Here is a 72,089-nt window from a genome sequence, read left to right as displayed (position 1 = left end):
CCCAGACCTCGTCAACACTTGCTAGTTCCTTTATATACCCAGACCTCGTCAACACTTGCTTGTTCCTCTATATACCGAGACCTCGTCAACACTTGCTAGTTCCTCTATATACCCAGACCTCGTCAACACTTGCTAGTTCCTGTATATACCCAGACCTCGTCAACACTTGCTAGTTCCTGTATATACCCAGACCTCGTCAACACTTGCTAGTTCCTGTATATACCCAGACCTCGTCAACACTTGCTAGTTCCTGTATATACCCAGACCTCGTCAACACTTGCTTGTTCCTGTATATACCCAGACCTCGTCAACACTTGCTAGTTCCTGTATATACCCACACCTCGTCAACACTTGCTAGTTCCTGTATATACCCAGACCTCGTCAACACTTGCTAGTTCCTGTATATACCCAAACCTCGTCAACACTTGCTAGTTCCTGTATATACCCAGACCTCGTCAACACTTGCTAGTTCCTGTATATACCCAGACCTCGTCAACACTTGCTAGTTCCTGTATATACCAAGACCTCGTCAACACTTGCTAGTTCCTGTATATACCCAGACCTCGTCAACACTTGCTAGTTCTTCTATATACCCAGACCTCGTCAACACTTGCTATGCTAGTTCCTGTATATACCCAGACCTCGTCAACACTTCCTAGTTCCTGTATATACCCAGACCTCGTCAACACTTGCTAGTTCCTGTATATACCGAGACCTCGTCAACACTTGCTTGTTCCTGTATATACCCAGACCTCGTCAACACTTGGTTCTTCCTGTATATACCCAGACCTCGTCAACACTTGCTAGTTCCTGTATATACCCAAACCTCGTCAACACTTGCTAGGTCCTGTATATACCTAGACCTCGTCAACACTTGCGTGTTCCTGTATATACCAAGACCTCGTCAACACTTGCTTGTTCCTGTATATACCCAGACCTCGTCAACACTTGCTTGTTCCTGTATATACCCAGACCTCGTCAACACTTGCTTGTTCCTCTATATACCCAGACCTCGTCAACACTTGCTAGTTCCTGTATATACCCAGACCTCGTCAACACTTGGTAGTTCCTGTATATACCCAAACCTCGTCAACACTTGCAATGCTAGTTCCTGTATATACCCAGACCTCGTCAACACTTGCTTGTTCCTGTATATACCCAGACCTCGTCAACACTTGCTTCTTCGTGTATATACCCAGACCTCGTCAACACTTGTTAGTTCCTCTATATACCCAAACCTCGTCAACACTTGCTAGTTCCTGTATATACCCAGACCTCGTCAACACTTGCTAGTTCCTGTATATACCCAGACATCGTCAACACTTGCTTGTTCCTGTATATACCCAGACCTCGTCAACACTTGCTAGTTCTTCTATATACCCAGACCTTGTCAACACTTGCTAGTTCCTGTATATACCCAGACCTCGTCAACACTTGCTAGTTCCTGTATATACCCAGACCTCGGCAACACTTGCTAGTTCCTGTATATACCCAGACCTCGTCAACACTTGCTTGTTCCTGTATATACCCAGACCTCGTCAACACTTGCTAGTTCCTTTATATACCCAGACCTCGTCAACACTTGCTTGTTCCTCTATATACCGAGACCTCGTCAACACTTGCTAGTTCCTCTATATACCCAGACCTCGTCAACACTTGCTAGTTCCTGTATACACCCAGACCTCGTCAACACTTGCTAGTTCCTGTATATACCCAGACCTCGTCAACACTTGCTAGTTCCTGTATATACCCAGACCTCGTCAACACTTGCTAGTTCCTGTATATACCCAGACCTCGTCAACACTTGCTTGTTCCTGTATATACCCAGACCTCGTTAACACTTGCTAGTTCCTGTATATACCCACACCTCGTCAACACTTCCTAGTTCCTGTATATACCCAGACCTCGTCAACACTTGCTAGTTCCTGTATATACCCAAACCTCGTCAACACTTGCTAGTTCCTGTATATACCCAGACCTCGTCAACACTTGCTAGTTCCTGTATATACCCAGACCTCGTCAACACTTGCTAGTTCCTGTATATACCAAGACCTCGTCAACACTTGCTAGTTCCTGTATATACCCAGACCTCGTCAACACTTGCTAGTTCTTCTATATACCCAGACCTCGTCAACACTTGCAAGTTCCTGTATATACCCAGACGTCGTCAACACTTGCTAGTTCCTGTATATACCCAGACCTCGGCAACACTTGCTAGTTCCTGTATATACCCAGACCTCGTCAACACTTGCTTGTTCCTGTATATACCCAGACCTCGTCAACACTTGCTAGTTCCTTTATATACCCAGACCTCGTCAACACTTGCTTGTTCCTCTATATACCGAGACCTCGTCAACACTTGCTAGTTCCTCTATATACCCAGACCTCGTCAACACTTGCTAGTTCCTGTATATACCCAGACCTCGTCAACACTTGCTAGTTCCTTTATATACCCAGACTTCGTCAACACTTGCTTGTTCCTCTATATACCGAGACCTCGTCAACACTTGCTAGTTCCTCTATATACCCAGACCTCGTCAACACTTGCTAGTTCCTGTATACACCCAGACCTCGTCAACACTTGCTAGTTCCTGTATATACCCAGACCTCGTCAACACTTGCTAGTTCCTGTATATACCCAGACCTCGTCAACACTTGCTAGTTCCTTTATATACCCAGACCTCGTCAACACTTGCTTGTTCCTCTATATACCGAGACCTCGTCAACACTTGCTAGTTCCTCTATATACCCAGACCTCGTCAACACTTGCTAGTTCCTGTATACACCCAGACCTCATCAACACTTGCTAGTTCCTGTATATACCCAGACCTCGTCAACACTTGCTAGTTCCTGTATATACCCAGACCTCGTCAACACTTGCTAGTTCCTGTATATACCCAGACCTCGTCAACACTTGCTTGTTCCTGTATATACCCAGACCTCGTCAACACTTGCTAGTTCCTGTATATACCCACACCTCGTCAACACTTGCTAGTTCCTGTATATACCCAGACCTCGTCAACACTTGCTAGTTCCTGTATATACCCAAACCTCGTCAACACTTGCTAGTTCCTGTATATACCCAGACCTCGTCAACACTTGCTAGTTCCTGTATATACCCAGACCTCGTCAACACTTGCTAGTTCCTGTATATACCCAGACCTCGTCAACACTTGCTAGTTCCTGTATATACCCACACCTCGTCAACACTTGCTAGTTCTTCTATATACCCAGACCTCGTCAACACTTGCTAGTTCCTGTATATACCCAGACCTCGTCAACACTTGCTAGTTCCTGTATATACCCAGACCTCGTCAACACTTGCTAGTTCCTGTATATACCCAGACCTCGTCAACACTTGCTTGTTCCTGTATATACCCAGACCTCGTCAACACTTGCTAGTTCCTTTATATACCCAGACCTCGTCAACACTTGCTTGTTCCTCTATATACCGAAACCTCGTCAACACTTGCTAGTTCCTCTATATACCCAGACCTCGTCAACACTTGCTAGTTCCTGTATATACCCAGACCTCGTCAACACTTGCTAGTTCCTGTATATACCCAGACCTCGTCAACACTTGCTAGTTCCTGTATATACCCAGACCTCGTCAACACTTGCTAGTTCCTGTATATACCCAGACCTCGTCAACACTTGCTTGTTCCTGTATATACACAGACCTCGTCAACACTTGCTAGTTCCTGTATATACCCACACCTCGTCAACACTTGCTAGTTCCTGTATATACCCAGACCTCGTCAACACTTGCTAGTTCCTGTATATACCCAAACCTCGTCAACACTTGCTAGTTCCTGTATATACCCAGACCTCGTCAACACTTGCTAGTTCCTGTATATACCCAGGCCTTGTCAACACTTGCTAGTTCCTGTATATACCCAGACCTCGTCACCACTAGCTTGTTCCTCTATATACCCAGACCTCGTCAACACTTGCTAATTCCTGTATATACCCAGACCTCGTCAACACTTGCTAGTTCCTCTATATACCCAGACCTTGTCAACACTTGCTAGTTCCTGTGTATACCCAGAACTCGTCAACACCACCTAGTTCCTGTATATAGCCAGACCTTGTCAACACTTGCTAATATCTGTATATACCCAGACCTCGTCACCACTAGCTTGTTCCTGTATATACCCGGACCTTATTAACACTTGCTGGTTCCTGTATATACCCAGACCTCGTCAACACTTGCTAGTTCCTGTATATACCCAGACCTCGTCAACACTTGCTAGTTCCTGTATATACCCAGACCTCGTCAACACTTGCTAGTTCCTGTATATACCCAGACCTCGTCAACACTTGCTTGTTCCTGTATATACCCAGACCTCGTCAACACTTGCTAGTTCCTGTATATACCCAGACCTCGTCAACACTTGCTTCTTCGTGTATATACCCAGACCTCGTCAACACTTGCTAGTTCCTGTATATACCCAAACCTCGTCAACACTTGCTAGTTCCTGTATATACCCAGACCTCGTCAACACTTCCTAGTTCCTGTATATACCCAGACATCGTCAACACTTGCTTGTTCCTGTATATACCCAGACCTCGTCAACACTTGCTAGTTCTTCTATACACCCAGACCTCGTCAACACTTGCTAGTTCCTGTATATACCCAGACCTCGTCAACACTTGCTAGTTCCTGTATATACCCAGACCTCGGCAACACTTGCTAGTTCCTGTATATACCCAGACCTCGTCAACACTTGCTTGTTCCTGTATATACCCAGACCTCGTCAACACTTGCTAGTTCCTTTATATACCCAGACCTCGTCAACACTTGCTTGTTCCTCTATATACCGAGACCTCGTCAACACTTGCTAGTTCCTCTATATACCCAGACCTCGTCAACACTTGCTAGTTCCTGTATATACCCAGACCTCGTCAACACTTGCTAGTTCCTGTATATACCCAGACCTCGTCAACACTTGCTTGTTCCTGTATATACCCAGACCTCGTCAACGCTTGCTAGTTCCTGTATATACCCAGACCTCGTCAACACTTGCTAGTTCCTGTATATACGCAGACGTCCTCAACACTTGCTAGTTCCTGTACATACCCACACCTCGTCAACACTTGCTAGTTCCTGTATATACCCAGACCTCGACAACACTTGCTTGTTCCTGTATATACCCAAACCTCGTCAACACTTGCTAGTTCCTGTATATACCCAGACCTCGTAAACACTTGCTAGTTCCTGTATATACCCAGACCTTGTCAACACTTGCTAGTTCCTGTATATACCCAGACCTCGTCACCACTAGCTTGTTCCTCTATATACCCAGACCTCGTCAACACTTGCTAATTCCTGTATATACCCAGACCTTGTCAACACTTGCTAGTTCCTCTATATACCCAGACCTTGTCAACACTTGCTAGTTCCTGTGTATACCAAGACCTCGTCAACACCACCTAGTTCCTGTATATAGCCAGACCTTGTCAACACTTGCTAGTTCCTGTATATACCCAGACCTCGTCAACACTAGCTTGTTCCTGTATATCCCCGGACCTTATTAACACTTGCTGGTTCCTGTATATACCCAGACCTCGTGAACACTTGCTAGTTCCTGTATATACCCAGACCTCGTCAACACTTGCTAGTTCCTGTATATACCCAGACCTCGTCAACACTTGCTTGTTCCTGTATATACCCAGACCTCGTCAACACTTGCTAGTTCCTTTATATACCCAGACCTCGTCAACACTTGCTTGTTCCTGTATATACCCAGACCTCGTCAACACTTGCTAGTTCCTCTATATACCCAGACCTCGTCAACACATGCTAGTTCCTGTATATACCCAGACCTCGTCAACACTTCCTAGTTCCTGTATATACCCACACCTCGTCAACACTTGCTAGTTCCTGTATATACCCAGACCTCGTCAACACTTGCTAGTTCCTGTATATACCCAGACCTCGTCAACACTTGCTAGTTCCTGTATATACCCAGACCTCGTCAAAACTTGCTAGTTCCTGTATATACCCAGACATCGTCAACACTTGCTAGTTCCTGTATATACCCAGACCTCGTCAACACTTGCTAGTTCCTCTATATACCCAGACCTCGTCAACACTTGCTAGTTCCTGTATATACCCAGACCTCGTCAACACTTGCTAGTTCCTGTATATACCCAGACCTCGTCAACACTTGTTAGTTCCTGTATATACCCAAACCTCGTCAACACTTGCTAGTTCCTGTATATACCCAGACCTCGTAAACACTTGCTAGTTCCTGTATATACCCAGACCTTGTCAACACTTGCTAGTTCTTGTATATACCCAGACCTCGTCAACACTTGCTTGTTCCTCTATATACCCAGACCTCGTCAACACTTGCTAGTTCCTGTATATACCCAGACCTCGTCAACACTTGCTAGTTCCTGTATATACCCAGACCTCGTCAACACTTGCTAGTTCCTGTATATACCCAGACCTCGTCAACACTTGCTTGTTCCTCTATATACCCAGACCTCGTCAACATTTGCTAGTTCCTGTATATACCCAGACCTCGTCAACACTTGCTAGTTCCTGTATATACCCAGACCTCGTCAACACTTGCTTCTTCATGTATATACCCAGACCTCGTCAACACTTGTTAGTTCCTGTATATACCCAGACCTCGTCAACACTTGCTAGTTCCTGTATATACCCAGACCTCGTCAACACTTGCTAGTTCCTGTATATACCCAGACATCGTCAACACTTGCTTGTTCCTGTATATACCCAGACCTCGTCAACACTTGCTAGTTCTTCTATATACCCAGACCTCGTCAACACTTGCTAGTTCCTGTATATACCCAGACCTCGTCAACACTTGCTAGTTCCTGTATATACCCAGACCTCGTCAACACTTGCTAGTTCCTGTATATACCCAGACCTCGTCAACACTTGCTTGTTCCTCTATATACCCAGACCTCGTCAACACTTGCTAGTTCCTTTATATACCCAGACCTCGTCAACACTTGCTTGTTCCTCTATATACCGAGACCTCGTCAACACTTGCTAGTTCCTCTATATACCCAGACCTCGTCATCACTTGCTAGTTCCTGTATATACCCAGACCTCGTCAACACTTGCTAGTTCCTGTATATACCCAGACCTCGTCAACACTTGCTAGTTCCTGTATATACCCAGACCTCGTCAACACTTGCTAGTTCCTGTATATACCCAGACCTCGTCAACACTTGCTTGTTCCTGTATATACGCAGACCTCGTCAACACTTGCTAGTTCCTGTATATACCCACACCTCGTCAACACTTGCTAGTTCCTGTATATACCCAGACCTCGTCAACACTTGCTTGTTCCTGTATATACCCAAACCTCGTAAACACTTGCTAGTTCCTGTATATACCCAGACCTCGTCAACACTTGCTAGTTCCTGTATATACCCAGACCTTGTCAACACTTGCTAGTTCCTGTATATACCCAGACCTCGTCACCACTAGCTTGTTCCTCTACATACCCAGACCTCGTCAACACTTGCTAATTCCTGTATATACCCAGACCTTGTCAACACTTGCTAGTTCCTCTATATACCCAGACCTTGTCAACACTTGCTAGTTCCTGTGTATACCCAGACCTCGTCAACACCACCTAGTTCCTGTATATAGCCAGACCTTGTCAACACTTGCTAGTTCCTGTATATACCCAGACCTCGTCACCACTAGCTTGTTCCTGTATATACCCGGACCTTATTAACACTTGCTTGTTCCTGTATATACCCAGACCTCGTCAACACTTGCTAGTTCCTGTATATACCCAGACCTCGTCAACACTTGCTTGTTCCTGTATATACCCAGACCTCGTCAACACTTGCTAGTTCCTCTATATACCCAGACCTCGTCAACACTTGCTAGTTCCTGTATATACCCAGACCTCGTCAACACTTGCTAGTTCCTGTATATACCCAGACCTCGTCAACACTTGCTAGTTCCTGTATATACCCAGACCTCGTCAACACTTGCTAGTTCCTGTATATACCCAGACCTCGTCAACACTTGCTAGTTCCTGTATATACCCAGACCTCGTCAACACTTGCTTGTTCCTGTATATACCCAGACCTCGTCAACACTTGCTAGTTCCTTTATATACCCAGACCTCGTCAACACTTGCTTGTTCCTGTATATACCCAGACCTCGTCAACACTTGCTAGTTCCTCTATATACCCAGACCTCGTCAACACTTGCTAGTTCCTGTATATACCCAGACCTCGTCAACACTTCCTAGTTCCTGTATATACCCAGACCTCGTCAACACTTGCGAGTTCATGTATATACCCAGACCTCGTCAAAACTTGCTAGTTCCTGTATATACCCAGACCTCGTCAACATTTGCTTGTTCCTGTATATACCCAGACCTCGTCAACACTTGCTAGTTCCTGTATATACCCAGACCTCGTCAACACTTGCTAGTTCCTGTATATACCCAGACCTCGTCAACACTTGCTAGTTCCTGTATATACCCAGACCTCGTCAACACTTGTTAGTTCCTGTATATACCCAAATTCTCGTCAACACTTGCTAGTTACTGTATATACCCAGACCTCGTCAACACTTGCTAGTTCCTGTATATACCCAGACCTCGTCAACACTTGCTAGTTCCTGTATATACCCAGACCTCGTCAACACTTGCTAGTTCCTGTATCTACCCAGACCTCGTCAACACTTGCTTGTTCCTGTATATACCCAAACCTCGTCAACACTTGCTCGTTCCTGTATATACCCAGACCTCGTCAGCACTTGCTTGTTCCTGTATATACCCAGACCTCGTCAACACTTGCTAGTTCCTGTATATACCCAGACATCGTCAACAATTCCTAGTTCCTGTATATACCAAGACCTCGTCAACACTTGCTTGTTCCTCTATATACCCTGACCTCATCAACACTTGCTAGTTCCTGTATATACCCAGACCTCGTCACAACTAGCTTGTTCCTCTATATACCCAGACCTCGTCAACACTTGCTAATTCCTGTATATACCCAGACCTTGTCAACACTTGCTAGTTCCTCTATATACCCAGACCTTGTCAACACTTGCTAGTTCCTGTGTATACCCAGACCTCGTCAACACCACCTAGTTCCTGTATATAGCCAGACCTTGTCAACACTTGCTAGTTCCTGTATATACCCAGACCTCGTCAACACTTGCTAGTTCCTTTATATACCCAGACCTCGTCAACACTTGCTTGTTCCTGTATATACCCAGACCTCGTCAACACTTGCTAGTTCCTGTATATACCCAGACCTCTTCAACACTTCCTAGTTCCTCTATATACCCAGACCTCGTCAACACTTGCGAGTTCATGTATATACCCAGACCTCGTCAAAACTTGCTAGTTCCTGTATATACCCAGACCTCGTCAACATTTGCTTGTTCCTGTATATACCCAGACCTCGTCAACACTTGCTAGTTCCTCTATATACCCAGACCTCGTCAACACTTGCTAGTTCCTGTATATACCCAGACCTCGTCAACACTTGCTAGTTCCTGTATATACCCAGACCTCGTCAACACTTGTTAGTTCCTGTATATACCCAAATTCTCGTCAACACTTGCTAGTTACTGTATATACCCAGACCTCGTCAACACTTGCTAGTTCCTGTATATACCCAGACCTCGTCAACACTTGCTAGTTCCTGTATATACCCAGACCTCGTCAACACTTGCTAGTTCCTGTATATACCCAGACCTCGTCAACACTTGCTTGTTCCTGTATATACCCAAACCTCGTCAACACTTGCTTGTTCCTGTATATACCCAGACCTCGTCAGCACTTGCTAGTTCCTGTATATACCCAGACCTCGTCAACACTTGCTAGTTCCTGTATATACCCAGACATCGTCAACAATTCCTAGTTCCTGTATATACCAAGACCTCGTCAACACTTGCTTGTTCCTCTATATACCCTGACCTCATCAACACTTGCTAGTTCCTGTATATACCCAGACCTCGTCACCACTAGCTTGTTCCTGTATATACCCAGACCTCGTCAACACTTGCTAGTTCCTGTATATACCCAGACCTCGTCACCACTAGCTTGTTCCTCTATATACCCAGACCTCGTCAACACTTGCTAGTTCCTGTATATACCCAGACCTCGTCAACACTTGTTAGTTCCTGTATATACCCAAACCTCGTCAACACTTGCTAGTTCCTGTATATACCCAGACCTCGTAAACACTTGCTAGTTCCTGTATATACCCAGACCTTGTCAACACTTGCTAGTTCTTGTATATACCCAGACCTCGTCAACACTTGTTTGTTCCTCTATATACCCAGACCTCGTCAACACTTGCTAGTTCCTGTATATACCCAGACCTCGTCAACACTTGCTAGTTCCTGTATATACCCAGACCTTGTCAACACTTGCTAGTTCCTGTATATACCCAGACCTCGTCAACACTTGCTTGTTCCTCTATATACCCAGACCTCGTCAACACTTGCTAGTTCCTGTATATACCCAGACCTCGTCAACACTTGCTAGTTCCTGTATATACCCAGACCTCGTCAACACTTGCTTCTTCGTGTATATACCCAGACCTCGTCAACACTTGTTAGTTCCTGTATATACCCAGACCTCGTCAACACTTGCTAGTTCCTGTATATACCCAGACCTCGTCAACACTTGCTAGTTCCTGTATATACCCAGACATCGTCAACACTTGCTTGTTCCTGTATATACCCAGACCTCGTCAACACTTGCTTGTTCTTCTATATACCCAGACCTCGTCAACACTTGCTAGTTCCTGTATATACCCAGACCTCGTCAACACTTGCTAGTTCCTGTATATACCCAGACCTCGTCAACACTTGCTAGTTCCTGTATATACCAAGACCTCGTCAACACTTGCTTGTTCCTGTATATACCCAGACCTCGTCAACACTTGCTAGTTCCTTTATATACCCAGACCTCGTCAACACTTGCTAGTTCCTCTATATACCGAGACCTCGTCAACACTTGCTAGTTCCTCTATATACCCAGACCTCGTCATCACTTGCTAGTTCCTGTATATACCCAGACCTCGTCAACACTTGCTAGTTCCTGTATATACCCAGACCTCGTCAACACTTGCTAGTTCCTGTATATACCCAGACCTCGTCAACACTTGCTAGTTCCTGTATATACCCAGACCTCGTCAACACTTGCTTGTTCCTGTATATACGCAGACCTCGTCAACACTTGCAAGTTCCTGTATATACCCACACCTCGTCAACACTTGCTAGTTCCTGTATATACCCAGACCTCGTCAACACTTGCTTGTTCCTGTATATACCCAAACCTCGTAAACACTTGCTAGTTCCTGTATATACCCAGACCTCGTCAACACTTGCTAGTTCCTGTATATACCCAGACCTTGTCAACACTTGCTAGTTCCTGTATATACCCAGACCTCGTCACCACTAGCTTGTTCCTCTACATACCCAGACCTCGTCAACACTTGCTAATTCCTGTATATACCCAGACCTTGTCAACACTTGCTAGTTCCTCTATATACCCAGACCTTGTCAACACTTGCTAGTTCCTGTGTATACCCAGACCTCGTCAACACCACCTAGTTCCTGTATATAGCCAGACCTTGTCAACACTTGCTAGTTCCTGTATATACCCAGACCTCGTCACCACTAGCTTGTTCCTGTATATACCCGGACCTTATTAACACTTGCTTGTTCCTGTATATACCCAGACCTCGTCAACACTTGCTAGTTCCTTTATATACCCAGACCTCGTCAACACTTGCTTGTTCCTGTATATACCCAGACCTCGTCAACACTTGCTAGTTCCTCTATATACCCAGACCTCGTCAACACTTGCTAGTTCCTGTATATACCCAGACCTCGTCAACACTTGCTAGTTCCTGTATATACCCAGACCTCGTCAACACTTGCTAGTTCCTGTATATACCCAGACCTCGTCAACACTTGCTAGTTCCTGTATATACCCAGACCTCGTCAACACTTGCTAGTTCCTGTATATACCCAGACCTCGTCAACACTTGCTTGTTCCTGTATATACCCAGACCTCGTCAACACTTGCTAGTTCCTTTATATACCCAGACCTCGTCAACACTTGCTTGTTCCTGTATATACCCAGACCTCGTCAACACTTGCTAGTTCCTCTATATACCCAGACCTCGTCAACACTTGCTAGTTCCTGTATATACCCAGACCTCGTCAACACTTCCTAGTTCCTATATATACCCAGACCTCGTCAACACTTGCGAGTTCATGTATATACCCAGACCTCGTCAAAACTTGCTAGTTCCTGTATATACCCAGACCTCGTCAACATTTGCTTGTTCTTGTATATACCCAGACCTCGTCAACACTTGCTAGTTCCTCTATATACCCAGACCTCGTCAACACTTGCTAGTTCCTGTATATACCCAGACCTCGTCAACACTTGCTAGTTCCTGTATATACCCAGACCTCGTCAACACTTGTTAGTTCCTGTATATACCCAAATTCTCGTCAACACTTGCTAGTTACTGTATATACCCAGACCTCGTCAACACTTGCTAGTTCCTGTATATACCCAGACCTCGTCAACACTTGCTAGTTCCTGTATATACCCAGACCTCGTCAACACTTGCTAGTTCCTGTATATACCCAGACCTCGTCAACACTTGCTTGTTCCTGTATATACCCAAACCTCGTCAACACTTGCTCGTTCCTGTATATACCCAGACCTCGTCAGCACTTGCTTGTTCCTGTATATACCCAGACCTCGTCAACACTTGCTAGTTCCTGTATATACCCAGACATCGTCAACAATTCCTAGTTCCTGTATATACCAAGACCTCGTCAACACTTGCTTGTTCCTCTATATACCCTGACCTCATCAACACTTGCTAGTTCCTGTATATACCCAGACCTCGTCACAACTAGCTTGTTCCTCTATATACCCAGACCTCGTCAACACTTGCTAATTCCTGTATATACCCAGACCTTGTCAACACTTGCTAGTTCCTCTATATACCCAGACCTTGTCAACATTTGCTAGTTCCTGTGTATACCCAGACCTCGTCAACACCACCTAGTTCCTGTATATAGCCAGACCTTGTCAACACTTGCTAGTTCCTGTATATACCCAGACCTCGTCAACACTTGCTAGTTCCTTTATATACCCAGACCTCGTCAACACTTGCTAGTTCCTGTATATACCCAGACCTCGTCAACACTTGCTAGTTCCTGTATATACCCAGACCTCGTCAACACTTGCTAGTTCCTGTATATACCCAGACCTCGTCAACACTTCCTAGTTCCTGTATATACCCAGACCTCGTCAACACTTGCGAGTTCATGTATATACCCAGACCTCGTCAAAACTTGCTAGTTCCTGTATATACCCAGACATCGTCAACAATTCCTAGTTCCTGTATATACCAAGACCTCGTCAACACTTGCTTGTTCCTCTATATACCCTGACCTCATCAACACTTGCTAGTTCCTGTATATACCCAGACCTCGTCACAACTAGCTTGTTCCTCTATATACCCAGACCTCGTCAACACTTGCTAATTCCTGTATATACCCAGACCTTGTCAACACTTGCTAGTTCCTCTATATACCCAGACCTTGTCAACATTTGCTAGTTCCTGTGTATACCCAGACCTCGTCAACACCACCTAGTTCCTGTATATAGCCAGACCTTGTCAACACTTGCTAGTTCCTGTATATACCCAGACCTCGTCAACACTTGCTAGTTCCTTTATATACCCAGACCTCGTCAACACTTGCTAGTTCCTGTATATACCCAGACCTCGTCAACACTTGCTAGTTCCTGTATATACCCAGACCTCGTCAACACTTGCTAGTTCCTGTATATACCCAGACCTCGTCAACACTTCCTAGTTCCTGTATATACCCAGACCTCGTCAACACTTGCGAGTTCATGTATATACCCAGACCTCGTCAAAACTTGCTAGTTCCTGTATATACCCAGACCTCGTCAACATTTGCTTGTTCCTGTATATACCCAGACCTCGTCAACACTTGCTAGTTCCTCTATATACCCAGACCTCGTCAACACTTGCTAGTTCCTGTATATACCGAGACCTCGTCAACACTTGCTAGTTCCTGTATATACCCAGACCTCGTCAACACTTGTTAGTTCCTGTATATACCCAAATTCTCGTCAACACTTGCTAGTTACTGTATATACCCAGACCTCGTCAACACTTGCTAGTTCCTGTATATACCCAGACCTCGTCAACACTTGCTAGTTCCTGTATATACCCAGACCTCGTCAACACTTGCTAGTTCCTGTATATACCCAGACCTCGTCAACACTTGCTTGTTCCTGTATATACCCAAACCTCGTCAACACTTGCTTGTTCCTGTATATACCCAGACCTCGTCAGCACTTGCTTGTTCCTGTATATACCCAGACCTCGTCAACACTTGCTAGTTCCTGTATATACCCAGACATCGTCAACAATTCCTAGTTCCTGTATATACCAAGACCTCGTCAACACTTGCTTGTTCCTCTATATACCCTGACCTCATCAACACTTGCTAGTTCCTGTATATACCCAGACCTCGTCACCACTAGCTTGTTCCTCTATATACCCAGACCTCGTCAACACTTGCTAATTCCTGTATATACCCAGACCTTGTCAACACTTGCTAGTTCCTCTATATACCCAGACCTTGTCAACACTTGCTAGTTCCTGTGTATACCCAGACCTCGTCAACACCACCTAGTTCCTGTATATAGCCAGACCTTGTCAACACTTGCTAGTTCCTGTATATACCCAGACCTCGTCACCACTAGCTTGTTCCTGTATATACCCGGACCTTATTAACACTTGCTGGTTCCTGTATATACCCAGACCTCGTCAACACTTGCTAGTTCCTGTATATACCCAGACCTCGTCAACACTTGCTAGTTCCTGTATATACCCAGACCTCGTCAACACTTGCTAGTTCCTGTATATACCCAGACCTCGTCAACACTTGCTTGTTCCTGTATATACCCAGACCTCGTCAACACTTGCTAGTTCCTTTATATACCCAGACCTCGTCAACACTTGCTTGTTCCTGTATATACCCAGACCTCGTCAACACTTGCTAGTTCCTCTATATACCCAGACCTTGTCAACACTTGCTAGTTCCTCTATATACCCAGACCTCGTCAACACTTCCTAGTTCCTGTATATACCCAGACCTCGTCAACACTTGCTAGTTCCTGTATATACCCAGACCTCGTCAACACTTGCTAGTTCCTGTATATACCCAGACCTCGTCAACACTTGCTAGTTCCTGTATATACCCAGACCTCGTCAACACTTGCTAGTTCCTGTATATACCCAGACCTCGTCAACACTTGCTTGTTCCTGTATATACCCAGACCTCGTCAACACTTGCTAGTTCCTTTATATACCCAGACCTCGTCAACACTTGCTTGTTCCTGTATATACCCAGACCTCGTCAACACTTGCTAGTTCCTCTATATACCCAGACCTCGTCAACACTTGCTAGTTCCTGTATATACCCAGACCTCGTCAACACTTCCTAGTTCCTGTATATACCCAGACCTCGTCAACACTTGCTAGTTCCTGTATATACCCAGACCTCGTCAACACTTGCTAGTTCCTGTATATACCCAGACCTCGTCAACACTTGTTAGTTCCTGTATATACCCAGACCTCGTCAACACTTGCTTGTTCCTGTATATACCCAGACCTCGTCAACACTTGCTAGTTCCTCTATATACCCAGACCTCGTCAACACTTGCTAGTTCCTGTATATACCCAGACCTCGTCAACACTTGCTAGTTCCTGTATATACCCAGACCTCGTCAACACTTGCTAGTTCCTGTATATACCCAGACCTCGTCAACACTTCCTAGTTCCTGTATATACCCAGACCTCGTCAACACTTGCTAGTTCCTGTATATACCCAGACCTCGTCAACACTTGCTAGTTCCTGTATATACCCAGACCTCGTCAACACTTGTTAGTTCCTGTATATACCCAGACCTCGTCAACACTTGCTTGTTCCTGTATATACCCAGACCTCGTCAACACTTGCTAGTTCCTCTATATACCCAGACCTCGTCAACACTTGCTAGTTCCTGTATATACCCAGACCTCGTCAACACTTGCTAGTTCCTGTATATACCCAGACCTCGTCAACACTTGCTAGTTCCTGTATATTCCCAGACCTCGTCAACACTTGCTAGTTCCTGTATATACCCAATCCTCGTCAATACTTGCTTGTTCCTGTATATACCCAGACCTCGTCAACACTTGCTAGTTCCTCTACATACCCAGACCTCGTCAACACTTGCTAGTTCCTGTATATACCCAGACCTCGTGAATACTTGCTTGTTCCTGTATATACCCAGCCCTCGTCAACACTTGCTAGTTCCTCTACATACCCAGACCTCGTCAACACTTGCTTGTTCCTGTATATACCCAGACCTCGTCAACACTTGCTAGTTCCTGTATATACCCAGACCTCGTTAAACACTTGCTAGTTGCTGTATATGCCCAGACCTCTTCAACACTTGCTAGTTCCTGTATATACCCAGACCTCGTCAACACTTGCTTGTTCCTGTATATACCCAAATCTCGTCAACACTTGCTAGTTCCTGTATATACCCAGACCTCGTCAACACTTGCTTGTTCCTGTATATACCCAGACCTCGTCAACACTTGCTTGTTCCTGTGTATACCCAGACCTCGTCACCACTAGCTTGTTCCTGTATATACCCAGACCTCGTCAACACTTGCTAGTTCCTGTATATACCCAGACCTCGTCACAACTTGCTAGTTCCTGTATATACCCAGACCTCGTCAACACTTGCTAGTTCCTGTATATACCAGGACCTCGTCAACACTTGCTAGTTCCTGTATATACCCAGACCTCGTCAACACTTGCTAGTTCCTGTATATACCCAAACTTCGTCAACACTTGCTAGTTCCTGTATATACCCAGACCTCGTCAACCCTTGCTAGTTCCTGTATATACCCAGACCTCGTCACCACTAGCTAGTTCGTGTATATACCCAGACCTCGTCAACACTTGCTAGTTCCTGTATATACCAGGACCTCGTCAACACTTGCTAGTTCCTGTATATACCCAGACCTCGTCAACACTTGCTAGTTCCTGTATATACCCAAACCTCGTCAACACTTGCTAGTTCCTGTATATACCCAGACCTCGTCAACACTTGCTAGTTCCTGTATATACCCAAACCTCGTCAACACTTGCTAGTTCCTGTATATACCCAGACCTCGTCAACACTTGCTAGTTCCTGTATAGACCCAGACCTCGTCAACACTTGCTAGTTCCTGTATATTCCGAGACCTCGTCAACACTTGCTAGTTCCTGTATATACCCAGACCTCGTCAACACTTGCTAGTTCCTGTATATACCCAGACCTCGTCAACACTAGCTTGTTCCTGTATATACCCAGACCTCGTCAACACTTCCTTCTTCCTGTATATATCCAAACTTATAAACACTTGCTATTTCCTGTATATACCCAGACCTCGTCAACACTTGCTAGTTCCTGTATTTCTTCCCCAAAACGGACCTTTTCAGGGCCACCCATCTCTCCGGAAAGAACGCTTTCATCCTTTGCTTTGACGACCCTCAAACCCAAACAATGAACCCACCTCCTCCTCCTCCCTCCCTCCCTCCTCCTCCTCCTCCTCCTCCCTTCACCACCACCGCCTTTTCTATTTTTAGAACAACAAAAGAACAACAAATAACTCTGTATATAACAGTATTTTATTTCCATTAATGTTCAGATTTTACATTACATAGCATTACAAAACGGAAAAAGGATAAGCAAACAGGTCAAAAAGGCCTATATTAATGCTTCTCCTAATATTGTACATTATACATGTAGATTGTAATGAAGTGTATAGAGCAGACATTAATGAGTGACACAACATGAAATAAAATAGAAAGCAAAATACCAAATGCATTTTATATTCTTAAATTGACACATAACTTACGTAAAGCGGTTTGTTTCAATGATGTAATTGTGAACTGATTTTATAATGTGTTCATTGTCTGAGGAAGATGAATCTTCATTGCCGTGGAGTATAGTATGTATGCTGAGCTGGTTAACAAAAAGGTATTTATCAATTCTAAACTTGGCATAGCGTGGACGAGATAGAAAAAAAGTGGAAAGCATCTTCACTATTTCTCGATTATTTCAGAGAAGAACTGCAAAATTGTTGATGTGGCCTAAAACAACATTCACTCACCCAAGAGATAGGGACTCATCTTCAGTTCCGTACACAGTTTCAAAGATGTAAAATAAATAAATCAATTGAACGACAATTTGTGGTCATGCATTATTTTACATTCTGCTTTTCTGTCATGCTGGCATGTTTGTTTGTTTGTTTGTTGTTTAACGCCGCTCTCAGCAATATTCCAGCTATATGACGGCGGTCTGTAAATAATGGAATCTGGACCAGACAATCAAGTGATTAATATCATGAGAATCGATCCACGCACTTAGGATCGATGACATGCATCAACCACGTCAGCGAGCCTGGCCACCCGATCCCGTTAGTCGCCTCTTACGACAAGCATAGTCGCCTTTTAGAGCAAAAAGGGGTTGCTGAAGACCTATTCTATCCCGGATCTTCACGGGTCTCATGCTTACATGTATTTGTAGGGAAGAAGAGGACATGAATGAGATAAGTGAAGAAACCGACCTCCGCCCTCTGAGCCACGAGGAACTGAAGCGAAACCGCATTATCAGTGGTTCATATTGGGAAAGGGAGGTCACTCTAATTTCAAACGGGAGCTATCTCCGTTGTTTTCGTATTTGCGAGAAATGGCGTCACCCACGCTGCACGTTTTTGGTCCAGCTATTAAATGCCCAGCTTATTAAAACGTAAGGTAATTAAATGTTTGAATGCATTATATATTTATGTTTCCATCAGTACATCTTCTAAGATTGGTTTAGTGGTGATAACCATTTTCCAAAATGTGGGCCCACATTTTCCCCGTCATCTATGGTGATGAAACAAGTGGGCCCACATTTGTATATCGCCTAGTGGGTAGACGTTCTTCCGTCATAGTGATTGCAAAAGGAGGGACCACATTAAAAAAATCGCTAGCTTCATTAGCTTTGCTTACTTATAACCATTTTCTAAAATGTGGGCCCACATTGTTCCCGTCTTATAGTGATCGAAACGGGTGGGCCCACATTTTTAAATCGCTGGGTTTCTTAAGGTTGACGAAGTCATTTAGGCTATTGGGCTCACGTTTGTCATTATGTGACATTTTATATTATTCATATTTTGTAATATTGATGGGAAATATCTTTATAAATCATTTCGTGTGACATTAATTCCATAAAAGGCACAAAAGTCTTTGAAGTTTGAATAACTGCGTCATAGCTGACCACACTAGTTTTACAAAAATAGCTACCAAGCAAGAAACATAAATCTACTTCAAATTAAAATTACAGAGGCAATACCACTCATTCTACCTTTTCCAGTATAACACATCAATCTAATCATAAGTATTGGTGGCGATATAAGCCTGAACATATGTCTACACTTGAATTGATCTCGGACATGATACAAGCCTCAGACGTTTCCGAGAACTTGTTCCATAAAAGGAATAACTCATGAATATTAATAACCCCACGACCTAGTTTGGCGATGTTCGTAGAAGTGAGTTCTGCTGTATTGCCATCTTATTTGTACATTTTAATCCAATTATAAGTCATAATACTTATTTTAAATAGACAAATTATGAGTTCGTTATGCGGGTTTGTTTACGTAGTATATATTCTCAACAACAAGTGCGTTTAGTTTCGAATGTGGGCCCACCTCGAACTTTCGATTAGGCAAACGGAGTTAGCTCCCTTCTCGAACCACGGATAATGCGGTTTCGCCGCACATGGTGATGAGGCGCATCAATAGGTCAACAGGAAACGCTCAATCAATCAACCCCAATCCGGTCAAGGACGCCAATACCCAGAGGTCCCCTCGGTTACCAAAGGTCGAGGTCATTCAGCCAAATTAAGTTGCTTGCATGACAGACCATTAGTGTGAATATTATATATATAAAACTTTTAATTCAACTATTTAATTTGATAACCGTTATAAGGTGGTATGTGATTATTTATTTTTTTCTAACAATTTACAGTTTTTTCAACTATTTGTTCGTAATTTTTATTTGTTTGCTATTATATGTAGGTACACCCAAATGTGCAATAAAAACTGATGGTTAGATTTGTTAAACAAAACATTTTATCTAAGAGTTTTATTGTTTAAAGGACCGCCTCCGTGGCCTAGTGGTAGAGCGGTGACATCCATCACAAACACATGCAAAGGCAAGTCAATTATTTCACCCGGGAACACATGGTACAAGTCAAAATAGGTACTTGCATCGGACCAAATGTTTGTCACTGATGGGTCAAATTTAGAAATGTCCGCCACTTATATACTGAAGCTTAGAGGCAATGGGAATGTCATCCATTACCTCCTACATGTGTCTTGGAAGAGACCCGAGGTGTTCTGTTACCTGATTCAGCGGGAAAGGTTGAGGTGAGGTGAAATGGGTATGACATGGCGTTCAAGATTATTGCACTTGTATAGCCACGTGCATTCACACACTCGCGTGCGTGCGTTGGGTATGTGTGGCTGGTTGTACTCGTCCGGACTGATGCCGATTTACAGTGCTTGCCTACTGAGATACCATGCCGCAGTTTAACATGAATACCCTACTCAGACACAGTACACTGACGTCCTTGCCTTAGCCCCTTAATGCCGAGCGCCAGACAGGATAACAACAAGTACCATCGTTTAACATCTTTTGGTATGACGTGCTAGGAATTGGATCACCGATCTACGCTCTATCCGATTAACATCAGTTGAGATCCCACGGGGAAAAATGTTTCTACAATTTAGAGTATGTTTCCATATATGGAGAACCAAATAACAGAAGATCCGTCTTAGATATTGACACTGCATAGTTGTCGTGACCTTGCCTCTATCACACGCATATTTTAGACTTCAACGCGATCCAAATTAAACTGCCAACTCTGTGAAAGACACAGGTGTATAAAGTCTGCACAAATGTTTACTTTTTATAACGACACTCCTTCGCATCTTCACACTTTAAATGAGAAGTAACGCGCCCGCTTGTCGGTAGTATCAGCCAGACAGCCTTGTGGAACACTAGCTGTACTTCTCCTCCTCCAGGTATAGTTGCTGATGTTTCCATGCCGCTGTGTGGCGAATCTTAACTTTTCTTGTCAAAACCTCATCCTGGGCCCACTTGCACAAAGCGATCTTAGCGTTAAGACTATTGTAAGCCTATGCTAAAGTATGGGAGTTACGATCATCTTAGCGCTAAAATCGCTTTATGCAAGTGGGCCCAGCATAGGTTGCTGAGGACCTATTCTAACCCGGAATGCCCATGAGAAGACCAGTATAGGTTGATGGAGACCTATTTAACCCGTAATCCCCACGGGGAGACCAGGGCCAACTTGCACAAAGCGATCTTAGCGTTAAGACTATTGTAAGCCTATGTTAAAGTATGGGAGTTACGATCATCTTAGCGCTGTTCCGGCCCACTTGCCCAGTCTAAGCGCCAATATTGCTTTGTGCAACACCAACGCTTGCCTGTTACTGTACCTATCGTTAATGACAAACCTCTCCAGCAGGTGATCCTTTGTTTGTTTGTTTGTTTGTTTGTTTGTTTGTTTCTTGTTTAACGCCGCACTCTGCAATATTCCTTCTATATGACGGTGGTCTGTAAATGATCGTGTCTTGACCAGACAATCCAGTGACTGACATCATGAGCATCGATCCACACAATTGGGATCGATGACATGCATCAACCAAGTCAGCGAGCCTGACCACCCGATCCCGTTAGTCGCCTCTTACGACAAGCATAGTCGCCTTTTACGGTAAGCATGGGTTGCTGAAGACCTATTCTACCCATGATCTTCACGGGTCAGTTGGTAAGGTAGGATAGTGTCATCTAACAAATCTCTAAATATCTCTCTCACATCATCATATAAAGGGCAGTATCTACTGTCCAGACCTGTTACCTTCTGTATCTACTGGGCGCTGTCAAACTCCCCAACACCAGGTGCTATGTCCAGACCTGTTACCTTCTGTATCTACTAGGCGCTATCAAACTCCCCAACACCAGGTGCGCTGTCCAGACCTGTTACCTTTTGTATCTACCAGGCACTATCAAACTCCCCCAACACCAGGTGCGCTGCCCAGACCTGTTACCTTCTGTATCTACCAGGCGCTATCAAACTCCCCCAACACCAGGTGCGCTGTCCAGACCTGTTACCTTCTGTATCTACTAGGCTCTATCTAACTGCCCCAACACCAGGTGTACTGGGTGCTATGAATCTTTTCCATTTACTATAAATAATGTTCAAACTAAAACTCCATTTTATTAATTTTCAGAATCATGATAGCTTTCCTTGTTCTAATCGGATCTGTAGCAGTTTATGGGTGAGTGGTAGAAGCTATAGAATATCAGATCAGATGCAGTTTATTTGCGTGTGGTATAAGCTATATATCATATGAGATGCAGTTTATAGGTGATTGGTATAAGCTAGTATATTAGATCAGATGCCGCTTGTAGGTGCGTGGTATATGCTGGATTATCTGGTCAGATGCAGTTTATGGGTGGTATAAACTGGTATATCAGATCAGGTGCAGTTTATGGGTACATTGTCTGAACTAGTATGTCAGATAAGATGCAGTTTATGGGTAAATGGTATAAACTAGTATATCAGATCAGGTGCAGTTTATGGGTAAGTGGTATAAATAGAGAATCTCACCCGAGTGTCTTTTGATATCAAATATCTCAACACGAGCTGATAAAAGTGGAAAAATTCCGAGGCTTGCCGAGGATATTTGCCACTTTTATCAACGAATGTTGATATATTTGATATCAAAAGACACGAGGTTGAGATTTTATTTATCATCCAACATCATTCTTTCAACTTTTTCAATTTGTAGACAGTAATTAGCAGTGTTTTCGGTATAAAAAGTACTGCAAACAGCTTCAGTAGCAGAGCCATTAGTGATGTCATTTGATTGTGACGTCATGGTAACCAGTGATGTCACAATGGTCTGCAAAGCATTGTGATGTAATTTCATTGCAGCGATATCTACAGTGTAGATATCACTTGATCTCATCCAAGCGATATCTCCTGTGGCAGCCAGTTTTGGATGATAAACTAGTATATCAGATCAGGTGCAGTTTATGGGTAAGTGGTATAAATTAGTATATCAGATCAGGTGTAGTTTATGGATACATTGTCTAAATTATTTATCAGATCAGGTGCAGTTTATGGGTACATTATCTTAATTATTTATCAGATCAGGTGCAGTTTATGGGTGGGTGGTATAAACTAGTATATCAGATCAGATGCAGTTTATGGGTACATTGTCTAAATCATTTATCAGATCAGGTGCAGTTTATGGATGGGTGGTATAAACTAGTATATCAGATCAGATGCAGTTTATGGGTACATTGTCTTAATTATTTATCAGATCAGGTGCAGTTTATGGGTACATTGTCTTAATTATTTATCAGATCAGGTGCAGTTTATGGGTACATTGTCTTAATTATTTATCAGATCAGGTGCAGTTTATGGGTACATTGTCTTAATTATTTATCAGATCAGGTGCAGTTTATGGGTACATTGTCTAAATTATTTATCCGATCAGGTGCAGTTTATTGATACATTGTCTAAATTATTTATCAGATCAGGTGCAGTTTATGGGTACATTGTCTTAATTATTTATCAGATCAGGTGCAGTTTATAGATACACTGTCTAAATTATTTATCAGATCAGGTGCAGTTTATGGGTACATTGTCTAAATTATTTATCAGATCAGGTGCAGTTTATGGGTACATTGTCTAAATTATTTATCAGATCAGGTGCAGTTTATGGGTACATTGTCTTAATATTTTATCAGAACAGGTGCAGTTTATGGGTACGTTGTCTAAATTATTTATCAGATCAGGTGCCGTTGATGGGTGGGTGGTATAAACTAGTATATCAGATCAGATGCAGTTTATGGGTACATTGTCTAAATTATTTATCAGATCCGGTGCAGTTTACGGTAGGGTGGTATAAACTAGTATATCAGATCAGGTGCAGTTTATGGGTACATTGTCTAAATTATTTATCAGATCAGGTTCAGTTGATGGGTGGATGGTATAAACTAGTATCTCAGATCAGATGCAGTTTATGGGTACATTGTCTTAATTATTTATCAGATCAGGTGCAGTTTATGGGTGCATTGTCTTAATTATTTATCAGATCAGGTGCAGTTTATGGTTACATTGTCTTAATTATTTATCAGATCAGGTGCAGTTTATGGATGGGTGGTATAAACTAGTATATCAGATCAGATGCAGTTGGTTGTCCGCACCATTACCCGTTCGTGGGAAACGTCTTGGGCACGTTTGCATTCACATTTCCTCCAGCCCACTTTAGAACTGGAATAATTTTGAAAGAAGCCCCAACTCATCGGGGGCTTCTCTGCCTGCAGACAGCACCATGGCCAAGCCCACAACCACTCCTGCATCCACAACAACCATCACCAGCTGCTGTCGAGCCAGGTGGTCAGCAACGTCATCGCCGACATTGACAAAGATGGCGACGGCATTGTGGAGCCAACCGAGGTCAAGGCGGAGTTCGTCGCCAGATATGACGTTGACAGTAGGATAATCATTATGATAAGAATCGGTGCCCTGTAACCTATGCTTGTTGCAAGACTCGACTGAAGTGTTGGTTGATTTGTTGTTTTACGCCTCACTCGGCAATATTCCTGCTATATGACGGCGGTCTGTAAATAATCGAGTCTGGACCAGACAATCCAGTGATTGATATCATGAGCATCGATCCACACAATTGGGATGACCTGCATCAACCAAGTAAGCAAGTCGGACAACCCGATCCCGATAGTCGCCTCTTACCGATTGAAGTTCATCGCGTGGTTAAGCTCGGTGCCATGGCCAATTTCGCGTCGTTGCTCTGCTTTCTGTCATTGGTTTGACTGAATATGGAATCCTTAAAGGGACGTAATCGCCCTTTGGTAATATATAAAATATCATTCAAAGCGCAACAATGTAACAAATGGCCAAAATGTCGCGTTGTCGCATTGTTGCATTGTTGCGCTTTGGTTAATTCTGACACTTTCTGCTTGTTTCCCTGAGGGCGACAATGCGGATCCCTTCTTGGATTCTATACCTAACCCTCGATTATTTTCAGGCCATTTTGATACAGTTGGCATATTGGTAACAAATATAGTTTCCATCAGCCATGTCTTACCTAAATCGTCATCAATCAGTCAATTTGACATCCTATTTCCTAGCAGGGGCAGTACCGTAAACCCTCAAATAACGGCAAGGGACCCAGACAGTATTTTGCCAATGTTGATCGCATCTCAAGAAGGGACTGGCCATTTGATAGTCTGGATATTTAGAGAATAATCAACGAGCTACGAGAAACAGATAATTCCGAATCTTGAATAGATTATAGAAAAAAAGATTAAGAATAAAGACTCCTTCCCCCATGTGTAGTGTATACAGTATAGTTTTGCTGACGTCATAATAGTTCACGTCAAAACAATACTTTTTTACACATAGAGCAAACTTTATTACTTTTCAAAGAGGCCGAATTTAAGACTAACCTCATGTTATATTAGAGCTGGGTTTAAAATCAAATCTGTAATGACCAGTTATGTAAAGTGAAAATCCTCGAACAGGTATTATTGTCGGGCTCTTCCACCTAATTGCCTGCACCCTCACGTTAAGAGGCATATTTTACTTTCGAGATATAATAATACACCACTAAAATGGGAAGTTTATTATCTGAATAGGTCATATTTCATTGTTTGGTTACCCATAATCTCATAGAACAATAAGTGGAATTTTTAAATTTACGTTTTCATAATAATTTGCTTCAATTTAATCACGTGACTCCAATAGCGACCGTTTTGTTTGACTTTAGTTTATTGCTAAATGACGTTTGCTGACTAACAGGTGGTTATGAAACCTATCAAGGATTGCTCATTGCGCATCTTCCCGAGGCTTTCAAAGTCCAGTTAAAACCCTTGCCGAACTAGGCTGGAATTCCTGGGCTCGATCGTAGCGTCACCAGTGGCTGTTACGAGTTAAGTCCCTTCTATACCTCTCCTATGGACCAATCAGATTCCACCTCTCGTATCACTTGCATTTGCTTCAAACAAAATTGCGGCGCCCAGTCAAGACGATCTGATCGACAATCAAGATCTATATTGTGATAAAACGAGTCTTACATCGCGAAGTGCATCAAATCACGTCAGCGGCTTGATTATAAACTTGAACAGATTTGGAAAATATCTGTTGACAACGAGTTGGCGGTGCACATACTGTGCAAATCCTGCAATCGACCAAAATCTGCATGATAGTTTACGAACCGGATTTCGATTTCGCTGCGCGATTTTGATTGGACTATGCATAGACTCGTTAGTCCAGCCAAAATATAACTCCACACCTGCAGCCCAGTTCGGCAAGGGTGGAAACTGGACTTTTATAGTCAGTTAATTGTCTTGCCTCGTGAGATGCTCATTCCGTTACCCAGAGACAGACATAATTCCTAGAGCACCAACGCCCGCCTCGGACAGTTTCAGACTGCTTTGGCACGGGCACAGTGGTGTATGTATGTCTGGGAGATGCCTGCGGCATGATATATGACTGACATCATCTTGCCATATTTCTTCCCACGTAACATTATTCAAATATTTGGCAAGTTTAAAGAAACTCCTTAACCGAAAATTGACGTGGATGCGCCATCTTGCTTGACAGTAATGAAAGAACGGTGTTACCAAGGATACGTTCAGATCACGGGGGTGGAACTTGAACAGCGCCATGATGTCAGTCCATTATGACGTAATTCAAAAAGTGTACTTTATCGCAGGTACACTTCACTGAAGGATGCCTATTGCTCAAATGACGTGATGTAATCAATGTGGGTCGCGATGAGTAAGTGAGTGAGTGAGTATTGTTTTACGCCGCTTTTAGCAATATTCCAGCAATATCACGGCGGGGGACACCAGAAATGGGCTTCACACATTGTACCCATGTCGGGAATCGAACCCGGGTCTTCGGCGTGACGAGCGAACGCTTTAACCACTAGGCTACCCGACCGCCCAGTGTCGCGATGAGCAATGGATGACGTTATATCGGCTTTTACTCAACAGTAAAGCGTTGTGACGTATTATGGCTTCAAATGAACACCCAACATTGAGAATCGCTGAATGCACATGTGCAATTATCGGAAGGCGTTTACACACGATCCTTCGACCCGTATGGGTAATATAATATAATTTTACACAAAACAAACATGTTTGCTGGAAATGCTTGATAGTATGTTGTAAAAGGACATCGTGTGCCTTGAAGCAATATTCTGTCTCTGACAAGAATTCAAGTGTATGATATATGTACATGTATAATGATAAATACCCTGGCCCCTATTCGACACCTTAGCTTCCTTGCTCACCAACTCTCTCTCATTCTCTCTCCCTCCCTTCTCTCACTCTGTATCTCTCTCTCTCTCTCTCTCTCTCTCTCTCTCTCTCTCTCTCTCCCTCCCTCTCTCCCTCCCTCTCTCTCTATCTCTATCTCTCTCTCTCTCTCTCTCTCTCTATCTCTCTCTCTCTCTCCTTCTCTCTCTTACACTAACTTAGCACAGAACGCATCAAGAGTGAAAAATATTGGTGCAGAAAATATTTGAAAGATAATAATGCCTTAGGTTTTACGAAAATATTATGTTGTTTCAGAAAACGGCAATATCACAGAGGATGAGTTTGTAAAACAATGGCATCAGCACTACCACGACGATCGCGACTTTGTCGGCTACCTCTTCGACAATTTCGACGTGAACGACGACATGAGTCTAACCGACAGTGACCTCGTCGCTTGGTCAAAAAATCTCGATACTGACGGTGGGTGCTCTTTCATGTCCCTTTCAGGTTACAGGAAGGGGGCGAGGAAGGGGGGGGTGTGGGGGGGGGGGGGGGGGGGGGGGGGGGCAATACCTCTCTGCGTGTAGATCTGCGAACACACCCATAACACGTCACATTACATTAATCTTGAGGTACTAAACGCCCAATCAAAGTGAAGGATTTGTAGGTTCTTGATCGATCAAGGCAGGGCGGGACAACTTAGGAATGGCCAGGAGTCAGAACTTGACCACACAGAAGGAAGCAAGCTACAAAAACATGTTTTATATCACTGGAAAGCTCTCGAGGAGACGAATCCAAATAATGTGTGTCCCAGTGTGTTCACATGTTCATAAGCTCAAAAATTGGCTCAGAAAATGCATTACTGCAGAAATTTCTGGCAGTATTTTTTTTTTCTACAGAAATTTCTGGCCGAATTTTTTTTTTTCTACAGAAATTTCTGGCCGAATTTTTTTCTGCAGTAATATTTAGCAGAATTATTTTAATTCAGGAGAAATAAGATTCAATCATTGGATAGTTTAACCTGGAGTTGCTTCAAATGACCTTTTTCCTCAAAACAAACATTTTTAGTTCACATGATTACAAGCAATAAAATAAAACTAATTTCGTGAGATATTTCAAAAAAATATTTATTCACATGCTATATTACAAGACAATTTCTTGGGAGACTTTGCACTTTTCATTCTCATGAATGAGTCGTATTTTCTTGGGTGAGGTGATTTTTTCAGAGATGGGTCCTGTCACAAAAGAAAATAGATGTATAGATGAGTGGATCCATATTGTCTAATATAATGGATAATGGCAGCCTATACGCAGCTAGAGTTTAACTTTACAATAGAGTCTGCGGAATAAAATGTATTATGAATGTAAATAGTGTGCTTTACTTACGTTTTCTTCTCAACATATTTGAAATGAATTCTTTTTTTCGTCTGGTCATTGAAAGCTATGTGCACATATTCTGAAAAGATATGAAAAAAACATTAAAATGCTTTTCATTTCAGTAATTAACACATTCCACAAACTTTAGGCACATGAACAAAGTAAGATAAGTGAGGTGAGTTGAAATTGGGTTGAATGTCGCGTCCAAGATAATTGCACTTATATAGCATGTGCGTGCGTGCGTGTGAGTGTGTGTGTGTGCGTGCGTGCTTGTGCTAGTCGTCTGCATCTCCCGTTTTGTATAGGTCACTCCATAAGTTGTCAGTGACTGCATACTTGTGTAGGGGGCACTCAATGTTCACACTGTCATGAAGCTGAAATTATATAAGGATGAGTATACTGCGAAAATTACATTGGATTAATTGGTTAAAAGAGACTTATGTATCATGTTTGGGAGAGGCATTCAGATAAGCAAAATTTGCTTGTTTGCCAATCCCTCCACTTTATGGAAATAAATATGTTTATATCAAGAGACTTCTAAACCATAACCGAACTCAAAACTAACCCCATGTGTCGTAAATGGGTGCTCTAAGGTAAAAGGATGGTAAACACGTGTTTCATTGGCAAGGGGTACTCAACCCTTATGATCGGAAAGGGGGTCCAAGGACAAAGGAGAGACCAGACCTACTACCCAGAGGGGCCAGCCTGGTACAAGACTTAGCGTAAAGCTAGCCTAGTCTATGTCATCAGCAGCTGGTCACTGCGGCGGAATGTGGTTTTGGCGTTGCTGTTCAAGTTCGAATTTCCGATAGGCCTGTCTCCACTAAAAAAAAATAGATAAATTTTCGGACAGCATAATCTGATGTCAGATCTTAAAAAAGTCCCGAACGACTGTGAAACCATGGTAAGAAGTATTATTATTATTGAGGTGAGGTGAAATTGGGTTTAACGTCGCGTCCAAGATTATTGCACTTATATAGCGACGTGCGTGCACGTGTATTTGTGTGTGTGGCTGCTTGTACTAGTCCGGACTGATGCCGATTTATAGTGCTAGCTCACTGAGATACCATGCCGCAGTTTAACATGAATACCCCACTCAGACACAGTATACTGACTCCGAGCCGACCAGTCCTTGTTTCAGCCCCTTAATGCCGAGCGCCAGACAGGGTAACAACAAGTACAATCTTTTAACGTCTTTTTGTATGACGCGGCCCGGGATCGAACCCTGGACCTTCCGCTCTCCGGGCGGACGCTCTACCACAAGACCACGGAGGCGGTCTATTATTATTGAAGCAACCTTCCCAAATGTGTGTGCTGCATAAGCCGGAGTGGTTCCCCTTGAATTTCCAAAATATGAATCGACAAACGAAACGAAACATATCCAGTTGGGGGTTATTCTTTTTTAGTTTGGTGGGAAAATGATATGAAACACTGGGGTCTGACTGACTGATATAGGAGATTTAACGTGCGCTTTCCGACTGTAGCGTATTTCGCACACGGGCCTGGCCGGACCATTTATTGTATTCCGAAAAGGGTGAAAGTGATGTGTGCAACCCAAGAGGGGGGTTTTAGGGGTTGCTTATATTGAAGTTTTGGAATTTTTAAATTTGGAATAAATGCCGAGGTGGGTGGAGGAGGGAACTAAGGGAGCCGGGTGAGGTGGATGTTTGTATGTTTATTGGATTTTGGATTGGTAGAATAATTAGTTTTTAGATGCGCTTAATTAGGTCTGTTTTGATTAGGAATACGCCTAGGGCCTTGAAGTTTTCTGGTATATTTTGAGGGTTTAGTATTTAATCTAGAGTAGGAACCTTATTTAGATTGAGGGTGGTTTGTAGTGTGGTTCTGTGTGTTTGGTAGTGGGTGCAGTGGATGAGTGCGTGTTCTGTGGTTTCGGGTTGTTTGCAGTGGGGGCAGTTGCCTGTGATGTGTCTTTTAAGGTTTTTTAGGTGGTTATTTAGGTTCGTGTGTCCTATTTGGAGTTTTGTAATAAATCTGTCAATTTTTTTAGAGAGGTGTAGGATTTTAGGTTTTGGCTAGTGGTTTTCTGAGCACTTTTTTGATTTGGCTATTTGAGTTTTGATATTGATTATGCCATTTTATGGTTATTTTTTGTTTGTTTACACTTTAAATTCCCCCCCCCCCCCCCTAAAGTAGCACGCTAAAGGTTTTCAATATATTCGATAACATACTACTTAGATGCGAACTGTTTAATTGACAGCTGTTAATTGGTAACGGTCAAGCCTCAGTGAATTTGCATTGGGAGTGTGTGTGTGAGGGGGCGTCTGAAATAAAGGTGGATTCAGTCGGAATAAAGATAAGATAATGATCTCATAAATTTTATTGAAGGCTTTGAAAGTTTAGGATCGGCGAGACCGTAACACAGAGTAATTAACAAAACGATCACGTGATCGTGGCGCTGATAGACAAAACCCACCGACCACGTGCGCGAGACAATGTATCACCGTATGAAGTGACAATACCCGGGGATATTTAATTGCCAAGTTGGCAGGAAGTCTTGCGGCACGGCACGTACAATATGCGTCGTTTGGGTATTCTATATTGTCTCAGCACCAGCTTTGATGGGGCAATAAGAAAAGATGATATATATGTTTATTTTAGGAAAACATTAATACAACAATTTGTTATATTAATATACATAGGGTCTATAAAGTTATTTTTATCTAAATATTTCTAACGTTATAAATAATAGAAAACTGGCATGTAAATCATCAAAATACTGCATGGATTGGTATTTTGTAATTTTCCGTGTTTTCACTTTCACTGATCACCACAGGCAAATTCATGGTCACATAGCTACACTACAAGTGTCGCCATACAGCTACAATAAGTTGCCTAATGTACATGTAGACAGTATACAAGTCGCAATAACACCATAGGGGATGGAGATATCTCCTTTTCAGATTAGATTGTTTGCGTATTTTTTTATCAAAAGTGGTAGAAATAAATACACTAAAATTAGACTCTTACAAATCGCGTTTCGCATGGCAGCAGAGCCACACATTCACTGTTTGGAGTACAGGTTGTTATTTGGTTGTTGTTATATGAAATAACCGTGTTACCAAAATTCCACGTTCTAGGATCGGCGTTTCCAGAAATAAAACAACAAATATTTTGACGTCTTACCTGTATCGTAACTGCAAGACGGTAACCAGACGCTGTAACTCTGCTGACTGCACGTGGTTCGGGATCTTTGCTGTGGCTGAAATAAAGAGTGCTATGTTTTACAGAAAGAGACCACGTTGCTTGTGCCATTGTTCAAAGACATTGTGCGTAGGTACGATTCTGAATATACACGAATATATACAAGTCACATGACAAAGAAGGTATTTACATGAAAGATATTTCAAATCTCGATGTTAGAGACCTTGAGAAATGTAGATTTAACTGAATCCAATCCGATTTAGTGTTACTATCATTCATTACAAATGGATAATACGATATTGCATTATAGAGAGGGTAATTATAGCTACCTGAAGGAGCAACCATATGTCCACTCTTTGATGTTGCCGCCAAACCGGACGCGTTATTGTAACTCGCAAGAACACTGTGTACACAGCTTCTTTCTAAATTTGGAGTAGCGTAAGTGTGGTGAAAGAACAATATGAATGTAAGTCAGGCATGAAGTTGCACGGAGGAACCAACGTGAGACTTTATAATCACATGGTTGTTCATATATGTTGTTTAATGCGTGATAGGTATTACCGCTTAAAAGGTGGTTTTGTATTTATAATAAAAACTGATCGTTTACATTTAACATAGAATATAAAAATAGTTTTGTCTGGGTAGCAACATAACTGTTGCATAGGGTATGTTGTTTAATGATAATACTATATGAAAATTCCTCGAGCCAGCTGACTTACACTATGGATAGTGTACAAGGCAACAGTTATAGAACATCACGTGATAAAGTTGATGGAAACGGCAAAATATTTATTTACAATATATGTGTTTCCAGGGGAAGAGCCTGTTACAAAGTCTGTGTCTAAAAAAAAGTAAACTCGCTCCTTGTCGGACAAAACTGAATGTAATTAAGTTAACTACCTATGTACAGTATCAGTGGAGTACTTGAATTAATATCAAATTGTAACCCGAGATGCTGGTGCCACACCTTATTACGTGACCACCCAGTGAGGCGTAAACACTCAGGGGCATGATATACACCCTTGTGTTTGATTTGATATACCAATCAGCCGTGGACGCCCGACCATAAAAATGGTATATATAGATTTAACCCTAATCAGGTATCGTTAAATATCGTTAAATCGTCGAGAACGTTCTGTCAGACGATCAAACGATAACAATTCAACAAGTCGGTAAATCACATCGAAAACCCAAGTTCTGGTCGCAGTGAGAAGCTCTGGATACCTTGAGGAGGGTTCACCAGCTCTGCTTCAACAACGTTGACATGGGTAAGGCATTTTATTCTATTTTTGTACACCAAACACTGTATATATCTTGAAGAACCTTTGCCTTCTGTTTGGATCATGGTTTCTTTATGAACATATTCACTGAACATGTTGCTACCCTATTACAGATCTTACCAACGTCATCAACAGTCAAGGCAGACATCTTTCTTCAAGAAATCTGCCCAAAAGGAAAAACACTGAAATTGGTAAGTAATGCTTATGTGCAATGTCGTTAACTATAGTTCATTTATTGCATCGGCACTATTAGGTAGAGTTGAGCTACGAACGCGAAAATAAACTGGTACGGCGAATGTAGGGGTGAGGTACTCCATCGGCTTCGTTGCGCTGGGTTTTTTTACCACCACCGACTGTGTTGCCAATTAAAATTTCGTTTCGGAATCAAAGCACGGTGCATGTTTGTTTTTTTTATCAAAATGTCAACATGATCTAGGAAAGGAAGAGCCAGGGTTCTGCGAACATACGCGGATTGTGTAGCCTTTATATATATATGGTTTCGCGTGGCATTATATTGGTGTTACGTACGTAGTATACCAGGTAAGTGTTGCCCTCGTTGCCCACAGGGCCATGACTTAATTAGGGTGCGAGTTGGTGGGTGGCTCGGTCTACTCGGTGGTGCTAACAGTAGGCGTAGGGCTAGGCAAGTTTACGAGACATACTCTCGCGTGGACCTAGTGATAGAACCCTTTCTTCGTTTTGAGAGGACATGTCGATATCGAATTTCGCGAATTTTCTTCTCGAATTTCTGGGCAACAATGCAGTTTACCGGGCGCAGCCCGAGCTCTACCATCCGCTCAATTACCGCGCTATAGTGCCACGCTGTCTCGTTATACCGTTACCGTGCCTCACGCTCTGGTGACTCTCGCTTCACGATCCAACACCCGTTTTCGGTCTTAGGGAAACTTACACATCTTTACAATCAAACACCCGTTCTCGGTCTAAGGGAAACTTACACATCTTTACGATCAAACACCCGTTCTAGGTCTTAGGGAAACTTACACGTCTTTACGATCCAACACCCGTTTTTCGGTCATTAGGGTTAGCTGGCTTTGGGCAAGGGTTAGCCATAAATTCTTACTTTTTCAAGCGTTAATTCAGTTAATCCCATTGGTTGTTGACATAAACAATTGCGGGTGTGGTTTCAAGAAAAGATGAATGGGAGAGCGGGCCGTGACGTCACACGCATGCGCAATTCATTGTTTACTCAATTACACATGCATGTCAATGGTGATTCTAATGACCTGTTAAACGAGCACTGATTACTTGTGATAGGCCTGTGGTCCAGTGGTAGAGCGTCGGCTAATTAACGCATTAATTAGCAGAGCCGGTGAGTCGGGGAAGCGCGTTCGAGCCTCAACAGCGCTAATTGGATCTGAAAAAGTGCGCACTTATCCCGATTTAATGGGTCATTATTGTGTAATTGGTATCCAAGCACAACATGTCTTTTTGTGATATTTCCTTTCCAGTTTCCAGTGAATTCTATGCTTGTCTTAAGAGGCGACTAACACTATTGCGTGGTCAGGCTCGCTGACCTGCATTGATGCTCATGATATGAATCTCTGAAATGTCTGGTCCAGATTCGATTAATTACAGACCGCTGTCTTATAGGTGGAATATTGCTGAATGCGGCAGTAAACAACAAACCAAACCAAAACATATATTACTGTCTACATATCCTATTGGTAGGGAGTTATGTAGATGTTTATTTAGAAACCAGTGGAGCTTAGTATCCACAGTGCACATATATGGGTTACGTTATTGTAGTTTGTCCAATATTATTAGTAAAGGATGTAATGGGATTTGTTTTGTAATGGGATCGTGCCATGTATGTCAAGACATTTGTTTGTACATTATATTTGTAACACACGTTTAGAAGGATAGAAATTTATCTTTGTCTTAGCTAAATGCTTGGTACGGGCCTGTTGAATAAATTCAATGTTTGTCTGGTAGGCTTGTCTAATTTTGGAGGAATTGTGGATTTTTGAGAATGGAAATTGGCAATTGTTATATTTGTATGACTATCCAATTACATTAAAGTTGCAATTTATGTATTGTTCAAATATTTATTTGACATTTCCAGGACCAGTCAAGCTGCAAGACTTTGTCGGCCAGTCAAAAGTGGACGCTGCAATCCAAGGTATCACTTTTAGTGCTATCATGAAGATAGTTATCAATGAAATTATTGGTATATGACTCCACATACAATATCATGTATAGCATATTTATTCCTTGAGGCTATACTATACAATTCAAAGTAAATGCTGAAGTCACATGTGGTTAATATTTTTATAATTTATGTAAATTGTTTTAAACCACATTAGAATTGTTTTGAAGCAAGTATTTCATGTCCAGTTGCTCATCCTAAGTATAAAAGAATCTGCACACAATGTTGAAACTATTTAAATGCACAAGATTGATTTTTCTCTCAATATTCAAATCAATATTCTGTAAAAATAAACAAGTTTTGTACAATTTGATTTGTTTTCATAGTGATAATACTGATGTAAATACTATTTTCAGGTGAAACTTTCTTTCTCATGGTGGGGCACACGCATGAAGATTTGGATCAACTGTTAAGTGTTTAGTGCAAGGGAACTTAGACAGAAGCCTGCAACAACCCGCGATGCCCTCCTTCAAGATTGGGGACATCCGGACACCCACCACCAAGCTATCAGACTTCAAGCCCTTCATGCCTGCCCCAAGGGAAGCGACAACCTTCCCAACTAAAGTTCAAGAGGCAATAGAGAAGAACAATGAAAAACTGCAAAAACAATCAAAGGTAATTTCAATAAATATTGCATTTCTTTTGAAATATGTATTGTGATGTGTAATATTAGGGTTAGTCAGCGTTACTTAGAGTATGTGTAATGTGGGCAGAGAAACAACCCAACTTCATGAGGTTACTATTTTTGCTTTTATTGTATAGATGCACTGTGATTTTAATTATGTTCTCATATTCTTTACATTTTTTTTCTTTACTTTCAGATCACTCTGACAAAGCACCGAAGACAAGCGTCAGTATCAGAACAATAAAGAAGGAGCAGCAAGTTTTGCTGAAATGAACATATTTTTTGTCTAAGCTATGTGGCTGAGATATTGCCGAGGATTGCATTGCAGGAGTTTTGTACTTTGTATGTTTTTGTTTCTTAGTAAAGCTGTGTATTTAGAATTGTATATATATATACATATATAAGATGAGATGTGCACAATGAAATTTATGAAACAATATATGCAGTTATATTGTAAAATCTTGGTTGTGTTCTATTTTTTTCCATGTCTGAAGTTAACCTACTTTCAGAGTACCGTATATCACATGTAGGTTGTTTCTTTGAATTCCAACTGGGGATTATATATTTGGTTGGCCCGATGGAATAATTATGAAATTTATTTTTTGAGAATCACATTCACCTTTAATGTTGTACACTTCAAAGTCGTCAAAAGGCCATTGAAGATGGTCACTGACATTCTCATAATAATTTAGATAATTATAGGGTAAGCTCAAGGTTCAATGATTTGCATCTAACTAGTATACAAAGGTATGAGGCCAACATGTTGTTCCATTGTTTAATTCGAGTGACGTCAACTTTTCTTGATAAATTTGGTAAATATAATTCCAAGATAAATATCTTCAATTGCTGAATTCAATTCAAACTATCCAATGATTGAATCTTATTTCTCCTGAATTAAAATAATTCTGCTAAATATTACTGCAGAAAAAAATTCGGCCAGAAATTTCTGTAGAAAAAAAAATTCGGCCAGAAATTTCTGTAGAAAAAAAAAATACTGCCAGAAATTTCTGCAGAAAAAAAAAATTCGGCCAGAAATTTCTGCAGTAATGCATTTTCTGAGCCAATTTTTGAGCTTATGAACATGTGAACACACTGGGACACACATTATTTGGATTCGACTCCTCGAGAGCTTTCCAATGATATAAAACATGTTTTTGTAGCTTGCTTCCTTCTGTGTGGTCAAGTTCGGACTCCTGGCCATTCCTAAGTTGTCCCGCCCTGCCTTGATCCTAAAGCAATTCGGCTTCGTGTCTTTACCACCTACGGGCGTAATTCGGAAATTTCGGTTTATTCAAATGAAAACACAGGACACAAATAGTCCTTCATTGTTTCTCACTTTGTCGCCAGTTTCAGAAAATGTGAAAACTTTGGCCTTGACAGTCTCTTAAACAGAAAGATGGATGGAATGGCTGAACATATTAGTTGTCTCCCCTCTCTGTAACCCTTGACAACGGTTTATGTATTGCAGGAAATGGGGAAATCTCGATCGCAGAGTTCCAGCACTACATGATGAACGTAAGTCACGTAACAATACATTTTTGAGTGATACCCTGATACCTATCTGCCAACAATTTTACCTTCTCCTGAAGAGTTAGGCACCGTCAGTATGACCCATGCTAAAACAAAATGGCAGCCGAGATGGGCATCTTCCTTAAAAGGACGTATTTTCTATGGCATCGATCCTTTATCACTAAATTAAACATAACTAAATTTAGAAATAATCGGACAGAGGAGTTTCTCTTAACCAGACTTCGTCTTGGGCATTGTGGTCTTGGTGCTTATCTAAATGCTATTAATAAAGACATTTCTGCACATTGTACAGTGTGTAATCAACTTGATAATGTAGCTCAATTTTTATTGCATTTCCAAAAGCATGTTTATCATCGTAGGGTAATGGTGGAGTCTCTAACAGTTCTCAATATTGACTTCTCATTTTCTGGTATTTTATGTTCTAGGAATAGTGTTCACCAATTCAGAATGTCATTCTCGCTTATATTAAAGCGTGTGGCAGTTTTGATACTTTATAAAAGATCTAGGTACTTAGCAAACCTTTATTATGGGCAAGGTGTAAATGGGCCTAGTTGCCCGAACACCTATAAAACATTTAAGTTTAAGTTTATTTGAAGCAGATAAGTCAACTCTGCGTGTAACTAGGTTTAATGTAATAACAAATCCAAAATAAATATCAAAAGGCAAGCATAAACATCGACAATTAAAACCTATGGTCGAAAATGACCTGAAAATAGAAATTCCATAATGGTGTGCAACAATCTGATAAATTACAACCAAGGAGGTCACACCTCAACCAACAGGTAGTCATTTTGGTCACTTTGGTAACTTTGGTAACTTTGGTAACCAAAACGTCATTTACTTACGAATGACAACTGAAATTCCGTCACCAAGTTGGTTGGTTGGTTTGTTCTTTCACGCCGCACTTAGCAAAAATAAATACATTGAACGACAATATGTGGTCATGCATTACTTTTCATTCTGCTTTTCTGTCATGCTGGCATGTTTGTTTGTTTGTTTGTTTGTTGTTTAACGCCGCTCTCAGCAATATTCCAGCTATATGACGGCGGTCTGTAAATAATGGAATCTGGACCAGACAATCCCGTGATTAATATCCTAAGCATCGATCCACGCCCTTGGGATCGATGACATGTATCAACCACGTCAGCGAGCCTGACCACCCGATCCCGTTAGTTGTCCCTAACGACAAGCATAGTCATCTTTTACGGCAAGCATGGGTTGCTGAAGACCTATTCTACCCCGGGTCTTCACGGGTCAAGGATATATCTCGTATACATCTCTGACAAAATGGCGAAGGTGTCCGGTAAATGGATTCTTTTCAGTACATTGGATCCAAATACATCGTTCATGATTACTTCACAACAGATTGAATAACAAAGTAAAAAGGTTTTCATTGAGGAATATGTTTTATTAAAACGTATTTAAGAAATATACGACGTGTTTATCGTACAATAAAACACTGCAGGGAGAGCCCCGAGTGGTTTATACTCTCTACAGTGTTTTATTGTACGAAAACAACGTCTACAAGGCTTTTATTTCATAAATGAGACATCAACATTATGTTCCTCCTCTTTAAGGATGTTAATTAAATGTGCAAGCTTTAAACATATTAAAAAATGATGATTCCCTGAATAGAATCCGATCTCGGCAAAGTCCATTTTACGACATATTCACACAATCGTCATGTCGATTGTCTGTACCTTTTCTCCATATACCTATTGTCACATCTCTCCTGCTTTTGGATGCGATCGTTCGGCCACTGCGTTTATCTGCGTATTCCAGCTACATCAAAGGGGAACAACTTACTTCCGTCTACAAAATAACGTCGTCCAATATTTGACGTCATCAAGCGCATATTCGAATCTCCAAAAATGACGTCATGATAACATTGTTATACCTCTATTATCCATTGATAATTCCGTACCACGTGACGAAACAATACATTTCAACGTATAACCTCAAAATCATGTGACTGACACTGACCTCGAATATTGACTTGTCACATGATCAGTATTGACCTGTCACGTGATGAATATTGACAGCTTTGCTAGAAAACAAGACGGCGTCTGCTACTAACATTTCACGCTTCGCAGCTGGGTTAAAGTAACCACAGACGTACAGAGAGATACACTTCTTTGCTGTAATAAAACAGAGTATGGTTTAAAGACTACATAATCTTTAAAGGGAGTTAAGGTATAACAAAAAAAGGTTACTCCCGACGAGGTCAATAAGCGAAAACAAGGACCCTCAAGGGTCGCATATTGACCTCGGCAAGAGTAATTATTTGTTTAATGTTTTATCGGGAAATAAACCAAGTTTCGGTCTTCATTGTTCTTTGCGATTCATCGCCTAGCTATCTTATATTGTGCGATAAACAACTCCCACTCGTCGTTTATTTCTTAAGCAAAGAATGGCCCTGGAAGACCTCTGTTGCCCAAAGAATTAAGGGAACGGTTATTTATTATGGGGATGTGTATCGTGTTTGTGTGTGTTTTGCTGCTGTCTCTTTTTTATGTAAAAATATATCACTACAACGCACATCCTATAGTAGCATATTCTACTGACTTCCCCATTCGGTGTCACATCCCTCCCCTCCCCTCCCCTCCCCGCACAAACACACTACCACCCCCACCCCCATCCCCATCCCCATCCCCATCCCCATCCCCACCCCCAACCCCAACCCCACCCTCTTCCCAAATGTAATATTTGTTCATGACCCCGTCCTATGATTAATGGCCAGTACCTAAATAATGTTCAAATTTCTACCACATTATTTGAAAAAAAGGTATTATTTTTTCATGCCGACCCCCCACTTTCTCCGTGTAACTTTTCCATGAACCCCAGTAGCCCCCCGCTTCCTCCCTTCCCCCACCCTAGATATGTCCGGGAGAGGCGTGAACCACTCACTATGTCACTAAGAGACGTGTTAACTCTTCGTATGTTTCAGCTCTACACAAACTGTGTTACAGCTCACGGCAACTGATGTCCGCTGTGAAATAAAACATCGTGATCGACATTCCAAATGTGTTTTGTTTGTCAGAGTGGGTAGGAGGGGTCCCACTGTGTTAGTAGACAATGAAGATGAGCTGATGACGAGCGAAGGTCCGCTGTTGTGAGGGCCCAATATTTGGACCACTGGATCTGCGTAGATAGGATATGAGAAAACATTTACATACCACAATGAAAACCACGAAATGTGTTTTTTATGAATCAGAATTAGACTTTGTTCTTTACAATACTTCCATGTTTTGGATTTATGACAACACAGTCTACAAAGTGTAGAGGTTTTCAGGATGCGTTCATTCACACACTAACTCATACACAGACTCACTCACACACACACACACACTAGACGCTCACACACACTCACATTATCAATAACAAACACACTCACACAGATTCACTCACACACACACTCACACAAACTCATACTAAATTACGCATGTACTCGCACGCCGTACACACACACACACACACTCTACACTAACACACTCACACTCAGACACACTCACACACATGTCACATTCACACTCACACATACACTCACACAAACTCATACTAAATTACGCATGTACTCGCACGCCGTACACACACACACACACACTCTACATTAACACACTCACACTCAGACACACTCACACACACGTCACATTCACACTACACACACACTAACATACACACACTCACACACGCCGTACACACACACTCTACACTAACACACTAACATACACACACACGTCACATACACACTCAATCACACATACACACACACGTCGTACACACACACACACACTAACATACACACACTCACACATTAACAATAACACATACTCTCACACACATAAACTAGTACACACACGCTAACACACACACATTAACTAACAAACACAATCACTCACACATAAACACGCACACACTCACACACACACTCACGCGCATACACACTCACACATACACACACATTAACTAACAAACACACATACACACACTCACACATACACGCGTGCGCACGCACGCACACACACTCACACACACACTCAAACACACACACACTCACACACACTCAAACACACACACACACACACACACACACACTCACACACTCACACACTCACACACTCACACACACCCTCACACGCTCATGGTTTCTACATAGAACACTCCAGGAGGGGATGCGATAGTTAGACCCGGCAGTACAGACTGCGATCACGTTCTAAGTGAAGCTTTTATGACCCATTACACAGTTATCATGGTCACGGCCTATTGCACATACATGGCTTTGGTTGAAGTAACTAGTAACACACAGAGATAGTTCCATGTGAGAAAGTGACACTCCGTTAATTCCTGTTGCCTGGTCCAGGATCAAGTTTTGACCAAAGACTGCATGATGATTAGTTTCTGGTAACATGGGAATAGCCAGAGACGTACACACAGCTGAGTTTTGTTTATAACACTGATGACAGTTCAGGGTCCGTAAATATTGATTTTATATCATTTTGACGAATATTTAACATTAATATACTGAACCGCAAAAGAAACGTCACCCCAAGTAACATTGCATGAAAAGTTGTCATTTAAATATCTGGGTAACTTTTGTCAAAGTTTTTAAAAATTTAACATTACCTTGTCCGGAAAAATGAAAATAAAATTGATGATAAAAAACAAAACAGATGACAATAAAACCGGTCTCCCAAACGCATCACGGCAACGGCCATGGTAACCCGATGCACGTGAGTTCCGTGCAAATTGAAATGCACATGCGTTCCCCCATTTCCTTCTTAATAAAAATCCACCCAGATCGGATAACATTCATTCGTTATTGAATTGCTACCACATGCCAAGATTGACAAGAAATCAGCGACACCAAGCCATTGGACGATTGCAAGCTGGACAAACCGCCCGGCAAGTAGCCAATGCCTTTCAAGTCCACGTAAGGACCATATACAGGCTCCAGCAACGGTACCAGACCACCAACACTACAGATGACCGACCACGTAGTGGAAGACCAAGGGTCACCGCCCGACGCCAGGATCGTCAAATTGTGCGACAGCATCTTCAAGATCGCTTTGTTACTGCTGCGGAAACTGCTCGCCAGACCATGGGGACACACCAGCGACACATTAGTACGGACACCGTGCGTCGACGATTGACGAGCAGACACCTCCACTGTCACAGACCACACCGAGGACCCATTTTGATACCACGTCATCACCGGGACCGTCTCCAGTGGGCAACACAACACAAGCATTGGCGCCACCAGCAGTGGAGAAGAGTCCTCTTCTCAGACGAGAGCCGTTACTGTATCTCAACAGAAGATGGCAGAGAGGGAGTCTGGCGATGCTGTGTCGTTGAGAGAGACTCGTGGGGTTGTCCGAGCATCATGGTGTGGGGTGGAATTGGTCTTGCACACAGGGTCGGCCCTATCGTCTTCCAGAACATCGGTCCAGGGAGAGGCAATGGTGTCACAGCAGCTCGGTACAATGATCAAGTCTTGAGACCACACGCCATACCTCGTTTGGCACGTCACAGCAACCACGAGTTTCAGCATGATAACGCCCGTGCCCACACTGCGAGAGCAGCAAGAGACTTCCTCCAGCAGAATGGCATCAGAACCAGGCAGTGGCCTGCCCTCAGTCCCGATTTAAATTCCATTGAGCACCTGTAGGACGAGATTCAAAGGCGGCTGAACGACGTCCGACCAAGGCCGACAACTGCAGCTGAACTTCGTCAGGCGTTCCTCAGAGTGTGGGCTCAAGTGCCTATGGCCTTCATCAACCGCCTCAACCATTCCATGTATCGACGTTGCACAGCAGTCATCAATGCACATGGCGGACACACGAGATACTGACTTGTGATGCCATTTGAGGCATTAATTTCAACCTTGATGATCAGTTTTGCCAAGTTTCATCTTTTAAGTATGTCTCAAAGTATGTTTACAGTGGTTGGACAAATAAGGTTTCTCATATATCTATCCATGGTGATGTTTCCTTTGCGGTTCAGTATATTTGTCGAGTACACATTCTTCCGTTCTTCCAACGATAAGCGTGTATTATATCTCCATCTAGTTGGATATATCCTACAATGACACTAAAAATATCTCTCCAGTTTAAATTACTCTCATAAGAGAGAAAAATTATGTGCTGATTTGTGATACGAGAGATTGAGATGGTGACGTCACTTCCGAAACGAAACGTTGATGGTGAATGGGTCCAGGGTATATATCACAAAGGATGGATATATAGTACCCTTGATAATTGAGGATGACCTGCATCCACAACACAACCCCATCATGACACCAACTACATCTGCAGCCAACACTACACAGACTGGACACGTCTTAGAGATATAACGAGCGCTTCTAGCAATGTTGATTTAGTTCTCTTTGTTTTAGTTTGTTTGTTTATTTGTTTGTTTAGCGCCGCACTCGTCAATACTCTAAGTATATGACGGGGGCCTGTAATGGTCGATTCTGGATCAGACAAGCCAGTGATTGACAACATGAGCATCGGTATTTGATATTATGATCAACGTCCTCGCAGACAGGATACGATGACATGGTATCAACCAAATCACCGAGCCTGACCTCCCGATCCATTTTGTCGCCTCTCCAATGTTGCGTGGGACGAAATCTCAACGGGACGATTATAAGGCCTACAATACCCCGGTCTTATCGTGATGCAATAGGAATACAGTAGAACACGGATATAACGCACACGGATATAGCGAACACACGGATATAACGAACAAACGGATACAACGAACTGTTAAAAATCCCCGAATTATCTCCTATATAATATCATATAAAATGTACATATATAACGAACTCTCTACAGCGAACTAACGTATACAGCGAACTGATATCTGATGACCGACAAGCCCATCTATCACTAATTAGTGACGTGCATAGCGAACTGAGAAATCTCACTCAGTGTATCAGGGGGCACGGGTGGTCCAGTCGTCTAAGGCGCCGCGATTCGCTGTGCAGGGTTGCGTCCCTTGGGCACGCAAGAAACCTATGATTGTGGGTTCGAATCCCGGTTCGCCCCGATTATGTTTCTAGGTTTGTCAGCACCATACCCGTGCTCGTGGGTTTCACCGAAGTGGTAAACGTCTGAGACCTGCATCACTTCCGGCTTTCCTCCCACCTTAAGCTGAAAGGCCGTGATATAACTGGAATACTGTTAAAAGTGGCGTTAAACCCAACTCACTCACTCACTGTATCGGAATAACGATGTGTACATGCGGCACGTCTTGTATATACAGAAGCTTCGCATCATCCTCCAAAACCACGTTTCGTGTCCCACACTACAAAGATGGTGTTTCAACATTTGCTTTTATCTAAACATGTAGTCGTGACCTCTGCTCGCGACAGTGTGTGAGGCAATCAAACAGCTGTGAACTAGAGTAGGCCACGCAGCACTCCCTTTCCAACATATTTTATTAGAGATAATACTTCCAGTGGAACATCTATGTCAGGTCAAGTACATGCCTAGCACTCGTGACCACCTCAAGCACCACCTGTACTGTCAACACTTGCTAGTTCTTGTATATACCCAGCCCTCTTCACCACCTCTAACAACCTGTCCTGTTAACACTTGCTGGTTCTTCTATATACCCAGCCCTCGTCATACCCTTCAAACAACCTGTCCTGTTAACACTTGCTAGTTCTTCTATATACCCAGCCCTCGTCATACCCTTCAAACAACCTGTCCTGTTAACACTTGCTAGTTCTTCTATATACCCAGCCCTCGTCATACCCTTCAAACAGCCTGTCCTGTTAACACTTGCTAGTTCTTGTATATACCCAGACCTCGTCATACCCTTCTAACCACCTGTCCTGTTAACACTTGCTAGTTCTTGTATATACCCAGACCTCGTCATACCCTTCTAACCCCTGTCCTGTTAACACTTGCAAGTTCTTGTATATACCCAGACCTCGTTACCTCCTCTAATACCACGTGTACTGTCAACACTTGCTAGTTCTTCTATATACCCAGCCCTCGTCACCTCCTCTAACACCACCTGTGCTGTCAACACTTGCTGGTTCTTGTATATACCCAGCCCTCGTCATACCCTTCAAACAACCTGTCCTGTGTCCTGTTAACACTTGCTAGTTCTTCTATATACCCAGCCCTCGTCATACCCTTCAAACAACCTGTCCTGTTAACACTTGCTAGTTCTTGTATATACCCAGACCTCGTCATACCCTTCTAACCACCTGTCCTGTTAACACTTGCTAGTTCTTGTATATACCCAGACCTCGTCATACCCTTCTAACCCCTGTCCTGTTAACACTTGCAAGTTCTTGTATATACCCAGACCTCGTTACCTCCTCTAATACCACGTGTACTGTCAACACTTGCTAGTTCTTGTATATACCCAGCCCTCGTCACCTCCTCTAACACCACCTGTGCTGTCAACACTTGCTGGTTCTTGTATATACCCAGCCCTCGTCATACCCTTCAAACAACCTGTCCTGTGTCCTGTTAACACTTGCTAGTTCTTCTATATACCCAGCCCTCGTCATACCCTTCAAACAACCTGTCCTGTTAACACTTGCTAGTTCTTGTATATACCCAGACCTCGTCATACCCTTCTAACCACCTGTCCTGTTAACACTTGCTAGTTCTTGTATATACCCAGACCTCGTCATACCCTTCTAACCCCTGTCCTGTTAACACTTGCAAGTTCTTGTATATACCCAGACCTCGTTACCTCCTCTAATACCACGTGTACTGTCAACACTTGCTAGTTCTTGTATATACCCAGCCCTCGTCACCTCCTCTAACACCACCTGTGCTGTCAACACTTGCTGGTTCTTGTATATACCCAGCCCTCGTCACCTCCTCTAACACCACCTGTGCTATCAACACTTGCTAGTTCTTGTATATACCCAGACCTCGTCTACCCAGAACTTGTCACCACCTCTAACACCACGTGTACTGTCAACACTTGCTAGTTCTTGTATATACCCAGACCTCGTCTTCCCAGAACTTGTCACCACCTCCAGCACCACGTGTACTGTCAACACTTGCTAGTTCTTGTATATACCCAGACCTCGTCTACCCAGAACTTGTCACCACCTCTAACACCACCTGTACTGTCAACACTTGCTAGTTCTTGTATATACCCAGAACCCGTCACATCTCCAACACCTCAACAGTTCTAGTTGGGCGTGTGTCGGTATATGGGTGGTGTTGTGTTATACACTGTCCAACATATCAATAGTTCCAATCGGGTTTGTGTCGGTATATGGGTGGTGCTGTGTGGTACACTGTCCAACATTTCAACAGTTCTAGTCGGGGGGGGGGTGGTGTCGGTATGTGGGTTTTGCTGTGTGGTACACTGTCCAACATCTCAAGAGTTCTCGTCGGCAAGAGAGAGCAGTTTTTAAAAGCTTTGCCTGTATCCCGCCATCGAGCTATGTCGCGTGGAGAACAGAATTCACCTTGGCCCAGATTCAACCGACAACCCTGTGAAAGACACAGGTGTAAAAAGTGTCATTTCATACAACGACACTCCTTGGCATCTACGTCACCCAGTACACACCTTATGTAAGAATTATCGTGTCCGCTTGTACGTATTCTCAGCCAGACAGCCTTGCGGAACACTAGCTGTACTCCTGTCAAGGTAAGGTTTCCATGCCGGCAACTTTTTCAATATCGGTTTCTGTTCAGGTTCCCTTTGCAGTCTAAGCGCCAATATCGCTTTGTGCAACATCAAAGCTTGCCTGTTACTGTACCTATCGTTAATGACAAACCTCCCCCAACAGGTTCCCTGTCCAGTGCTGATACTCCGTGTATACCGGGGTCTTCAAACCCCTCCAACACCAGGTGCTCTGTCCAGACTTGGTACTCTCTGTATCCAACGGGCGCTCTCAAACTCATCCAAAACTAGGTGTTCGGTCGAGATCTGTTACTCTCTGTATGTACTGTGTGCTATCAAACTTACCCAACACCGGGTGCTCTGCCTATACCTGTTACTCTCTGTACGTATTGTATGCTGTCAAACGTACCCAACACCGGGTGCTCTGCCTATACCTGTTACTCTCTGTACGTACTGTGTGCTATCAAACTCACCCAACACCGGGTGCCCTGTCCAGACCTGTTACTCTCTGTATGTACTGTGTGCAATCAACCTCCTGCAACACCAGGTGCTCTGTCCAGACTTGGTACTCTCTGTATGTACTGTGTGCTGTCAAACTCACCCAACACCGGGTGTTCTGCCTATACCTGTTTCCCTCTGTATGTACTGTGTGCTATCAAACTCACCCAACACCGGGTGCTCTGTCCAGAACTGTTACTCTCTGTACGTACTGGGCGCTATCAAACTCCCCAACACCAGGTGCTCTATCCAGACTTGGTACTCTCTGTATGTACTGTGTGCTATCAAAGTCCTCCAAGACCAGGTGCCCAGTCCAGACATGGTACTCTCTGTACGTACTGTGTGCTGTCAAACGTACCCAACACCAGGTGCTCTGTCCATACTTGTTACTCACTGTATGTATTGTATGCTGTCAAACTCACCCAACACCGGGTGCTCTGTCCAGACACGGTACTCTCTGTATGTACTGTGTGCTGTCAAACTCACCAGACACCGGGTGCTCCGTCCAGAACTGTTACTCTCTGTACGTACTGGGCGCTATCAAACTCCCCAACACCAGGTGCTCTATCCAGACTTGGTACTCTCTGTATGTATTGTATGCTGTCAAACTCACCCAACACCGGGTGCTCTGTCCAGACACGGTACTCTCTGTATGTACTGTGTGCTGTCAAACTCACCCAACACCGGGTGCTCTGTCCAGACTTGGTATTCTCTGTATGTACTGTGTGCTGTCAAACTCACCCAACACCAGGTGCTCTGTCCAGACATGGTACTCTCTGTATCTAGCGGGCGCTATCAAACTCCTCCAACACCATGTGCTCTGTCCAGACTTGGTACTCTCTTTATGTACTGGGCGCTATCAAACTCCTCCAACACCAGGTGCCCTGTCCAGACATGGTACTCTCTGTATCTAGCGGGCGCTATCAAACTCCTCCAACACCAGGTGCCTTGTCCAGACATGGTACTCTCTGTATCTAGCGGGCGCTATCAAACTCCTCCAACACCATGTGCTCTGTCCAGACTTGGTACTCTCTTTATGTACTGGGCGCTATCAAACTCCTCCAACACCAGGTGCCCTGTCCAGACATGGTACTCTCTGTATCTAGCGGGCGCTATCAAACTCCTCCAACACCAGGTGCCTTGTCCAGACATGGTACTCTCTGTATCTAGCGGGCGCTATCAAACTCCTCCAACACCAGGTGATCTGTCCAGACATGGTACTCTCTGTATCTAGCGGGCGCTATCAAACTCCTCCAACACCAGGTGCCCTGTCCAGACATGGTACTCTCTGTATCTAGCGGGTGCTATCAAACTCCCCAACACCAGGTGCCCTGTGCAGATATGGTACTCTCTGTATCTAGCGGGCGCTATCAACCTCCCCCAACACCGGGTGCCCTGTCCAGACTTGTTACTCTCTTTATGTACTGTGTGCTATCAAACTCCCCAACACCAGGTGCCCTGTCCAGACATGGTACTCTCTGTATCGACCGGGCGTTATCAAACTCCAGCCGTACTGGGTTCTGTGAATCTGCTAAATGTTGTTCAAACTGAAACGTGTGTATTTGCTTTTCAGGACCATGATAGCTTTCCTTGTTTTAATTGGAACCGTGGCTGTTTACGGGTGAGTGGTATGAGATAGTAAATCAGATCAGGTACATAATATGGATGGGGGGTATAAGTTAGTATATTAGATCTGGGCGAATAGTATAATCTGGAATTACAGCTCGCTAAAGACAGTTCTTATTCCCAATACATGCTATTTACCATCTCAAAACACACTTGCTTGATACCCTCTGTTTCATTTCGAAGACTCCCAGAACTTTAAGTTAAATAGCTTTCAATAAACTTTCTCCGTCGGTACGAAGATCGAGTTACTTCATTGCTTCTTTTTCTGAGCCGTATTGGTTTCTGGTGCCGCAATACGTTGAACGGTTGCGTCCCTTGGCTGCGTCATGATCCGGTAGTCGTTCGTTAATATTCCAGATTAGCCCTGATTAAGATTGTTAGTTTGTCAACACCATGCCCCAGTTCAAGGGTTTCAAGTTTAAAGTCAGGTTTACCTCCCAGTCTTCTTTAAAACTGAAAAAAAGAAGCCCCAGCTCATCAAGAGCTTCTCTGCGTTCAGACAGGGCCATAACCATGGCCACGCCCACAACCACTCCTGCATCCACAACAACCATCAACAGCTGAAGGCGAGTCAGGTGATCACCAGCGTCATCGCCGACATGGAGAACGATGGAGACGGCATTGTTGAGCAGACCGAGGTCAAGACTGAGTTTCTCACCAAGTATGACAAGGACAGTAAGAGACGCTTCTTATTATATACCTGCGTGAGGATTCGGATAAGCGTTGGTATCCGTAACCTATGTTTGTTGTAAGCGTTGACCATCTTCCCGAGGCAAGAGAAATCGAAATCCGGTTCGTAAACTGTCATGCAGATTTCGGTCGATTGAAGGATTTGCAAAGCATGTGCACCGCTAACTCGTTGTCAACAGATATTTTCTAAATCTTTTCATGTTTTTAATCAAGGTGCTCACGTGTTTTGATGCACTTCGCGATGTAAGACACGTTTTATCACAATATATAGATCTTGATTATCGATCAGATCGTCTTGACCTGTCGCCGCAGTTTTGTTTGAAGCAAATGCAAGTGATACGAGAGGGGGAATCTGATTGGTCCATAGGAGAGGCATAGAAGGGACATAACTCGTAATAGCCACAAGTGGCGCTACGACCGAACCCAGGAATTCCAGCCTAGTTCGGCAGGGTGGAAACTGGACTTTTAAAGTCAGTTAACTCTCTTGCCTCGGGAAGATGGCGTTGACTAGCATGAATATGTTGGTTGGGCACGCCAGAAATCTATGGTCTTAGGGTTCGAATTACGGTTTGCCCCGATTATGTTTCTGGGTTTTTCAGCACCATAACCGTGCTCGTGGGTTTCACCAAAGTGGCATGTGACATGAATCACTTCGGGCTTTCCCACAACATTAAACCCACACGCCGTGATATGACTGGAAAGGGCGGTCGGGTAGCCTAGTGGTCAAAGCGTTCGCTCGTCGCTTCTGACAAAACTTTCAGCGTATGGTATATCGATTAGGATTAATACCCTGGGCCCATTCGACACCGTAGCGTCGTTTCGGAAGTGACGTCACCACCTCAAACTCTCAGTCTCTTACCTCAACTGAAGATCCGGGTTAGAATTGATCTTCAGCAACCCATGCTTGTCGTAAGAATCTACAAACGGGATTGGGTGGTCAGACTAGTTGATTTGGTTGATGCATGTCATCGTATTCCAGTTACATAGATCGATGCTCATGATGTCAATCACTGGATTGTCCGGTCCAGACTCCATTATTTACAAACCGTCATTATAATGCTGGAAAATTGCTGAGTGCGGTGTTAAACAACAAACAACTTATTTAGTTCTTGAATGATATTAGTTCATCTGCAAAAAGATGTATCTAAAATTTATATCTGTAGTATTGAAAACAATAAACATAACTTGACTATATTCTTAAGAATGATAAAAGATCTTGTTCAAGTGATTTAGTTCCCAGAAAGAACAGCTGTATTGCAACGTTTGGGGAAATATGGCCAATGCAACTATTTGAAATACTGTAATAAGAAACAGTTGCTAGGTACGTATACATGTATATGCGCATATATATTCATGCCCCGGCCAATATACTGCCGATGCTACAATGACATGTCAAGAAATACGAACATTTAGCCGTGTAATATATTGTATGCATATTGTCTGTCTGCATCTCCGTCAAAAATTCGTCGAGACAATGTACGCGATAACATACATGCTGAACATGCGAAAATGCAAAATTAATTCCTTCTGAAATGAATAAAAAAATGAAAAATAAACAAACAGAAATTTTACACTGACTTAGCACAGTTTTTGCGGTACTATTTAAAAAAAACAATTTGTTCAGAAAATGCTTGAAAAGATCATTTTGCCTCGGGTTTTGCGAAAACATACTCGCTTGACAGACTGTTGATGATGATGTTTCAGTGAGCGGAGATGTCACGGAGGATGAGTTTGTGAAACAATGGCATCAGCGGTACCACGACGAGCCCGACTTTGCCGGCTACCTCTTCCACCACTTCGATGTCAACGACGACCTGAAACTCACCGACAGTGACATCGTCGCTTTGGACAAAGGTCTCGATACTGACGGTGGGTGTTCATTCATTCATTCATTCATTCATTCATTCATTCATTCATTCACGCATTCAGGTTACGGGATGGGTCGAGAAGGGGCGGTTGTCTTTTGTCGTAAACCTCCCGGTAAAATTAATGAATTTATTCAATTGGGACTGACTACAAAAGTGTACAACAATAAGATTTACAAATATGTACCCAACGGAAAGTTTTAAACAAATTCGAAACTTTAGAACACAATCGCATTAAAATGACATCTTTTTCTCCGATACGATACCTCTCTGCGTGAAGATCTAAGAAAACATCCATAGCAGGTCACGTCACCGCCCAATCAAAATGAAGGATTTGTTGGTTCTTAGCCAATCAGATGTCAGCTTTCTAAAGCTATTCTGCTCCATATCGTTACCCCCTCAATTCGGAAATTTCGTTTCGTACAAATGAAAACCAACACAGAACACACATGTTCTTTCGTTGTTCCTTTGTCGCCAGTTTCAGAAACTGTGAACACTTTGGACTTGACAGTCTCTGAAACAGACAGATGGATGGTGTGTGCGAAGGAATGAGTTGTCTCCCCTCTCTTTAACCTTGACATCGGTTTATGTATTGCAGGAGATGGGCGAGTCTCGGTTGCAGAGTTCCAGACCTACTTAACCAACGTAAGTCACGTGACGATACACTTTTCCAGTGATACACATGCAGTTGCCAGATACCTATCCGCCATGATGGTTTGAAGCAGAAAAAATAAAAGCCGCGGGTAGCTGTAGTGTTTAATGTAAAAACACACCCAAAAAAAATTCCGAAAGCATTTCCTAAACATCGAAAATTAGAAACCAATATCGAAAATTTACCGAAAATAGAAGTTCTATAATTGGTTGTGGCAACCTGATTAATTAATTCTGAAAATGTATAATGTTGATAGAAACAATCAACAACATTTAAAAAAGGAATCCCAGTGAGATACAAAAAAAAAACCAAAGTGAGATGGAAATTCGGAACCCGTTGAAAATCTAGAGTAGCTTGATTTATGGCTGTTGCATTACAGTAAGGTCTGTGAGGAAGTGAAAATAGTAAGGACTGTGAGGAAGGGGAAATAGTAAGGACTGTGAGGAAGGGAAAATAGTAAGGAATGTGAGGAAGTGAAAATAGTAAGGAATGTGAGGAAGTGAAAATAGTAAGGAATGTGAGTAAGTGAAAATAGTAAGGACTGTGAGGAAGTGAAAATAGTAAGGAATGTGAGGAAGTGAAAATAGTAAGGAATGTGAGGAAGTAAAAATAGTAAGGAATGTGAGGAAGGGAAAATAGTAAGGAATGTGAGGAAGTGAAAATAGTATGGACTGTGAGGAAGTGAAAATAGTAAGGAATGTGAGGAAGGGAAAATAGTAAGGAATGTGAGGAAGTGAAAATAGTAAGGACTGTGAGGAAGGGAAAATAGTAAGGACTGTGAGGAAAGGAAAATAGTAAGGACTGTGAGGAAAGGAAAATAGTAAGGGTTGTGAGGAAGGGAAAATAGTAAGGACTGTGGGGAAGGGAAATTAGTAAGGACTGCGAGGAAGGGAAAATAGTAAGGGTTGCGAGGAAGGGAAAATAGTAAGGACTGTGAGAACGACCAGACCGATCTTGGGCCACATCTCAACAAACATGGGATTTCTCTGTTCACAAAACACATCACTTATAAGTGGTGTTTTCGCTTGTCGGGGAGCAGATATCAGTTCGCTTTATACGTTACTTCACTGTAGAGAGTTTGTTAAGTGCGTAAATTTTATATGATAATATATAGGCGATAAATCGGGGATTTTTAACAGTTCGTTGCATCCGTTTGTTCGCTCCATCCGTGTTCTGCTGTAGTAGTTTGGGTAACTTTCGAAACTAAAATGTCATTTACTTATGGAACTATTCATTACAAGATGCAGTGTGTTGTTTTGGACAGGCGACTAAAAGGCGGCTGAAAATCCGTAACCAAAGAAAGAAATCGCCCACATCTCTGAAAATGGCCGAACGTGTCCAGTAAAACGTATTCTTCTCAACACACTGGACCCAATAGGACGTTTATGACTATTCTCAATTGACTGAATAACAAAGTTCCTAAATTTCATGATAGAGTATGTAATTATATTCAGAAATCACTGCATTTCAATGCAAAGACTGGAAGACTTCTGTTGCCCGAAAACTTAGGGACATGTGTGTGGGGTGAGATTGGTCTTTGGGTGAGTGAGTCAGTGAGTGAATGAACATTGTTTTTCGCCGCTTTCAGCAATATTCCAGCAATATCACGGCGGGGGACACCAGAAATGGGCTTCACACATTGTACCCATGTCCGGAATCGAACCCGGGTCTTCGGCGTGACGAGCGAACGATTTAACCACTAGGCTACCGATTGGTCTTTGGACTATATCATATTTTGCTGACACACACACTCACTCATATCATGACCAATTTATCTCCCCCTCCAATACATGGGACCCGTGAAGATTACGGGGTAGAATAGGTCATCAGCAACCCATGCTTGCCGTAAAAGGTGACTATGCTTGTCGCTGACTTGGTTGATGCATGTCATCGATCCCAATTGCGTGGATCGATGCTCATGATGTTAATCACTGGATTTTCTGGTCCAGACTCGATTATTTACAGACCGCCGTCATATAGCTGGAATATTGCTGAGTGCGGCGTTAAACAACAAACCAACCAACCAACAACCAATACATGGAACATTTGTTTATGACCTCGTCCCTATAATTAATGACCAGTACCTAAATGATGTTCAGATAAATAACTATATGTTTGAAAAATTGAACTGTGCCATCTTTTATCCACTGAGTTGTGTTAACACTTCGAATGTTTCAGCTCTACAACAACTGTGTTCCATCTCACGGCCATTGATATCATCTGTCAAATAAAACTTTGTGATCTAATATCATCTAATGAGGATATTGTTTGGAATATATTTCTTGTAAACATACTAAAACATATGTTCCTCGCTTTGGGGGGAACTATTATATTCCGGGATGGCCTATTAAAGCTAGTAGTAAGTCAAGGCACCATGCCTGTATATGATCTGTTATAGTCAGTTGGCCAGGGGTGAAAAACAAGATTTTCGTTCCCACATTTTCCTGTATACCTTAAACCTTTTCTATTGTATAAAGGAGGTATCTGTACACAATTTTCATTGGGTAGTAAGCTTGCAAGTGTGTGCAGGAATTTTCAGGGGGTCAAAATTGCATAAATTGAAGGAAAAATGCATACTTTGACAAAATTGGCTGTAACATTTTCATTAAGTCATTAAATTATCCAAATTAAGTCTTTGATTACAGGTAATAGGTTCGGTTATCTGAATTTGGCAAACATTTTGTTTCATTTAACTGTTATTCTAATTCTCAGTGGAAACATTGGTAAAAATCATGTTTTTTTACTTCATTTTCAAATCTTGTGAGTAGGTAAAACACTAATTCCATTGAATTGTGATAATAAAACCACTATAACTGGGTATTAAAATCTGCCTTAACCATTGTACTATCCTATACAAAAAACAAAATGAAAATATATTATATAGGGGTTGAGATATTGTATACAATGTTACCCCACCCCCCAAAAACCAATTTTGATGAAAATTGCTTATTGAGTTATGGTGGTAGATGATGTTGCTGTAGTGGATGAGTTGGATAATTGCAACAATGCCTAAACACACCAAAATAGTAAACTCAGAAAGAAAAATTATGTTTCAAGTTTTTCTGTGAGCATTTATGGTGGCCATCTTGAATTTCAAGATGGCCGCCATTTTGACCTGTTTTTAAAAACAAGATCTTATATAGTTCTTCAACATGGTCATGTAATATATCATATGAAAGCTTTTTACATTGTCTTTTCAATGATGTACATTCACTGACTCCTGTGGTAAATTGACCCCCAACAATGAAAAGAGGAAATATTGAAAGCTAATTTCTCTCGTGACTTCAACCCATACCCAAATTTAGATTTATATTGAAATGGACATATTTTCACTCAAAATTGTAGATATACAGCACTTTAGTTCTACAACATGGTCATGTAATATATCATATGGAAGCTTTTTTACATTGTCTTTTTAATGATGTACCTTATTCACTGACTTCTGTGGTAATCTTATCCCCCAATAATACAACAAATGATATATCGAAAGCTAATTTCTCTAGCAACAACAACCAACCTCCAAAGTCGTATTTTAATAAAATGGACATCGTTTCACTCACAAATTGTAGATAAACTGCACTTTTGTCTGAGCATTTCACTAGTTTATCGTTTGAGTGAAAAAAAACATGAGAATACTTGTAGTATTATGAAGTATTAAAGATTACATCACAGAGTCAAGGGCTGTGAAATAATGTCACCTCTAGTCACCGTCAGAGTCCATCTCTTCTGGAAAGGTAGGTAAGTTGTTTCTGTTTAGGCATGACATAGCACAACTGCATCCAAGGGAACATCCCATGATGTTCTTGGCGCAGCAACACCTGGATGAGGAGCATCTGCCTGTTGTGCATTTACATGTGAGCAATTCTAGACACAGTGCTGGCATTCGTTTCTGGCTCATTGGGATGGTTTCTATGACATCCTCAGTAGATGACCACCTATACTCTTCTGGTGGTGGAATGTCAGCCTTTCCTTTGTGTGCAGAACACCACGTGATGCACTGGTGCTGACATCTGAGTAGAGGTTGTGTGGTGGGAGTTCCTCTAGGTCTCCAACTCTGTGGAACATGTCAGCTGTAAGTGTATTAATGCTAGTTGCAGTCGATGCTGGATTATACACTTTGACAACAAATGTTTCTGTCTTTTTCATGTTGAAGGCACCAGTTTCTTCTGTTGGTAAGAACAAATCTGATTGTGCGATAAATATGTTCCAGGTCGGCTTCTTGCCATTACCACTGAACTGGCTTGTTGTGTCACAACCATGACCGCATGGAATGCTGGTAGAGTTGCTACAACATCTTGAGTGAGAGATTGATGTACATCATCAACTTGTATGAATAGTAGGTCCTTTGCAGTACCTGCACCCACCTATATCTGATTTGGTAGATTTGGTATTGCTGCAGATTGATCTAAGGAAGATATTACATCATCATGGTATGAATCGAGGTGACAAGCTTTTGTCAGAGTTCACTGACAATCGATTGGCGGATAATGCTAAGAGTATTCATGACAAAATATCAGAAGTGTGTCCAACAGTACATGTTCCGCACTGTACATCATTCAGATATCAAAGAAGTCAACTCAAACCAATACCTTTAAGCAAGGAAGACAACGTTTCAGAAGGTTGCTGAGTGCCACCCTCAGTGGAAGAGAAGTAAACGTACCACATCTTCTAACACATGAGCTGTCCCAGACCCCACCTTCCCTGGCAACAACAGATGGCCTACTTTGTACAACAAAGCTGCATTATCACATTTGCTTGCAGATTCTCATGGTACCATCAACTGATGACACATAATGCATTGTTATTTCTGGCATGGCTCTTGTACAGGTTATAGGCAAACCAAGCAAAGCTAGGCCCTTTGGAGATTTGGCTGATGTTTTCAATTGGAATGTGCTGAAGAACTTCAGTGAAACTTGTACTTAAGTCGATGATGTCTTTGACCAATATGTTGCAAAGGCAGTAAAATCTGCAACTCGGACAAAAAGAGGTGATCGATCAAAGAAAACTTGAAGAATAATAGATAAATGAGACATCCTTCTGCTGGCTACATTGTCCAGTTTTATTGAAATGAACAAGCAAAATTTGATACAATTCTTGACCACATAATTGCACACACAGGCACAGCATCTCCATCATAATCATCAAATCATCATCATTGCAGGTGGATTAAGCAGCCCAATTACAGCAGTATCTTCCATAGATCAATCTGAAGCAATGCCAAATCTACTGTCAACACATAAAGAGGCAGCTACACGAATGGTGATCAATGTCATGGATGCCTCCTGCAATGGATACGACCACAGTTTCATTAACAGCTGAGACACTGATGTTAGAGTACAGTTGACGCATCATAAACATCGTTTTCTGCTCAGATATGAATGGGTGCATTTCAGTTGATGATGTACATCAATCTCTCATTCTCTCAGATATTGTAGCAGCTCTACCAGCATTCCATGCGGTCACAGGTTGTGGACCTGGAACATATTTATCGCACAACCATATTTGTTGCAACCAACAGAAGAAACTGGTGCCTTCAACATGAAAGAGACAGACTCACTTGTCATCAAAGTGTACAATCCAGCATCGACTGCAAGTAGCATTAATACACTTACAGCTGACATGTTCCACAGAGTTGGAGACCTAGAGGAACTCCCACCACACAACCTCTACTCAGATGTCAACACATTTGCATCACGTGGTGTTCCGCACACAAAGGACATTCCACCACCAGAAGAGTATAGGTGGATGTCTACAGACGATGTCACAGAACCCATCCCAATGACCCAGGAATGAATGCCAGCACTGTGTCTAGAATTGCTCACCTGTAAATGCACAACAGGCAGATGCTCCTCATTCAGGTGTAGCTGCGCCAAGAACATCATGGGATATTCCCTTGGATGCAGTTGTGCTATGTCATGCCTAAACAGAAACAATTTAACTTACCTACCTCTCCAGATGCGACGGACTCTGACGGTGACATTATTTCACATTTTATTTTTAATACTTAATAATACTACAAGTATTCTCATGTTTGTTTCTTCACTCAAATTATAAACTAGTGAAATGCTCAGACAAAAGTGCTGTATATCTACAATTTTGAGTGAAAATATGTCCATTTTAATTTAAATCTAAATTTGGGTATGGGTTGAAGTCGTGAGATAAATTAGCTTTCAATATTTCCTTTTTTCATTGTTGGGGATCAATTTACCACAGGAGTCAGTGAATAATGTACATCATTGAAAAGACAATGTAAAAAGCTTTCATATGATATATTACATGACCATGTTGAAGAACTATATAAGATCTTGTTTTTAAAAACAGGTCAAAATGGCGGCCATCTTGAAATTCAAGATGGCCACCATAAATGCTCACAGAAAAACTTGAAACATAATTTTTCTTTCTGAGTTTACTATTTTGGTGTGTTTAGGCATTTTTTCAATTATCCCACTCATCCACTACAGCAACATCATATACCACCATAACTCAATAAGCAATTTTCATCAAAATTGGTTTTTGGGGGGTGGGGTAACATTGTATACAATATCTCAACCCCTATGTAATATATTTTCATTTTGTTTTTTGTATAGGATAGTACAATGGTTAAGGCAGATTTTAATACCCAGTTATAGTGGTTTTATTGTCACAATTCAATGGAATTAGTGTTTTACCTACTCACAAGATTTGAAAATGAAGTAAAAAAACATGATTTTTACCAATGTTTCCACTGAGAATTAGAATAACAGTTAAATGAAACAAAATGTTTGCCAAATTCAGATAACCGAACCTATTACCTGTAATCAAAGACTTAATTTGGATAATTTAATGACTTAATGAAAATGTTACAGCCAATTTTGTCAAAGTATGCATTTTTCCTTCAATTTATGCAATTTTGACCCCCTGAAAATTCCTGCACACACTTGCAAGCTTACTACCCAATGAAAATTGTGTACAGAGACCTCCTTTATACAACAGAAAAGGTTTAAGGTATACAGGAAAATGTGGGAACGAAAATCTAAACTAAGCCTCTTTTCTGCTGGTGGCCAACTGACTATTATTAGTTTGTTTAACAAATACGGTTTTGGGCGTTAATAAAATACACTGACGCAAGTATATTCTATACAAATCAATTGGATAATTGAATATGCTTTCTTTTACATATTACATAACATCACTGCACAAAATTTGACCAGTTGCAGTAACACACTACGGTAATCGCATTAAACACCATTTTCAACTGTACAGTATTTCAGTATATCAGTTATATCACGGTGTATCAGACTGATGTGGGATTAAAATCCGAAGTGGTTCAGGCCATCCAACGGGTGTTCGGGAAAAGGTAAGCGTATCCTGCCACACAAGTGGCACCCGTCACAAACACATGCAAGGACAAGTCAATTGTTCACCTGAACAAAGCACGGAAACACACAATGATGCTCACTTTTACCGAGCATGTAAAGTATATTGTCCGTCAAAAACATGGACGAGTATAAACAATATGTTCATTCACGTAATACATGTCATACATTTTGATAAAATGTATTGACTCGGAGCATTATTGTTAATCACAGCGTATAGACTCGGCATGCAGTTGAACTCATCACCCATCCCATTATTGATAATCCTTCTTGAAGATTTATGAAATCAGAAGCTGCAACACTTTATCTTTTAATTGGCATGTCAGACTTCTATTTCATAACTCAGTTTTATTTGCACGGATCACTATGAAAGGGACATTGTCGCGTTGTCGCGTTGTCGCGGTGTCGCATTGTCGCATTGATGCCCTTACAAAAACAAGCAAAACGTGTCAAAATTAACAAAAGCGCGACAATTGGCTATTGTCGCGTGTTCGCATTGTCACTCTTTGAATAATCCTTTTCTTTATTTTACAAAAGGGCGACGATGCCGTAACGCGACATTTTCAAGGTCAAAATACGTCTCGTTGTCGCATTGTCGCACCATCACAAATGTGTATAAAAGGCGTAAAGTTAGGAAGCGGTAACCAAGTTACATTTGTCGTAGAAGTTCAACCTGATACATGTACGTCGTGAAATGAAAACACAAGTCCGTCCGCGAGTCCATAACGTTTTATTGTGAGCTCTTCTCTAAAAGTGCTTAGTGTTCGACTCCGAGTTCCAAACACATAGTAGCTCATCAACAATCCACATACCTCTAGTACAGTGGTCTTCCGGAAGATCTTACTCTTGACCGTATTAGACAACTGACGAGTGCACGCCTGACCTGTGACCCCGTTGCAACCCTCATGAGGTGTTTGCCGAATGGAGAGGGGTAGGAAATGTGTGCTCCAGCCAAGCGCAGAGCTCGCGACACACTGTTAACTGAATGTTGTATACAGTATATTGCAGTTGATATACTGTATACTGCATGTGACACTTATTTGCGGATCTGTTACAACTTTCAAGATTCAAGATTCAATTTGCAATTATTTCATATACAACAGACTGCCGTCATATATCACTGGAATACTGCTGAGAGCGGCTTTAAAACAATTTGTTTTCATAATGGAGCGCTGCAGTCATTTAAAATAGAACCGTATACATGTAGTACCAACTCACTCACTCTGTTTCGAATATTCAGCAGAAAATATATTATTAACCAGGTCTTTGAGAAGAGATATCAGATTTTTATAAGCAGTCACATAGGGATGATAAAGGACCCCTCGCTGATTAGGTTCTTGTTTACTCAAGAGCAGAGTTCGCCATGTTAGATGATATAACCAAAATCCAGGAGATCCGGCGGGGGGCAAACTGGTCTTGTTAGTGTATGGTATGAGCTGTGACGTTGATCCAAGAGAATAATGTAAAAGATTAGACCAACTCAAGTCTATAATGATTGGGAAAGTCTAGATTTCAACAGCTCTAGCCTGAAATTAAGAATTGTTCTATGCTCCATTTAAATTGTATTATTTTCATTTTGTAGACATGGATGGACCAACCAGAAAATAAATTGATAGAATATTAATATCACATGTTACCACTGATCCAGTTAAATTATCACACAATGATATATTAGTATTTGACATTACGGCATTTGATTATTAGGGCATGATCATGTACATGTTCACTGTAGTAATGTACACACCAGTCAACTTGATTATAATTTTTATTATAGTGCGTCATCAACGATTACTTTATGATATCCTCACTTGTCATCGCTGTATTGACATCGAACAATGGACGACAATTCGAAATTCTTATAAATAGCTTCAATAGGGACAGCGCCGGTGTCAGTACAATTTTCCTAGTTAAAATATGTATCTACAAAATATAATCTTAAGCAGACAAGAACAATATTTTTTTTATTAATGCTTACTTTCATGGATAGAATTGAGGCAATCTAGGCTTGCCAAACCGTTCTAGACTTGAGCTGGATTCCTTTTAAATTTATTCTCTATGGTCTGGGAGACGAACGGGCGTCAGTATCGCATGGAGAACTGGGACAGCCTGAATCAGTGTAATCGGATTTGTTGTGGAATTTCGGTTTTGGGCTGTTTGCTGAATAGAACAAGGGCTCACGAAAAAGGGCACAATGTAGAGATTAAATCATTACCACCTCCCTTTATATCAGATATGTTATTGTGATTTGAAATCTCTTTTTTGAGAATTGCGAGTTATGTATACTATGTATTCTTTCGTCATGGTAGCACATATATTTTCTATGTTGCTTTTTGAATTATCTACAAATAATGAGAACTACAATGTAAACCTCTCTCTGGAGATATACAATTATACTACTGAAGGGCATATCTGAAAAATGGGACTTATCGACAAATATTTCTTTCTTAAATACTACCCGTTACAGGCATTCTGATCATTATATTATACTTTGTACAGTTTAAAAGTCAAATAATGGCAAATTATGTATCTTTCTACATTTTGAATTAATTATAATTTCTGCAATAAAACCTTAGCATCAGATAGTGATATAAACGAATATGATCTACACTGTGATAAATGAATTATCAATTTCGTATTATGAATTAGATAAACAGATATATGATAGTAAAACAAATTATTTTAATCTGTTCTGTGAGTAGGCAACTCTCCAACGTAGCCATTTGTGAAAAATGAAATATTAAAAGTTTAGGGGTTTGAACATGAACATTGAATGACAGGGAAGAAAGCAACGCAATAATTAAATTATGAATCAAATTATGTTATAAATATAACAGAATATATAGAAAATATAAGATTAATTTATCATTGTTGGAAGGTGTTTAATAATAGATTTTGTTTGATTGTTTGTTGTTTAACGCCGCACTCAGCAATATACCAGCTATATGACGGTGGTTCGTAAATAATCCAGTCTGGACCAGACAATCCAGTTATTATCACCAAGAGCACCGATCTACGCAATTGGGATACGATGACATGCATCAACCAAGTCAGCGAGCCTAACCACCCGATCATGTTAGTCGCCTTCGTACAAGCATGGGTTGTTGAAGGCCTATTCTAACCCGGATCTTCACGTGTATTTTTGTTAATAATAAGGTACAATGAAATTCTGTATATGTCCATAATAAGTGTGTATTAGTAGATGGATAATATGTCCATACACGCCAATTAAATGGGTTAGACTGCATATGGTTCAATGATGAGTTCTTTCACAAGTCCATATTTCAAGACATGTATTTGATATTCATAATAACTCCACAAAAGCTACACAATGGCGACAAAACGGTACCAGCATCACAGATACCAATAATACATGAGATCTATATAATTACTTTAAAGTTAAAACATGTATCTAAATAGGAAATTAGAAGGATACACTCCCGACATTTTTCGTATTTTGTTTTCGTTTGGAGAGAGAAGTTTTGATTGGTATTTGATGGGTGCAAACAGGTGTTCCCTTCAGCCCAGGCCTTACGGCAATGCTATAGCCCAAAAGGAAACAAGCCTAGATGTTCGACAGGTTCAGGCTGAAATTTCCATCCCACTTGGGCTCCTTTTAAATTTAGATATAGTTTCTCGTGTCGATGTGTCAAAAGAAACGAATTAAATATTACAGCACTGGTGAATAGGTTATATGCGCATGTCAACGTCGATCCTACAATATCCTTTTATGCAAAATACATATATACTGATGAATTAACGTAGTAATACTACGCAAATATATGTCCAGATGTATACATCAGTATCATCTCGTGATCTTTATTCGTGCTTTAAGCTCTTTTTCTACCGGAGATTCTGGGGTGTTACATCACACCAGAAAGCCAGGTCCAAATTCAAGTCATAATTTCATGGTCCGTCTTGTATGTTGGAAACCAATATCGCAATATGGCTGAATACTGCTAAACGTGATATTAACCCGATTACTCACATAATTATTCCATTTTCTACAGTCATCTACGAACACTATCTTTAAGGAGGTATATCTATATCATCCAAATGTCTATATATATATATGTCCACATATATATGTATAAAGCAATTCGTCCTGCCCTCTTCCTTAAAAAATAAATGCTAAGCATTTCCTCTGTATGTATTTATATATGTAAATGTCGTTTTAATGTTATGCTGATGCAGTGAACGTACCACAGACCTGATGCTAGAATAACATCTAATTTCTGAAATGAACATATTTTACAGAAAAAAACAGTTGTTAAACAATAGTTATAAAATATAATAACAAGGAGACAAGAGACTTTCTTCATTTTGCCAAATATTGGGCTGTGTTGGACATATTTGTTTCGGGGTCTGTATGACAGACAAACCTGATGCCTTTAAGTATTGAGATAAGTAAGTATAGCTGTTGTATATATTCAAATACGTTTGTGATTAACCCAACCCAACTAAAAATACACGCTTTAAAATATTTACCCGTACTTAAATAATGATGACTCCTTGAATAGAATCCGACAGCGGCCATGCTAGATAATTCAATTTTAGGATTTGAGTTTGGTCTTTCCCGCATATTCTCACAATTTTCTCGTCGATTATCTGTACCTTTTCTCCCAAAACCGATTGTCATATCACTCTCACTTTCGATTCGATTGTTCGGCCACTGCGTTTATCTACCTTCTCCAGCAACATTTACTGGGAACAACTCACAAGACACATACCTCTCAAAAATAAGGTCAAATTTACGACGTTTTCAAGTTGCGAGTGCATGTTCGAATCTCCATAAATGACGTCATGATAGAACAATGTTTTATCGTGAAATAAATATCGCTTCCTTCTTTGTCCTTTGCGATTTATCGCTTAGCTATCTTATATCATCAAATGTCAATTTCTCATTGCTTTATCATGACGTATCCGTGTCATAACCAATCTTGTAGCAATAACATACACAAATATCGTTGACTTCGACGTAGAATAACGTCATGAAATATGATTATCCTTTGGTGTGCAATATTTCTGGTTGATAAATCTAACATATTCTTACTTTTAAGAATAGCGACTATACATTATTATATCACTTATCAGGTCTCTGTAACATTTGCAAATGATACAAATTTAAAAATACAACTGAACCTAAATGCAATGTTTTAATATCCTTACGTTGCTGAGTGCGGCATTAAACAACAAACAAACAAAACATAATATCTTTAAGAAGTATGTTAACAATTTCGATGCTAAAAATAATCTCACAATCTCGATACCTCTTTCTCTCTGTTTATTATGAAAACATAAAAGCTTTGTTTTAATAATCTGAAGGAATAAGAATGGCAATACTATCATAATTATCATCATTATTTATCTTACTTATCCTCAAGTGAAGTAATCCTCCACACTATACATTCAGTTAAGAAGCCCATGAACATATTAACTGTGTAACATACATTAATGGAAATTAGATGAACAGTTAGCAAATGATATTATTCGGTCGAACGTCTATCAGCCATCTATTCTATTCATGAAGAACATTTCACGTGGGACCAACAGAGGGAATTATGACTATCGACTTGCTAATTATTTTTTTATATTCATGCTAGCTCAAACGATCTATTGGTTTGATTTATTGTTATATGGTATCCACAAAATAAGTAGGATCCGATTTTTTCCGTTTTTGTTGAAATAAAACTGAATTATATTTGCTGTTAACATATCAAAGTTTGCCAAATTGTTACAAAATGTTTGCCCACAGCAAGGCTACGTATCCCCAACATATGTGCTAGGCACAGTATAACTGGACTGAGGGAGGGCGGTATTCCTCCTTGTGGGCCACCTGCTTGGCAATATGGGTCGGGAAAACTGCAGGGGGTGAGGGCAGTTAAGTTGATGGCACAGACAGATAAGAGAGATCGTTTTACAAGTATGAAACCTCATTCCACAAAGGAAGAGGCGAAAGCTGAAACTTGGTGAAGTTTACAGAACAAAGGCAGTTATTTCTAGTTTCTTACTGACTCTCGAGGATACATTTAATAAAACAATTAGTGTGTGTGTGTGTGTGTGTGTGTGTGTGTGTGTGTGTGTGTGTGTGTGTGTGTGTGTGTGTGTGTGTGTGTGTGTGTGTGTGTGTGTGTGTGTGCGATTTCAACATCTTGGATGCAAGGCGAAAACATTTCAGTGCGTTTGAAGCCACTAAGCATGCCCCCTGCAGAGTTGGACGAACATTCTGCGGTAGCGCGGCTGAGTTGACCGGAGGCTATCAGCAGTATTTCCTGTCCAGGTTATTTAGGTCCGTTGTTTGTGTGTGTGTGTGTTTGTGTGTGTGTGTGTGTGTGTGTGTGTGAGTCACTAAAGTTTCAGTCATTAAAATGCGTAAAACAGTATTTAAGTGAAAGGAAACACTTTAAGTGAGTGAAACCAAAGACCATAGTACAGGCACAGTCTGCATGTATCAATACTCATACCTGCCACATCCTCAACCACTTAACCTACTCACACACTCATCTCACAACATGTTCGCCAACCCTCGTATCAAAACGCATGCACGCATGCACGCATGCACGCACGCACACACACATCACATTCTTCTTTCCCCACCATTATGTCTACGTCAGCCATCATGGATCAATGCGCATGCTTTCATACATAATCCATCCTCCCACCATTCCCCAACATCCATCGAACTATAACTATATCCGCCCTCATGTATCGGTATTCGTGCTTACATACATACACCCTCCTACCATTCCCCTACATCCATCGCACTATAACTATGACTATAACCACCTTCGTGCATCCGCACTTATGTTCACATTGCATTGCATATGCATCGAATTACACGTTTAAAATATCGTCAATATTTTACAACATGTACATATTAAATATCAGCAAACAGAGATTATTATAACGCAATAGATTTCATCCGTCAAACATCACAGAAAGAGGGGCAGTCCTGAATTTTACAATGGCATCTGAATGCACTAAGAAGTTCAACTGGTCAGGAGGTGAGAGTTGCGGAAGATAACGATAAACTTCAGTTACATTACGAATATCTATAGTATGAATAAAGATCACAGCTTGCTATGGCGTGTACTGCATTCCTGCAGAATTAGAAATGTCCTTAGCTCAAAATTTTATGTCTAAATGCTCATGTAGACAAAGACCCAAATGTATATAGGCATGACCATATTATATTCAACGCAAATATCACCACATTTAAAAACAAAGCTAGATTGAGGTTTTGAAGGGCATTAAGAACTGATACACATAAGGAAAAATATTTATGGATGTCAACGGAGGAACACAGCGTTTCGGAGTACATGAATATACCTACTCCTTCATCAGATGAATATTATTAAATGCTATGAGGCAGAGAACATATATATGTACCTGTAAGAACAACAAAAGTAAAAAGATAGCAAAGAAGGAAACGCAACAAGGGAAGCCAACAGATAACTAGCGCTGATTACCCTGCCTCCCGTTTGCCCATTGTCCATTTCCCATTACCAATCATTCATAAGTTAAGTTTTGGCTTTAATTTGTCCATCGATAATCAACCATCAACGTCTATTATCTCAACCCTAAAAAGTACGAAAATATGTAGTTTACTGAGAAAATGTTATCCAAATATAATATGTGTTACTGTTGACCACTTTCTTAATGGTATTGTGACTTTCAAAAGTTTCGGCCATAGAAGCCGTGCTATTTTTCACTTGTCAGAGGAGTACACAAAGTATGTCATCTGGACTAACATTTTTGGTTCGGTGGCTGGGTTAGATCGCTGACTTTGTGTGCTGGCGATTGGGTGCCTCACTCACAGTGTGGATTCAAATCCCGGACAGGACTCAACCCAAAAAAGTACGAGAATCTGTACTTTACTCAGAAAGTGTTATCCCAATTATAACATTTGTTGTCAAGAAAACACAATAAATGTATATTCGTCTTTGGATGGGTAATAACATCACAGACATTTACGGATATCGATGATGACTTGGAGGAGCTTCGTAACGCACATCTTCTCAATTCAGGGATTGGTAAATCAAAATGTGCGTGTGTGCGTGTGTGCGTGTGTGCGTGCGTGCGTGCGTGTGTAAATGTGGGCCTGTTGGATTTTACATAAAACAATCCTTGAGCGGGATGGTAGTTCGAGTTGGATTAGCATATTAACTATATGACCTTCTTGAGGTAGAGAATGCCGCGCATGAATGTATTAATGAGATTCCTAGGTACATGGGGCCTTTTCGTCACAAGAAATACCCACAGTTCAGACTTCAATGGGGTAAGGGTGTACACAATGTGCTACCTGGTAGATTGTGTGTCATCAGACCGGACAACGTTGGTTTTTGACGGGTTGTGGCGTAAAACACACTTATTCATTTATTCGTATCGGAAATTAAATGTTCATCTTAATTGTCATTGATGAACACGTAATATATTTTTAAAGAAATAAAACAGTGACATAATAACTACAACTTTATGTGAGCACGAGTAGCTCTATTGGAATGAGAGGAATAAGTGTTATAAAGTTGTAAGCTTCTTCACAACCGTGTAACTATGAATTGACTTTATTGGGTAATCCAAAAAGAGATAGCTACCTAAAAAAACAAATTTCATACGATTTCACTTGTCCACCATCTTGGATGCAAGGCGAAAACATTTCAGCGCGTCTGAAGCCACTGAGAATGCCCCCTCAGAGTTGGACGAACATTCTGTGGTAGCGCGGCTGAGTTGACTAGAGGCTATCACCAGTATTTCCTGTCCAGGTTATTTAGGTCCGGTGTGTGTGTGTGCGTGTGTGTGTGTGCGTGCGTGCGTGCGTGCGCGCGGGGTGGGGGGTGGGGGTGGGGTGGGGGGGGGGGGGGGGGGGGGCTGGGGGGGGGAGGGGGGCGTGGGGGCTGAGAGTAGGGGGATAGAAGATATATTTAGCAACAAGTAAGGTCATCTTGAGTTGGACGGTATTCGCAGATGGTATAGCATATGAACTATGATTCTCTTTAGGTAGAAAATGAGGATCCACGATGTTTGACCTGGTAGAAATGTGTAATCAAACCTCACAGCATTGGTTTTTTGACTGCCTGTGGCGTCAAAACAAACCCATTCATTTACTTGAACTGAATGTTCATCTTAATTGTTATGGATAGTCACGGAGCCATGATCCAGAGAACAGGGTGTCATTAGATAGAAATAAAGTAATAATAGGATTACCAGAAAAACGGGATATAACACCCAAGCCAATAAACTTCGCTCATTAACACCAGAATAAGTCAGTACAAAATTGAAAACTGACCCATAATTATGTATGACATGCTTGTCGGGTATTGCTACATGTACATGTGAAAACAAAGTTATTAAAATGAATAGCAAAACTGATGAAAGTTACCAATAAACGTGTATACATGTAAGTGTTATATCGTCGATGCAAAAATAATGAGTGTTTGTCTTAAGTATTAACATTCAAATACGTTATATCTGTATTAGCGATATTGTCTACGTTCCACCGTGAGTCAGCGTTAGCCGTACTATCTCGTAGTATATATTATTGTGTATATATATATATGATGACATAAATAGAACAATGAGCAGTACGTCCAGATTAGTGTATAGGCATGATTTAATAATTAAAATAATTAAATTCAACAACTCCCCTTTTAAGTCATTTTTCCTGACTTATAAGTAAATACAAGAACACAATCGGCCGGAAAACAATGTATAATTCTTGTCCACTTCCATATGACTATATAGCATACAATATGCTTTCGTTTAGATCGGTTTGGGTGGCAGCCTAGATAGCCATAGAATAGTTTCATCTCGGAATCTCCCATATCACTGGGGCTCCTCTTCAATTTAAATGGAGTTACTTGTTACGATTCCGAACCTTCACGAGACTGTGTTTTTGAATCATTGTCAAATAGTGGTGACATTTAATCTAGAAAACAATACGCGAAATCGTGCATGCACAGAACGGAAAATTTGGACAAGGCATTAAGTAATCCACATGCGCAGAACGATTGATTTCAATACTTCCGCTAAGCGCTTCGAGTGCAGCGTCAAACGCGAGGACTGACACGCGAGGACTGACCAATGAAATCTGAGAAGGTAGAAATACCGGTAGGCGCTGTTGCTTGATTGACAATGTCAATCAAGAAAGGGAGGAGCTTAACGCTATCGTTCTCTCCCAGTAAATTCCGATGTCAAATAACGACGTTATTTGGACGGAAAAACGATGGTTTAAAAACGTCCAAATAACGTCGTTTTTCCGTCCAATGACCATATACGGGAAAAAACGACGTTTTCGTGTTTGCAGTGATATACCCAGACCTCGTCACCACCAGCTAGTTCCTGTATATACCCAGACCTCGTCAACACTTGCTAGTTCCTGTATATACCCAGACCTCGTCAACACTTGCTTGTTCCTGTATATACCCAGACCTCGTCAACACTTGCTTGTTCCTGTATATACCCAGACCTCGTCAACATTTGCTAGTTCCTGTATATACCCAGACCTCGTCAACACTTGCTTGTTCCTGTATATACCCAGACCTCGTCAACACTTGCTAGTTCCTGTATATACCCAGACCTCCTCAACACTTGCTAGTTCCTGTATATACCCAGACCTCCTCAACACTTGCTTGTTCCTGTATATACCCAGACCTCGTCAACACTTGCTAGTTCCTGTATATACCCAGACCTCGTCAACACTTGCTAGTTCCTGTATATACCCAGACTTCGTCACCACCACCTAGTTCCTGTATATACCCAGACCTCGTCAACACTTGCTAATTCCTGTATATACCCAGACCTCGTCAACACTTGCTTGTTCCTGTATATACCCAGACCTCGTCAACACTAGCTTGTTCCTGTATATACCAAGACCTCGTCAACACTTGCTAGTTTCTGTATATACCCAGACCTCGTCAACACTTGCTAGTTCCTGTATATACCCAGACCTCGTCAACACTTGCTAGTTCCTGTATATACCCAGACCTCGTCAACACTTGCTAGTTCCTGTATATACCCAGACCTCGTCACCACCAGCTAGTTCCTGTATATACCCAGACCTCGTCAACACTTGCTAGTTCCTGTATATACCCAGACCTCGTCAACACTTGCTAGTTCCTGTATATACCCAGACCTCGTCAACACTTGCTAGTTCCTGTATATACCAAGACCTCGTCAACACTTGCTTGTTCCTGTATATACCCAGACCTCGTCAACACTTGCTAGTTCCTGTATATACCCAGACCTCCTCAACACTTGCTAGTTCCTGTATATACCCAGACCTCGTCAACACTTTCTTGTTCCTCTATATACCCAGACCTCGTCAACACATGCTTGTTCCTGTATATACCCAGACCTCGTCAACACTTGCTAGTTCCTGTATATACCCAGACCTCGTCAACACTTGCTTGTTCCTGTATATACCCAGACCTCGTCAACACTTGCTAGTTCCTGTATATACCCAGACCTCGTCAACACTTTCTTGTTCCTGTATATACCCAGACCTCGTCAACACTTGCTAGTTCCTGTATATACCCAGACCTCGTCAACACTTGCTAATTCCTGTATATACCCAACTTCGTCACCTCCTCTAACACCACGAGTGCTTCCTTACTTACTTACTTACATTGGAGATTTAACGTGCGCTTTCCGATCGCAAGCGTATGTCGCACACGGCCAGGCCATTTAATGTGTTTCCGAATAGGGCAAAAGTGAGTTTGTGCAACCCAGGAGGGGGGCTTTAAGGGATGCTTATATAGTAATTTTGAAATTTTGAGATTTGGAATGAAAGCCAAGAGTGGGTGGAGGACGAACTAAGGGAGCTGTGTGTGTTGGGTGGTTGTTAGATAAGGTAGTTTTGGTTTTAATATTTTATTTGGGGTTTAAATGCGACTAATTAGTCCTGTTTTAATTAGGTATATGCCTAAGGCGAGTGCTGTCAACAGATGCTAATTCTCGTACATAACCAGACCTCGTCACCCCTTCAAATACCACGTGTGCTGCCAACACTTGCTAGTTCTTGTACATACCCAACCCCGTCATCTCCTCTAACACCACCTGCTCTGTCAACACTTGCTAGTTCTTGTACATACCCAACCCCGTCACCTCCTCTAACACCACGAGTGCTGTCAACACTTGCTAGTTCTTGTACATACCC

General features: G+C 41.8%; 2 protein-coding genes and 2 long non-coding RNA genes across 5 annotated transcripts; 3 read left to right on the top strand and 1 right to left on the bottom strand.

Moving 5' to 3' along the window:
• Positions 1 to 21,098: 21,098 nt before the first annotated feature.
• LOC124135233 lies at positions 21,099 to 40,662 on the top strand. Its single transcript, XM_046500499.2, has 6 exons — positions 21,099 to 21,210; positions 22,438 to 22,485; positions 24,545 to 24,714; positions 27,818 to 27,982; positions 37,585 to 37,631; positions 40,594 to 40,662. Exons 2-6 carry the CDS (start codon positions 22,442 to 22,444, stop codon positions 40,627 to 40,629), a joined length of 462 nt encoding a protein of 153 aa, XP_046356455.2. The 5' UTR covers positions 21,099 to 21,210; positions 22,438 to 22,441; the 3' UTR covers positions 40,630 to 40,662.
• LOC125380095 lies at positions 28,365 to 32,398 on the bottom strand. Its single transcript, XR_007221060.1, has 3 exons — positions 32,027 to 32,398; positions 28,889 to 28,958; positions 28,365 to 28,737 (listed from the first exon to the last, which is right to left on the bottom strand). It is a non-coding gene; the product is annotated as an uncharacterized LOC125380095 (long non-coding RNA).
• Positions 33,224 to 36,365, top strand: LOC124151346. Of its 2 annotated transcripts, none has more exons than XR_007221059.1 (4): positions 33,224 to 33,515; positions 35,408 to 35,464; positions 35,848 to 36,106; positions 36,313 to 36,365. It is a non-coding gene; the product is annotated as an uncharacterized LOC124151346 (long non-coding RNA). The 2 variants fall into 2 exon arrangements; XR_007221058.1 differs by lacking the exon at positions 33,224 to 33,515 and adding an exon at positions 33,764 to 33,864.
• A 6,443-nt stretch (positions 40,663 to 47,105) lies between the features above and the next one.
• On the top strand, positions 47,106 to 54,839 carry LOC125380094. The gene is made up of 6 exons (XM_048396349.1): positions 47,106 to 47,276; positions 49,324 to 49,371; positions 49,876 to 50,051; positions 51,771 to 51,935; positions 52,530 to 52,576; positions 54,762 to 54,839. The coding sequence occupies exons 2-6, from the start codon at positions 49,328 to 49,330 to the stop codon at positions 54,795 to 54,797; spliced, it is 468 nt and encodes a 155-aa protein (XP_048252306.1). The 5' UTR covers positions 47,106 to 47,276; positions 49,324 to 49,327; the 3' UTR covers positions 54,798 to 54,839.
• Positions 54,840 to 72,089: the final 17,250 nt, after the last annotated feature.

Source organism: Haliotis rufescens, unplaced genomic scaffold (genome assembly GCF_023055435.1).
Source record: "Haliotis rufescens isolate VD_foot unplaced genomic scaffold, xgHalRufe1.0.p SCAF_15, whole genome shotgun sequence".
Lineage (NCBI taxonomy): Eukaryota > Metazoa > Mollusca > Gastropoda > Lepetellida > Haliotidae > Haliotis > Haliotis rufescens.
Note: the sequence above shows the minus strand (reverse complement) of the source record. Positions and strands in the feature narration are given on the sequence as shown.

Excerpts from the sequence above, each read along its gene's own strand:
- LOC125380094 (XM_048396349.1), top strand. The coding sequence starts at position 49,328 with ATGATAGCTTTCCTTGTTTTAATTGGAACCGTGGCTGTTTACGG. Across the intron at positions 50,052-51,770 it reads CACCAAGTATGACAAGGACA|TGAGCGGAGATGTCACGGAG; the intron begins GTAAGAGACGCT and ends ATGATGTTTCAG. Across the intron at positions 51,936-52,529 it reads CAAAGGTCTCGATACTGACG|GAGATGGGCGAGTCTCGGTT; the intron begins GTGGGTGTTCAT and ends TATGTATTGCAG.
- LOC124135233 (XM_046500499.2), top strand. The coding sequence starts at position 22,442 with ATGATAGCTTTCCTTGTTCTAATCGGATCTGTAGCAGTTTATGG. Across the intron at positions 22,486-24,544 it reads GGATCTGTAGCAGTTTATGG|ACAGCACCATGGCCAAGCCC; the intron begins GTGAGTGGTAGA and ends CTCTGCCTGCAG. Across the intron at positions 37,632-40,593 it reads TCCAGCACTACATGATGAAC|CTCTACACAAACTGTGTTAC; the intron begins GTAAGTCACGTA and ends CGTATGTTTCAG.